This window comes from Sorex araneus, chromosome 11 (assembly GCF_027595985.1).
Source record: "Sorex araneus isolate mSorAra2 chromosome 11, mSorAra2.pri, whole genome shotgun sequence".
NCBI classification, from domain to species: Eukaryota; Metazoa; Chordata; class Mammalia; order Eulipotyphla; family Soricidae; genus Sorex; species Sorex araneus.
In genome coordinates, this window is record NC_073312.1 from 35551163 (window position 1) to 35612110 (window position 60948).

A 60948-nucleotide genomic window follows, 5' to 3' on the forward strand; every position below is an offset into this window, starting at 1 on the left:
TGTGTACTCTTCCTTATCATGCCTGAGAATGTGGATTGGTTTTTGAGATATTTTGATGTTTTGTTTTTGACCATATAATAATTATTCATAGAACTTCTTGTTATGTCGCCTTCTTCATAGGTTTTAGTCCATTTGGTCCTTTTTGCTTTGAATTATTTTTCTTGCTAGGTACTATGACTGCCCCTTTTACACATTTTGTTAGCATTTGCAGGGTGTTATTTTGTCTACTTTCTCATTTTCAACCTATCTGTGTCATTCCTAACACAGACTTAAGTGTGTCTCTTACAAAGAGCATAGAGCTGGGTTTGTATTTTTTTACCCCATATACGAGTATTTGTGTCTAAAAAAGGCATTTAACTCACTTGTATTTACTTGTACTGTATTCTTGCCATTTTGTTTCTATTTTAGATCCATTCATTTATTGATATAGTCAGTAAATATTTTTCACAGTTTAGTTATTGTTTTTCAGATATAAAATCTCTGTAACTTGCATATAAGTGTGATGTAACCATGGTGATGATGAATAACAGAAAAATACCTTTTGATTCCATGGTTTGAAGAAAGAATAGTTATCTTGAAGTTAATGAACTTGGTCTCATCTTTCTTGACAGAATTGCCCTTGGAACATGCTTAGTGGTGACGAGATTTCACTATAGCAAAGGAACGCTGGACATTGCATCCCCCTTTTCTCTCCTTCACAAACACTGTACTTGTTATGTGACCATGGGTACTTAATTAACCTCTGCATCAGGATTTAACTTGTAAAAATTCTGATGTGGATGAAGGGACTAACTGGAGCAATGTGGGGGGAGTATTTTCCACACTTTTAGGCTGATTGCAGAATCTTAACTATATGTATACAAAAATCAAACTCTGGCTCTTTTGATTTGTGGCTCATTTCCTTTTCAGGGTTGGGGTCTGGTTGGTATGCAAGAAAAAAGAGAAGGCATGTGAGTTATGTTATCTGCTTGTCATCACAAGAAGAGCCAAGTGGCAGGCCATGGATTGAAGCACATCCGGAGCCCTGGGATGAGCCCTGGAATTCCACAGTTGAGACCGAGATAAGGAAGTGCCAAGGGTGGGGGCTGCTGCATGACCTGGGCTTCTGCTGACCAGGGCACTGCTCTTCTGGAAAGAGACACGAGGAGGAATGTGACTTTCAGAGCCACCAAATAAGGAAGGACATGATCTTTCTCTCCTTGATCCAAGTACTGATGTCAGCTATCAGAGCAACTCACCCCACAGAGTTTCAGGAGTCCCGAAACGTGGATTTTAAAGGGCCTAGGACAAACTCTGAGTTACTTGCAGTCAGGAAATGCTTACACTAACAAATCAAGCACACCTTTTGTTTTTCTAGAGGATTCTTAAACTCTCATTTCACCCTTAACCCCCTTCTTTGGCCATATATAATTGACCTGGGAAAGAGGACATTGATCCTTGGAAAGCTGGAGTTGCCGCGGTGTCACAAAGCTGCTGTGACCCCAGCCCCTTCTCCTGCTCAGTATCCAGGTTGTGGTTCTGAGCCTTCATTAACCCAAACCAATTGTCCAGGGAGCAACGGGGTTGTGCCTCCACAGGTCACTTCCTTGCCAAACATTCCTGTTCTGTGAGAGGACATTTTCATCCCCTGGTAAACAATCCCCAGCCTGCACAAAAGAGAGGGTGTCTGTCCCTCTTCAAGCTCTCCACTTAGTCCTGAGCTGCTTCCAACCCCAGAGGCGTCAGTCTGCTCTATAAATTCCTTTTGTGAAACCTGAGAGCTTCGGCTCCAAAGGAGAGCAAAGACCTTGGAGGGCTTACAGTTCCCTCCTCCCCAAAGATCTGCTTGTGTTGGCAGCAGGAGAGTCTGTTTTTCCAAACAGATTCTTCCCTTTCTTAGGAGAATTCAGTTCAGAAAGCACTGCCAGGCTCCTAAGTGTGAGAGGTAAGTCAGGGAACCACCCTTGCAGGTCTACACAGGAAAGAGATGACACACCCTAGGGGGGATTTTTCTAGTTAAAAGGGTCTCAGTGTCTTTTTTTATCAAATAGTCATTATTAGCAGCAACAGGCTCCTCCGCTTACCAGGAACCCGGGGAGGGGAGAATCAACAACCCTCAACCATGAGGTGGGACTAGGGTCAGGCATGTGGAGGGGGTTGGGGGCGGGGGTGGAAAGAGAGAAACAGAGACAGAGACAAACACAGAGACAAACACAGGGACAGAGATAGAGACAGAAACACAGAGACAGAAACATAGAGATAGAAACACACCACGGAGAGAAGAGAGAAATAGAGGAAGAGGAAGGAAAAAAGGAAGGAAGGAAGGAAGGAAGGAAGGAAGGAAGGAAGGAAGGAAGGAAGGAAGGAAGGAAGGAAGGAAGGAAGGAAGGAAGGAAGGAAGGAAGGAGAGGAGAGGAGAGGAGAGGAGAGGAGAGGAGAGGAGAGGAGAGGGGAGGGGAGGGGAGGGGAGGGGAGGGGAGGGGAGGGGAGGGGAGGGGAGGGGAGGGGAGGGGAGGAGAGAGGGAGGGGAGGAGGGAGGGAGGAAGGAAGGAAGGAAGGAAGGAAGGAAGGAAGGAAGGAAGGAAGGAAGGAAGGAAGGAAGGAAGGAAGGAAGGAAGGAAGGAAGGAAAAAAGGAAGGAAGGAAAAAAGGAAGGAAGGAAGGAGAGGAGGGAGGGAAGGAAGGAAAGAAGAAAGGAGGAAGGAAGGGAGGGAGGGAAGAAAGAATGAAGAGTAGAATAGAGAAGAAAGAGACAATGATCAATAGAAGGAGAAAGATATCTAGACGGCTGGCCTGGGGCTGAGTTGCTGTGTGGCACATTCCTGAATCCCTCACCACCTCCCCAGGACATTGTTTTATTCATATTTTAGTCATTTCCTCCACCACGGAATCTGGAAGCAAAGTAATATATCATTAACTGGTAGAATTTTGGAAAATCTATCTTTTTAAAACAGTAGGGTGTTTTGGTGGCGTTCAAGGCAAAAAAACAAAACAAAACAAAGAGAAATCAGCTTATTGCCTCACTGTAAGACTTTTCATTTCACCATTTTTGTCACAGTGAAAAGTGGGGTCTCTTGAGTCTCATGACTCCGGAGGCTAAACAAACTCTTGTGCTTCCCGAATCTGTGAAGGGAGAGCTGACTAGGGTGTTGGATGGATGCCGATATTTTTATACTGTCACCAGTTAGGTCTCCTGCCCTTGCCAGGATGGGAAAGCAGGTGATGGGTTAGCTGTTCTGGCAAGTGACAGTTCTTTCCCCAACCTTCTGCCCATTTGGCAATGCCCAAAGCGGATGCAGCTTAGAGAGCACTGCCCACAGGAGCCTTCTTCTGTGACATTCCTGGGGCTCTAAGGGACTTAGAAACGCTGACTGGCAGGGAACTGTGCCACGAGGCTGACACACCAGTCCCTGGTCTCTGTTTCCTCCCTCTGACCCCAAGCTAGGGCTGCTTTCTTATTTGTTTGTTTCCATAAACACAAGCTAATTGACTGCTTACTGCATGTCAGGGATTGCTCTAACTGCTTGGCACATAACAGCAAGAGAAACAGACAGAAATATCACTTGATTTGTGGGGTTTATAGTCTAGAATTCCTATTTACTAAAATAGTTTCTTTAAGTTAGCGCAGAGAGGAGTTTGGTCCATATCCGGTGGTGTCAGGGGGTCAACCCTAGCTTGGTGCTCAGGAGACCGTTGTAGATGACTTGAGGGAAGTGGAAAATAAGGGAGCCTCAAAAGACAGTGCTACCCCCTTCTTACCCAACTCACTTAGGTCTCCCTTGAAGAGCCTGGGCAAAGGTAAAGCCTGCCATGAGGCCCTGCTCGGCTTGGACACTAGTGTCCTACTACCTCTTTCGCATCTATTAAGCTACATCTGATTTCTAGTTGGCAAAAAAAATTTTTTCCCACCACCCAATTTTGGAGAGCAGTTCTCAGGTTGGAGCAAAGATTGCTTATTGCAGGAGAAGCAAAGTCAGTCCTAACCTCTACTCAGGTTCCAGCTCTGTTGTTTATCCTTGCAGAAAAGAATTTTGGGAAGGAGATGAATAGTGAAGTATAATATTTTTATTCAGGAAGCCTAAGGGGCGAGAAAGGGAGAGAAACACATTCAAGACAGAAGGCCAGGCACTCTAGAAGGTAGAGAGCGTTCGGAAGGGCTTTCCGGTTGGGGTTTTCTATGGATAGTCCCCAGACTGCTTGTCCTGGAACACTCTGCATAAGGAAGAGTTAGGGGATTTTGTTGACAAATTTTAAACTTTTGAGGGTCTTATTTTGTTTTTTTTTTTCATAGTTTTTTTTATGTTCATTGTATTTGATTTGTGTAAAAATCACATTAATAATAAATGAGAAAATGAGAACATTTAATAAATTCAGTAAGTTTTCCACCTAATATTACCCTGTTTTCTTTCTGTTTTAGTGAATTCCTGTCTTTTTTTTTAAAATTTATTTATTTTTAATTAGAGAATCACCGTGAGGGTACAGTTACAGATTTATACACTTTTGTGCTTATACTTCCCTCATACAAAGTTCAGGAACCCGTCCCTTCACCAGTGCCCATTTTTTTATTAGAGAATCACTGTGATGTACAGGTACAAACTTATGAACTTTTGTGTTTGCATTTTACACATACAGTGATCGTTTACCCATCCCTCCACCAGTGCCCATTCACCTCCATCAATGATCCCAGTATCCCTCTTGCTACCCCCACCCCATCCCCCACCACCCCACTCTGCCTCTGTGGGTCTTATTTCATATTCTCATCACAACCTTTGGTTTACTGAAGTTTCTCTCAAGGATGAGTTAGAGGTGGGGTCTTTTTTTTCTTTTTGGGTCACATCCAGTGATACTCAGGGGTTACTTGTGGCTCTGCACTCAGGAATTACTCGTAGCGATGCTGGGGGCACCATATGGGTTTCTGGGAATCAAATGGTGGGGGCCAGGGCGGGAGGGCCGGGGAATGGGGGGACCACATGCAAGGCAAACATCCAACTTGCCCGTTACTATCACTCCAGCCCCACCAAGTAGAGGTTTATCTGGCCTTTGATTCTGCATCTCAATGGGTTTTTCATGCCTTTGGCCTAAGTTGGGCTGATGACAGAAGGACTTCTTGACTCCACCTTTGGTTTTGTTGCTTCTGAGAGAGAAACTCATCAGGGTGGGGAGGGAGTGCCTCATTAGTGCCTATGTGCCTTCATGCTTCAGGATCATGTGGTACCAGGGATCAAGCCTGGGTTTCCTGCATGCAAAGCATGCTCTCCTGCCCACTGAGATCTCTCTGGCCCTGATTTTTTTTTAATTTAAAAATGTAGAAAAGAAGGAAAAGCTCCTCTATTCACTGATCTAGATCTATGTTTAATATTTGTGTACTCTCTTTCAGTTTCTCATCTTTCTTTGTTTCTACACACACACACAGACACACACACTCACACACATACACACGCCTTATTTCTGAACCTTTTGAAAGTACTGATCGTGACTCTTGGCTTTAAATAATTTAAAATATATTTTCTAAGAATAAGAACACTTTCAAACATGACCTCAAAACCATCATTAGAAAAATTATTATTAAGGGGTCAGAAAGATAGCACAGGCACTTGTACACATAGGATACCCCGGTTTGATTCCTGGCACCATTTATGGTCCCCTGAGCACCACCAGGAGTGATCCCTGAGCACAGATTCAGAAATTGCCCCTGAGCTATTCTACCAAAAAACTAAACAAATTGCATCTATATTATTCATGTATACAGGAACTCTGGAATAGCATTCTCTATTTGTGTGTGTGTGGGGGGGAGGGGGGGAGAGGGAGGCTTATGCCCTATGGTGCTCAGGGCTTACTTCTGGTTCTGTGCTCAGGAGTCACTCCTGATAGGACTTGTGAGACCACACGAAGTGCTATGATTAAGCCCAGGTTTGTTACATGCAAGGCAAGAACCCTGCTTGCTGTACTATCTCTCTAGCATATGATAACTAAGTCCTAGCACCTCTATGCATTTTCTGAAAGTAACTGAGCTAGAAACAGCTGTATAAGAAGAAGGCCAACAAAATAAAATACATGTGTGGGTATTTACTTTGAAAGGACAGAGTGTTAGATTACAATATCTAGCAAAACTTTCTGAAGAAAAGTAATCAAGAGATGTTTAATCTGAGGTGAAGTGCTGGGGGTCTGGATTTGGATTTTGACTCTTTTGGATTTGGGATGAAACAACAAACTTCTTCAGGTATCACATGCTCCAATAGGACTTATTAGGGAACCAGACTAAACAATATTGAAACCCTTTCTACATTCCAAAATTTGGTGTTCTTAATAATTTAACAGTATCTATGTACAAGAAGGGATTTGATCTAGTGGTGGGGGTTGTACCTGTAAGATTTCAAAGGAACTTTATTTGGGGGCTTATATTCCCCTTTGATGTAGTAAAACTCATTGTAAATAGTGCTCAATGATATTGGGGGAGGACTGGGACTGAAGCGATAGCACAGTGGGTAGGGCGTTTGCCTTGCACGCAGCCAACCCGGGTTCAATTCCTCCGTCCCTCTTGGAGATCCCGGCAAGCTACCAAAGTATCCCGTCCGCACGGCAGAACCTGGCAAGTTACCTGTGGCATATTCAATATGCCAAAAAGAGTGACAAGTCTCATAATGAAGACATTACTGGTGCTCACTCGAGCAAATAAATGAACATCGGAGGGCAGTACACACAGTGCATATATTGGGGGAGGCGGGGAGGGGGTGATGATCTTTTCTATAGCTAGAGTAAGGTAAACAAGCAAAATGCCTAAGATTCAGGTAAACTGCAAAATACTATGCTGCAGTGATATTTTAAGCATAGGGATGTTACTAAAAGAAGCTTTTGGACTTAAAAAAAGAGAGAGTCTTGCTAGCCTAAATCTGGCCCTTCCTGATAGCCAGGAAAGAGGCTCAGTGACAACTTGGTGTACTTATTGTCTCTAAATTCTCTATTTCCCAAAGAATTCAAGCCTAAGAGGACTTGCAGCATTTTGTCTTTTATTAGGCAGCCCAAAACTAGACCAAGAAAAAAAAAATTCTCCAGACCTCCTTCCTTGAAGTTAGAAATTGCATTTTAAAAATAATTTTCTCCTGCTTTAATATTGGCTAAAAAGGTTAAATGGATTTTTCTCTCTGTGTTTGCAGTCACAGAAGCACTTATCTCTCACCCCAAGTGGATGTCCTATGTAATTGGATGTGAAGCAATTCCAAAGTTGCATCAAAAATCTTTTCAGAGCGTTACTATGACAATCAGACTTCTTTCTGAAAAACCACTTCAGTGCAAACTCTCCATCATCCCGCTGTCCATTCAGTGAAACTTAATCTTATGAAGTAAGTTTGGCTTTTTAGAAAGTTTAAGGGCAGGAGGGGAAATCATTTTGCATTCACATTACCTGATTCTCCCACAGGCTTCTCCAAGCTGCAGCAGACAGTTCCCTCATCTTTATCACCCTCTCAGAATGTTGATTGTTTAAAAAAAAAAAATCCAACCCTGCCTTACTAAGACTATGCAAATTAATGCAGGGACCTGGAAAAAAAAGCCAGCTATTATTTGGAGAAATAAGAATTTTAATATATAGTCACTAAAAGCCCTCTCTGTTTATCACCACCTTTTCTAAATGGACTCCAGCAAAGGCAAGACTTTGAGCAGAGATTTTTAAGGAACACTGGAGGATTGAATAATCCTTATCAGAATCCCTAATGTTTGGGTAAGTTTGAAAAGCCTATTTTAAATTACCATTTGATTTGGTTTTGGTCTCAAATGGATCTCTGGTGCCGACATTGGAGTTGGAATTTGTGGCCTCAATGCTGTTAGGGTTCGGAGTCGACCACCCCTCAAGGACAGAGAACAGAGCCGTTAATGCAAATCACATAGTGAAATTTATTGCACCAGCTAGCTGGGGTCCAAGTATCCGCCTGGCGCAGCGGGCTTCAACAAGGACCCTGAACACTAGGTTCAGCAAGTTCTTAGACTTTCATTTTGGCAAGTAAGCATTACTCAGCAAATTTCTATTACCTATAGAGTACATATATTTTGTTGGTGTTGTTTTGGCCCGCAATATCCAGCCCACTTCCTGACACTTACATTCCGAGACCTAATCTCATTCCAGGGATGTAATCTTTGACAAAGGCATCTGCTTTTTCTGCTTTTCTTGTTCCCGGAAGAGGCCTAAGTTACTCAGAGGTCCCAAAGCCTGTCATGGCAGTTCTCTGGCTAAGTGGGTCCTAACATTGCTTGTCACTAAGGCTCTTTTAAGCTCAAAGCTAAAGTTTTAAGTTCAGAAGCAAATTTTTCAGCCTGAGGGCCTGAAGCTAAAGATTTAGCTGATACCCAGGACAGGATTATTGTATTCTTTTCCAGCCAAACAGCTGTGGGATAAAATTTGGGCAGAGGTGAAATTTGCAGCTCCCTCTACCCCCAATCCTTCAGTCAACAATGAAAAAAAATGCAAACCTGCAAACTACGAGTCACTGCCATCCACATCTTCCAGTGCCTCACTGAGACCAGGGTAGAGGACCAGGCAACGCTGACCCCTGGAGCAGTCAGACTTCTAACATCACACCCCTTGATGAATCCTCGAGTCTGCTCAAGGCTTGTTCCTGGCTCTGCACTCAGGAATTAATTCTGGCCGTGTTCAGAAGACCACCTGGGGATTGAACCTGGTGAGCCACATGCAAGGCAAACACCCTACCCACCGTACTCTCGATCCAGCCCCGAATCCTTGAATCTTCATGTGCATTTTCTCCCATCTAAAATGTTTCCTGCTTTCGTTGATTTACGTCACTTACCTTGTACATGGTCCACCCCTATTCAATGCCCAGCACTGCATATGATGTTCTGAGCACCTCCAGGACTGACCCCTGAGCACAGAGCTACTAGCTAGCCCTGCGTACCTCCGGGTGTGACCGCCCCCGTCCAACCCCAGCCCAAGAAAACCCACCAAGACAAAACAAAACATAAAAAACAGTTGTTTGAATGCACAAATGCAGCCCAACATCCCCAAAGTCTGTGAACCCCAGCAAGGGAGAAAAATTAAAATAAAAAGAGAAATATTTAGCCTCACTGTGTATCATGCCTATGGAATGTGCTGGGCCTTGGTCAGACTTTGTATCGAGCCATAGTGCTTTGAAGGTCCTTTACCTGTGAAGACTAAGAAATTAAGCTGAGCATTCCTGTTGGAAGGTGATTTTATTTGTCTCGAGGGAACTTTTTATGCCAGACAGTCTGAGGGCTCTATGATGGAGTTTGTGGAACAGTGTGTGTCTCTGTGTGCCTGTTGGTAAACATGTATATATGGCAGAAATATCACCCACTGTAACGAGGCACCTGCTGTAAGGTATGGGGGCAAGATCTCCAAGAATTCCCCTTCCTGCAAGGTGGGAGGCCATGGCAATGGGCAGAAAGTTTGATCATTTGCTCTCCAGATCATTTGCTGTCCTCATTAACTCGAGACTAATGAGGAAATAAAGGCAATTGCCACACTCCTCATCATACGCCCCCAGTACAGTCCCTTTTCAAATACAGATGATTCCATTCCTAGCTGGTAAGTAGGGAAAACAACCTTGAGCTTTGTTTATGCCACTTTTCTGATCTCCCTTTGGCATTTTTGAGTATGTAACTGAGCCATGGCCTGGCCGTAAGGATACTTGGATTCCTACTCAGGCAAAGTCAGCCTCTTCTCTGAGCCAAGGAAGGTGAGTAGCAGCTGGGAGTGGAAAGGCTATTAAGAGGGAGGGCAAAATGAGCAATTATAAGTGCAAGAGTGGAGCTAGGTGGCTTCCAAGTCAGAATCTGACTGATCCAGTGCTTGGATTCCTTCCTTTTAGTATTAAGGTGGGTGTTCTAAGGACAAGAAGCATCAATAACAATAATGTTTGATGTGTTATAAATTGTCTTGGATTGTAGCAAAACTATTTGGGGAGGGGGTGCGTGCTGGAGATTGAACCCAGGGTCTCACACACATTAGCTATATATTCTGTCACTGAATCACATCATCAGCCATAAAAATTACCATTTTGAAAAATAATCTAAATATCTATAAATAGAGTAGCTAGATAAATAGTAGTATGTCTATAACACATGGAAGTCCACGTGATTGTTTCAAATAATGAGCTAGATTTCTTGGTACTGGTGAAAGATAACTGCTAAAAATCTATTTTAAAAACCCAAGTATTAAATCCACACTTAGTAATATTTCAATTCAATAATAATCTCTTAGTACTTATTTAACTTTTAGTTTATTATTAATGATTTTCTATTAATCATGTTGTTATAAAAATGGAATAAGATCATTCAAAGGCTTAAGCCAAGTCTAATGTCCTAAAATTTGGAAAGACAAAATTGTCCTTGGAGCCGAGCATTGACACATGAACCTGCTTGTAGCTGGGCCTGTTTTTCAAACCTTGGTGACAGCAATAAGTGCTTCAGTCTTCCCCACCCCCGTCTCTTGTCTCTTGCTTTCTCCAGCTCTAAACAGGGCTGTAACCCTGGACCCTTGTGAAATGCATAAATCCTGAGGGGAGGGGAGGGGACAAAGGCTCCTGAGGTAACATGGGCCATGCTCAGGAACCATTCCCTCCTCTTTCCTGTCAGAAATGGTTGATTCTGGCTTGCTGTCTGATTGAAGAACCAACTTGGAGCTTTGTTGTTTTAATTCATCTTGATAAGAAAAGGTTTTGGCAAGTTTGAAACTATGACAGGCCTAAATAAACAAATTTCAGGACTTAGTCCACTAGGTAAACTTTTATGGGAAGGGAGTTCCTTAAATAAAACCAAGAACTAGTTAAAATGTTCTGCTCTCAGCCTAAATAAATAAGAATGATTGAAAAGTACAATTTTCTGGTGTACTGATAGGGTACTAAATTTAAGTATATCCCCCCTCCCCTTATTTTTAATTTTTTTTTTTGCCAAACCCAGCAGTGTTTAGGGCTTACTCCTGGCTTTATGCTCAAGGATATCTCCTGGCAGTGTGGTGCTGTGGATTGAACCTGGGTCAGCTGCAAGCAAGGCAAATGCCTTACCCTCTGTTCAATCTCTTTGGGTGAAAACCTCCCTTTAGTAATCAAATCCTTTTCTGTTTTATAATGATAAACTGAACCTCATGGGAAAAGGTGGAGTAGAGAGGCCAGGTAGTGATTTTTCTGGCCAGATACATCTTTGAAGATCAGCTCAGCTCTCTCTTTCCTTTTAGTTCAGCCCATTCTACCAACCCTTCTTCAACTGTCATCCTTTGCAAATTTTTCTTCAAGACTTCCTGGCAACTCCCACACAGAATCAGTAATATGTGCAGGAATAATTAAAGGACTAGAGGAAGGAAAGGACTTAGTGAGCCATCCCACCCACCTTTTCTTGTACTCTGAGATAATTTGAACATCGAAGGGGACCTTTCATCATTTGAGTTTGGGCCCTGGCTGGGTCTAGTTACGAACTGTCCTAAAAACCCTTCTTGAGGCTCAGTTAATTTGATTGCTTCTGTTAGAAGGAATCAAAATTCTTCAACCTAGCATCTCAGACAGATGTGGGAGTCACTTCGGAAAGGGGGAGGGGCTAGTGGTTTCTCTCTTTGTAAGTGTTTATACTTTGGTGATCAAAATTTTATATTGATTTTCAGAAAGTTATGCAGGTCCCATTTAAAAAGCACCATGGGCAGATGAGTTCAAGGAGACGAGTATGTGTGTGTGGGGGAGAGGCAGAAGAAATAACAGCCGTGTTTGTAGAGTGGGTGACATTGAGGAAGTAATATACATAGGAAGGTCCACAGAACAGCCTAATCAACACTCCCATCTATTAATAAACACTCCCTCACTTTCTCTTTTCCCTCACTGCTTTCACTGGAAGTAAAATAGCTTTGAAGATAATAATCCCAGTCTCCCCTTGAACTAGAAAAAGATCTAAATATGTTTACATAATACCCCAAACAGAGATCTTTTCTACTCCACCACAAAGCAGTCCTTGATTCTTCCAGCCCTGTTTCAGATTCATCCTTGACGCATCAGAATCATCAGGGTGCTTTGGAAAGATTGATATTTAAAATCTACCATAAACTGACTCACAATTTTCTGGGCCTTACAGATCTGCATTTTTGAGAAGCTCCTCTAGGTGTCTTACTCACAGCATTTGAGAACTTTGTCTTTATGGCCTAGTCAAAGCCATACCAGTGCTAGTAATGAGTCCCCTATAATCCTTCTCGGTGCTATTTAGATTCTTTTTGAATAAGAAATGCTTCAGTAAGTGTGCTGTTTTAGAAAATGGATGGTATGCATGTCATGTGCTAATTATGACCAATGACACCATAAAATAAAAGTGCATTACTGAATGCTTTCAATGTCTTATAATGATGGGAAGGTGGCTTGTCATTGAGCCTTTTTAGCCTCAGACATCACTCCAGAGAATTTCAAACAGATATAGACAAGGACCATTCAGACCCGGATGCTTTTCTCTCAGTCTATTTACTCACGGGAATAGGATGTCCCAAAGCAACACTTCCCCTAAGTGAAGTGTTGATAAGTCCGCTTATCAGAAAGATATTACTGGGAGTGTGATTTGCAGGACGTTTACATTTTCTTGATAGGGTTAGTCATATGAAAGCTGACAAAGAAGGAAAAAGAGCAGTGTTGTGGTGCAATATCAACAGACAGCTGTCCCCTGGCTTCTCGATAACTAGGATGACTTGCATTGCTGAGCGATGTGGTCACTGCCAAAGGAATGGCCTCTCACATTTCTCCCTGATTCACATATTCAGTGGGGTTACTTGGCATCCCCTCCCTTTTCTGCTTCCCAGACACTGAGTCTGGGATGAAAATTCACCTGCCTCTGAGTTGGCCAGTGGTGGGGGCAGGGTGTTACTTGGGTTCCCAGGTTGGAAGATTATCTCACCGGTCCCTCGCTATATAAGCTGACCGGTGGGGAGGGGTGCAGAGGGCCGACTCAAGGGACTCAGTCCACAGGAAAAAAGACATACAGACAAACTTCAGGCTGACATGATGGTTCTCAAAGTAGAAGAGCTGGTATGTGAGACACATTATTTTTACATGATGAAAACTGGTTTCGTCTTAATTTTTATTTGAAAAATGGAAATACCTCTTTCTTTCAGGCATAATGCACAGGTGCTTTGAAAATCTCATATATGAAAAATGGCTGTTTTATGTGATGAAATCAATAACAATGAAAACAATGGAGCTTGTGTTAGTGAATTCTCTACATATTTTCTGTTTATTATCTTCTCTTTTGGTTTATTACTAAACTGTGAATTCACATGTAATTTAAAAAGTGCCTGAGGAAGATGTTCTATTGCAAAAATAATGTTCGGAAACTTATAACTCAAGGCTAAGGATCATTAAAAGTACTAAAATGGAGTGGCTATTTGTTTGTTTTGGGGAGGATATATCAAGTTGTGCTCAGAGCTGACTCCAGGCTCTGTGTTCAGGGATTGCTTCTGGTGAGGGGACCATATGTAGTAGACAATATGTAGCCAGGGACTATACCTGGGTTGGTTGCATGCTGGACAAGGGCTATACCCACTGAACTATCTCTCCAGTTCAAGATTTGTAAATAATATGTGGAATATTATTTCCCTAGTAGAAATGTGATTAAGTAAATTAAAAGTAGATTTAAAATATGAATCTTGCCTAAGTCTTGATTTGAACAGGAGGGTAGGTGTCCAGAGGTAATCCTTGGTAATGGTAGCAATGTGTTCAGCCTGAGACTGTGCTTCCTGGAGCTTTGTGACTAGAGAGGGAGAACCAGGTACCACCTGCAGCATAACCTACAGAGAATGACCCACAACAGGTCCTATTCCTTCTGACCTCACCATCTTTCCTCATAGGTTGCAGGGAAGAAGAATGGCAGTGGAGACTTGGGGGAATTTCTTCCTGGGGATTTCAGAGATGGAGAGTATGAAGCTGCAGTAACTTTAGAAAAGCAAGAGGATCTGAAAACACTTCCAGTCCACTCTATGAGCCTAGGGGAGAAACAGTGGAAAACTGAGAAACAACGAGAGGCAGAGGTAAGAAGGCACTGTGGGAGGTTGGACTTGGGCAGAGGACAGAGGTGCCAGGTGAGAAGGAGAAAAGAGGAACCAAATAAATACCAGAACTGAAAAGCTGTCTCTTGATCAAGTTTTAAGCCATAGAGAGGTCCCTTCGATGGGACAGTTTGTGGGCATTAGATCTGTGAAAAGACAGTGCCTTTGGGATCATGAAACAGTGATCAGATATCCTATGACTTAGAAATGAACAGCACTAGTTAGCTATAGTCTCGAGATTGTTCTACATATCCTGCTTGGTGGGTCACCTGACAGTGATATCTCAGAGCTTAACTTTTTTTATTGAATTATTGCGCATGATGAAAAAATAATTCTATAGATACTTGGACTTTACTTATGGCAGTAATTACAAATTCATTGGAATCTAGATTCTATCACTAATTTGTCAAAAGCCAAAGGCAAGTGAAGTGAAAATGAAGGTAATGAGCTGAAAAATTACACCCCCCACAAAATGCTTGAGTACAAAATCGCTATATTAAAGTCAAAGATTTTTTTTTACATTTTCCTCAAATGGTTCACATACGAATTTCAAAACTTGCAGATTTCAGCAAGACATGACCAGAATGTTTGTCAGTAGAACTCATCATATTTTGAAATATGATTTCCTTTTTAGCTCAAGAAGAAAAAACTAGAACAGCGATCAAAGCTTGAAAATTTAGAAGACCTTGAAGTAATCATTCAATTGAAGAAAAGGAAAAAATATAAGAAAACAAAAGTTCCAATTGTAAAGGAACCTGAACCAGAAGTCATTGTAAGGGCTCTTTGTTTTTGCAGTATTACCCACCCAGTGTTATGCTTCAGAGGAATAAATATTTGTGGAATAATGACTCAGTGTTGGGAATCTCATGTTAACTCTCACACTATTTGTTGGCTTTAGACAGAACCGGTGGATGTGCCTAGGTTTCTGAAGGCTGCCCTGGAGAATAACCTGCCAGTAGTAGAAAAATTCCTGTCAGACAAGAACAATCCAGATGTCTGTGATGAGGTAAAGCTCATACAAAGCACTGCAAAACCCAACTCATTAATTTTGTGTTTCTTATGCTTTACTGTAGCCATGCTAATATGGTGCCAAAAATCAATCCACCTGAAACAGTTCTCCCAGCTGTTGCCACATATGCCAGCAGCATAATAGCAGAGTGCAGTGGTCCAAAAAAAAATGCTGTATTCATACTGTGGATTGCATCACTCTTGCATTCATAAACTTCTGTCTGATTTTTCAGTTTGTCTTTAACCATTTATATCCTTGTCATAGACTTTTAAGATGGCTGGACCAACAAGTTCCCCTTGTTTGATCAATGGCATCATTTTTTATTGGACCCAAACACATTAAGTCTAGACAGGGAATCTAGAGACAAGAGTTTAGTTTTGTCATGACTTGACTGTTTTCTTTTCAGTATTAATTTTTGAATTTTGGACCTCAGTGTCTTTCTTTGTATATAGAAGGCATTGATTTTTAATTATGCCTAAAGTTCTAACTTGCATGGTCTTTAATGCTTTCATAGAAAGCCAATTTACCAGGGGTGAAAATGGAGAATCACTTCTGAAGCAAAATAAAAAAATGCATCTCCCTTGATTTTAAAAATGAATAGAATACTTTTTGATACTCAACTTAGCAATAATCACAGAGGGGAGAAGCTGTTCAATTTGTATGGTGAATGCCACACAATGAATGTGCAAAATTCAAGAAAGGGAAATGACAGAGTTTAGTTAGTTTCACAGGTCTGAAGTCATCCAACTTTACATAGACCTTTAAGCACTTAGAGATGTGTATAACAGAAATCTCAAATCTTAGGAGCAGGGTACCTGTTCCAGTTCTGCAATTTTCGAAAATTTGATAGTTCTAACTTATAAGCAGCACTACTAGTTAGAATCATCAAGGTCCCCAGAATATACCTCTTGGAAAGGATTTGTCCACATTTTTATGTGCATTGCTCTAATCTTTTAAAAACATCTTTATTCTGGCAGTATAAACGGACAGCTCTTCATAGAGCATGCTTGGAAGGCCATTTGACAATTGTGGAGAAGTTAATGGAAGCTGGAGCCCAGATTGAATTCCGTGATATGGTAAATATGTTTCTTTGCTTGGAAATGGGCCAAGATAAACAGGCTATATGAAACTTGAGAAAAATTCCTACAATGAAAAACTGGGATGACTGGGTTGAAAATTGATCTGAGTGAACTAGGCAAAAAGCTCATTACTCTATAAAAAGAAAAGTTGGAAGATGGCACTGGGTCGTGTGAAAGTATTTTCCATACATGTGGAAATGGAGAGGAGTGTTCCAGGAGAATGAAGGAAGTGAAAATTGTTAAAAGGAATTCATGCCTTATTGAAGAGTTGGGTCATTATCAAAAAAGTAGCATTACTACTGATAAGTAACACAGTTGACACTTGCCTTTCAACATCCCTGCCCTTCTGTTCTATATAACAGTCAGCGTGTGGTCCCTTGGCAGCCAGCAGTGTATTGGAATTCTCTAGCTACACACTTTAGATGATAGATGTCGATTGCCATCGGGGAGATTTGGGGCTTGACTGCATACTAAACGAATTGCATCTATGGAAAGTACTTGCTCTTCAGACCTTAATAATTCAGCCACTGTAATTTCTACAAAGGCCGGTATGCAGCATATTTTATAAACTGAAAGTTGAGCTCAGAAAATGCTTTATTTATTCAAATGTAATTCAATTCAACTTTACAGAAAAGTGGAAAAAGAGTTATCAAAAAGTCCAAAGGCGTTGGCCAAAATTGAATTCAAAGGATAAAAACTTCATGAAGGACTTAAGAAAGTTTGCATGGAAAGATATTTAAACTCATGTGTGGGATTTGGAGGGCCAGGGATGTATTGAATAGAATAATGAAGAGAGACTCTCCTGGGTGGAGATACAACATGTAGTGAGCACAAGTGATGGAGGGACGGAGGCATGCAGGCAAAAATGACAATGGAGAAACAGCAGGAGATGGGAGAGGAGAGTAGGGGCCCAGAAAAAGGTGTTAGATGCAGGTGAAACTCTTCTGGAAGGATCTACATTTTTATTTGTTTCATTGAGCCACACCAGGCAGTGCTCAGGGCTCACTGCTGAGGTTAAGGATCACTCCTGGGGAGCTCAGGAGACAAGTCTGCCAAATTCAAGGCAAACACCCTAACCATTGTATTATCTCTCCGGCCTCACAGGAAGGGACTACTTTCACCCTGCCAGATTTTAAAATCTATTTTTTCTAGACCTTTATCAAATATTTTGCAAAATCCAGGCAGAGGCTCAGTGGTAGCAGATATATCTTGCTTATGTGAGGTTTGAATCCATCACCAAGCACAAGAAGTAAAAATTCCAGGCAGATATAGAGTTGAATATTTATTCTGTCACTTACTGTGTTTGCTTGGATAAGAAATTAGAATACTTTGGAACCTTGTTTTTCTCATCTGCAAAATGAACACAATCTAACACCTGCCTCCGATATTTCCAGGCAGCTCATTTCTTCTACAGCATGAAACACCTTGTGGGCATAAAGAGATTCTTTTTAAAATTGTGATTGCTATTCTATGAAAAAAAATATTTGAGTATCAAGAACTTTCTAACTTTTTAACACAGGCACATATATGCACAAATATACATACATGTAAGTGCAGATATACACTCACATTTACACACATAAGGTTTAGCTAAACCATTGGGCCAGAATCTTCAACAACAGTTAGGATTGGCAATACTGATAAGGCCAAGCCCGTGTCATCACGGCTGCCTAGCAAAGTCAGGCCTTAGAATCCAAATATTCATGGATGTGAATTAAGTGCTCCTTTATGTTAGGTCATGACCTCTTTTCTTTCTGGTGTAGCTTGAATCCACGGCCCTCCACTGGGCAAGTCGCGGAGGAAACCTGGAGGTTTTAAAATTATTGCTGAACAAAGGAGCAAAAATCAGTGCCCGGGATAAGGTGATTTTTCTCTTCTCTTCCCCTCCACTTTCCTCCTCCTTGTTCTGGACCTCCTGCCCTCTCCTTTTTTAACCCTCCACCCCCCAAGTGTTCTCTTTCTGCTCTGTTCCTCCTTCTCTTTCTGGGCGGATAAGCAGCCTTAGACTCTGGGGCATCCTCTGGCCAGAGATTCATTATCACTGTTCAATTTCAGTTGCTCAGCACAGCACTGCATGTGGCGGTGAGGACTGGCCACTATGAATGCGCAGAGCATCTCATCGCCTGCGAGGCAGACCTCAACCCCAAAGATCGAGTGAGTACTGTGGCTTAGTCCCTCTCTTACTTGGAAATCATGTGGGTGCTCTTGCAAGACCCCTTGGCCACTGGCCCACCTTTACCTATTTATTCCGCCCCTCTAGGAAGGAGATACCCCCCTGCATGATGCAGTGAGACTGAATCGTTACAAAATGATCAGACTCCTGATCATGTATGGCGCAGACCTCAAGGCCAAGAATTGTGTAAGTACATGCTCCATACAAGGGGTCTCCCAGTGGGCTTTTTAATTCACAAAAGCATGGCTTGCACACTTGAAAATATTTCTATCAGTATAACTTTTTGCTGTTTTAATGTGTCTGCATTTCCATTTGAGTCTCTGTAAGGACTAGGCAAGGACTCTGGAAGCCAGGTCAAGGATGACTGGTCACTAGGAGGGTTGTTAGTACTTAATAGAACACAGTCATTCTTTTAAAAATTTGACCTGGAAACTAAAGAATAGACACATTACTCACCTAGACAAACATAAGCATAATCTGTCTCAGCTGTGCCTGGTCTAAATGTCAACAGTGATTGATGAAGCCCTGGATGAATGAACTCAAATTAATTAATCTCCTACTTGAGTAATTCCGAATATACCTCCCCTCCTTCCATAGCGCCATTTTTGTCCAGAGGTGGCCATGCTTTTGTCTATATTTTAAAGATAATTTCCATCCATCTCTACTTTGGTTTATCTGCATATCTCTCAAAATAATTTTCTATATTTAGGCTCTGAAAATTCTTGTATAAGTCTCTTCTACAAGTATATTTTAATTTAGCTTCATCTGTAAGCAGGGAACGTAACCAACTTTTCCTCATGGCCCCAATTCCCCAGCAAATATCTAATATGAGCTTTAAAAAATAACACCCAGAGGAATGAGTGTACATTACAGAAGAATAATTTGAAAGAAGTTTTTTGAGAATTACTTTACAAAAAAGAAATAGAGAACCCTAGTCATCTTATAGTATGAATGATTTCTTATCTTATTGTGTTACTATCAGAATGAGAAAAAGTATTTTATTATTAAAAACATTTAGCAGCAGTCAAGGAGTTAACAATTGGAGTTCCCCCATCCTTCTATCCTTGATATGAGGGTTGGTCTCATCTCATCATTGAAACAGATCATCAGAAAAGGAGTAGGGTCAATAAAATTTCTCCAACTACAAAAAATATGATGTCTTTTCTCAGGCAGTAAGACATTACCAACAGAGATAAATAGCTTGCAGATTTGGAGAGATTGTGGAAGTAGTCAGAAAGTCAGAAGATAAATTTCAATAGAGAGGAGTGCAAAAACAGTTTAAGATTACAAATAGGCTCTATAAGTTATCAGTTTCATTCAATCTTAGAGTTCTATTAGGAACTACTAATGTAATTGATTCAGTGGACAAATGTCACCCAATAGATGCTACTTTTCATAGTTGTTTCAGAGTATTGTAAGCAATACGTGATTCTATCATTGTTCCAAAGTCTGATTTCAGATCTGCCAATGATTGTTTCTTAAGGAATAGTTTACAGAGGTAGGGAAGTTCCAAAATAAACTTTACGGAACAAACACACATAGAGGTTGTGAGTTCTATGTGGTTCACTTTTATTTTAATTATTATTATTATTATTGCTTTTTGGGTCACACCCAGCGATGCTCAGGGGTTACTCCTGGCTCTGCACTCAGGAATTACTCCTGGCAGTGCTTGGGGGACCATATGGATGCCGGGGATCGAAAACAGGTCAGCCGCGTGCAAGGCAAAAGCCCTACCCACGGTACTATCGCTCCGGTCCTGTGGTTCACTTTTAAAAATGGCGGCCCTCCCCCGAAACAATCTACTATTACAATAGTTTCATGTTGCCAACTTGTCTTATTACTTTTCATTCACATCACAAACTCTGCTGGGAAATTTCTTGATTCCCAGTTGTAGCCTATTAGCCTAAGTTCTGTTAGGTACAAAACAAAACAGATCTTCAAACTGACAGACACTGAAAGCTAGTTATTTATAAGCTTTAAATTAAAGAGACTTTTGATGAATAGAAAGTTAAAAAATTTAGGACTTCTCATATCTAAAGACAAGAATGGAGAGGTGACATGGTTTTCATTTTTGGAAATATCTTAACATATGCACAAGAGAAATTAAAATGTAGACTAAAAATTTATTCACACGTCACTGATGTCACTGCCAACAAAAATAGATTTCCTAGGAGAACCCAATGTCAATTCTGAGAATTTGTGAAAAATCTACCTCCCCCAACACAATGGTACCTGGTTCTCATGCCAGGAGTTTGAAGTTGTTCATTTACCACCAGCCTCATTTACCATCATTTACCATCAATCAAGAACTCATTTTCCAAATTGGTCACAACTGAATTTGATTAAGATTTCCTTCTAGCACCAATTCTGCAGAACACAGGTGCTGAATATCTATCTATCTTACCATCTATGTATTAAAAAAAATCTGTGTGTTCTTGCCATTCTGTATGTAGGGAGTCTCAATTTTATTATTTCTATCATTTTTTTTAACCAATACCTGAAATAAGTCCACAAGGTGTGAAATGCTGATCTGAAATGTCAAATTCATGAGAAACAGTAAAGTGCTGATTTGACTATAATGTACGAATAACTCCTAGCAGAAATTGTAAAACATGTCAGTAACATAGACCACATTAAACACACATGGAGGGGATATGAATTTATAGTTGTCTCCCATCTGAAAGTTCCATTTCTTCATCTGTTTCAATTAGGCTGGGAAGACTCCCATGGATTTGGTCCTACACTGGCAGAATGGCACCAAAGCAATATTTGACAGCCTCCGAGAGGACTCCTACAAAACCTCCCGCATAGCCTCATTCTGAGGACACCACGACTCTTTGCTAGTGATCACCACTGGCATTTTGAAGGCATGACCCCGAGAAGAATAGCCGCTCCAAAAATCCAGCCTCTGTTTATTATCCTATCATAAAGCTATACTTAATGAAGTTTGAAGAAAGCACAGCAGTATAGGTATTAATATTTCCTGCAATGAAACTCACCCTATTTATTTGTATGTATTACTATTTTACTCTGGTAATGCCTGATATTCAGATCCTTCACGGTCACTCATCTGGTAAGAAAGCTGAGTTTGTATGCAACACTTCAGAGGCTTCCCGTAGACTGTCTTTAAACCACATTAATGAGTAATACAGTGACACTGGGCTCACATTAGATGATTTCAAAGTGTTTTTGAAAAGATGGCATTCCTTTTTTCTCTTGGATTTAATGCTGAAGTTTGAGGCATGTTGTGGCAGGAAAGGAAGTGGAATGTGACACTGTGAGGCGGACAGGAAAGCCAGCTGTGTAATATCTGGGTCAGGTATTTCTTTTTTAATTTGGGGGATTTGGGGCCACGTCTGGCTATGCTCAGGAGTGACCCCTGGTGGTGCTTGGAGGAACCATATGTGGTACCAGAGATTTGAATCAGGACCAGGGCATGTAAGACCAAGAACCTTAACCCCTCCTCTATCTTTTTTGTCCTGTATCTGGTTCTTCTTGCTAAGTCTAGGCCTGCACGAGGGCCAAGAGAACATCCAGTGTGTGAGTGATGGAAGGAACAGATCCATGCAATGGGATTTGCTTGAAACAGATGAAAGTAACTGCAGATTGTAAATGTGTAAATGTATATTATGTTGTATATTTTATATTCATAATAAAAGCAAACCACTTCTAACTCTTTTTCTAAGTACTTCTGTACAAGTAGGTGGGTTCATGGATATAGGTCCTTTAATGGGGTTTTTATCTTCGCTTAGCAAGTTTACTTTACGAATGCTCTGTAGGAGGTCATGTCTAAGTATTCTTTTACTTGTCAACATCACTTGAAGATCTTGTTAAAATGCAGATTCTGATTCTGCTAGTCTTGAATGGGGCCTGAAACTTCTGTTTTTCAGACAAGCTCCCAGTTGATGCAGAGGCGGCAGTATGCCTCAACCACTCCCCAAACAGCAAAGCTGTGAAAACCGTATAAGTACAGAGGCATTCTGGCCCAAATGATGTGAAGAAAGAGACCCCTGGTGGGTAGTATGGTTACTGCGGATTAAACTGGTGCTTCTTCCCCTGAGTCTGAAGCTGGGAGGGTCAGAGGCCACCCCCACACAAAAAATACCCAGTCCATTTTTGGGGGTGGGGAGGGGTGTGGGGGGTGAGGGGTGTCAGCTATCAAGAGAAAACTAGATTTTTTCGTGTCCTGATTTCCCTGGAATAGATGACTATTAAAGAAATAAACATACACACATATACACACTAATACACTAATTTCTATGTTAAGCACAATGAAAGAAAAATAAAGCGCTCTGAGAATCTAAAACTCCAGGAGGCATATTGTGTGGCAGAGAGAGGCTTTTTACAAAAAATTTTCAGGTAATGTAAAATGACAGACCAAGTACTTCCAATGGACAACAGGAATTTAATTCTCTGTTATCTCCCTTCCCCACAGTTCCCTCTTGCCACCCCTCTATTGTCTTTATTTTTAGTTTTGGGGCAGCATCTGGCAGCGCTCAGGGGACCAGATGTGGTGCGAGGGATTACACTTGGGTCAGCCGCATACAAGGCAAACACCCTACCTGCTATACTATTGCTCTGGCTTCTCTCCATTTTAAAGATCTGGCTCTAACTCATCAGCTCTTTAAACTTAATAGTTCAGCAATCAAATGACTTTCAAGTGAAACACTTATAACAGACATTTCTTTTTTACAGAACTGATGTCTCCCATGGCAAAACTTGGATGTGTTATAATATGATAAAATTCTATATCCACAAAACCCCCTCCCATAAAAGAGGAGAGGAGTTAGGGGGAGAAGAATCAGGAATATAAACACATTTGTGTCGCCACATATCAACACCTGCCCTAGTAAAGAGGTAGAGACCAGGAGAGACATGAAATAAGTTTCATTAGAACAAGACTGACTCTTAGCTCTACCAATGGAAAAGAAACACTCCAGGCAAAAATCCCAAGATTCTGTGAATGGTGTTTGTTCACCTTTTTAAGTTCTGTCTTCTGAGCTATCTCAGTTCTTCACCCAAAATTCATCTCTTATGCTCTTTCTCAGAGAGGTTTTTTTTTTTTTTTTTGTAACTATAGTGATGCCTGGAAGTAGTTCTAGACGTTTCTTTTCCCCTCACCCTTTCAACCACCATATCGTCTCCTTGTCCTTCTCTCTCTTCCTCCCTTATCTTTTTGCTGCAGTAGTTGGGGGTCACCAGGGCTGCCTTCTGTAATGCAGAAGTACTCAGGGGGCATGCAGTGCCAAGATCAAACTCAGGGCCCTGCAGAGCACACGCTAGGCATAAGCTCTGCAGGTTTAGCTATCTCTCAGGTCCCACCAATCTCCTTTTCCAAGGACACTCCCTAGTAGCTCTGTAATCTGTTATTCTTTCCATCCCAGGGACCCCTTTCCTAGCCCAGATCACCATGGCAGGTCCCTCGATCACTCACATGGCCCAGCCTGGGCACTGCTTCCACACCACAAAAACAATGAGGAAAAACAGGGGGGATTCTTTTATTTAATATAATTACCCTACTAAAAAAATTATTTCCAAAGGTGACTGCTTCCAATGCTTTGGAATTTTTACCATAGCAATTAGGAAAATCAATTTAGGTTCCCGGGGGGGGGGGGGGGGCTGAACAGAGGGAATCCTACTGAAGGACATTATGGAGGAGAGCGCAAGCCAAGAAGAAGCCAACTGTAATTTCCCCTGAACTTTCCTTTTGTTTCCACAGATTTTACAATTCCTTTTACAAACTTTGACTAGACAAATATATAATGAGAGGTGTAAATAAAAAAAAGAGATGGACTAAAATCTAAAGACCAAGAAAATCAATTATATTCTTAATATATTATTCTTAATATATATTATATATTCTTAATATATTATCTTTGAGTAGTTTTCAAGTAACTAAAGCTATGTCTATCAATCAAGAATGGCAGAAATGCACACATCTTTAAATAAGAAACTTCTTAAAATTTTTATAATTTTAACATATAAACTATTTAATACAATTAGTGGGCTGGAGCGATAGCACAGCAGTTGGGCATTCGCCTTTCATGCAGCCCAGCCATGTTCGATTCCTCTGCCCCTCTCGGAGAGCCTGGCAAGCTACCGAGAGTATCGAGCCCGAGCAGCAGAGCCTGGCAAGCTACCCGTGCATACCGGATATGCCAAAAACAGTAAAAATAAGTCTCTCAATGAGAGGCGTTACTGGTGCCCGCTCAAACAAATCAATGAGCAACGGGAAATACAATTAGTAAATATTTGTACAGTGTCTGCTATGCTACGTATCAGGAGTTGTTCCAATCATGTAGCTGTCAAGTCTCAGTTCTGGCCCTCTAGCTGGGTATTATTATGTTAAATGTTCTTCTGAGGAGTTTGCAGGAGGAGGCACAGAGTGCATATAAGCAGGAAGATGGAGCTGATTTTACGCTTGGCAGCTACTGTTCCTGGTGGTGGTGGTTTGCGCTGGAAAACCTGGCAGAGCCCTTTAATCATATAGCTCATGATTTATTATTTTTATTGATTCCTTTCTCCTACTTAATTTTTTTATGGAAGTACCTTGTCATTTTAACATTAAAGGAACATTTTAGTCTCCTGAAATACTGAAATAGATTCAGTTACAACTGCTGTTTTATTATTTATGCCACAAAAAAAGAAACTTGACTCTGTTTTTCTTTTAAAAGTATATTGACATCCAACTAGTACAGTATTGTTTTTTAAACGCTTCACTGAGTCCAGTGAAGCGTTTTTGTTATTTGTTATTTTAATGGCTCTTAATATAAAATTTGTTATTTTAATGGTTCTTAATATAAAATTTGTTATTTTAATGGTTCTTAATATAAAATTTTTTTATAGACTACTGTTTTTAAGTTCCAAGCAAAAACAGTAAATCTGACAAAGTGTAATGTCTATGGATAATGGAGTAAAAAAGGAAGAATGGAGTGAGGATGAAGGCTGGGCAGGAAGGTCTTGTCAGCCCTCACACTTGGCTTTTTTGCAGACAGGAAGAGAATCCTCATCTCCATCTGATGACCGAGGCTTCTTCACTGTGGAAATGATTCCAAAAGCAGTTTTTCTAGTTTCTGTAAAAGAGGAGAACCACAGTGCTTGAAATTACACGATTATTTAAAAAGAGGTGGTTTAACAAGTATCCCCATGTTCCTTTGACATAGTGTTTTCTTTTCTTTTTGGGTCACACCCGGCGATGCACAGGGGCTACGCCTGGCTTTGCACTCAGGAATTACTCCTGGTGGTGCTCAGGGTACCATATGAGATGCTGGGATTTGAACCCGGGTCGGCCGCATGCAAGGCAAACGCCCTACCCGCTATGCTATCACTCCAGCCCCTGACATAGTGTTAATAAAGGATAAAAACATAATGGCCCTGTGAATGCTGGTGCCATTTACTGGCATTACCTTTTTATTCCCAACATACAGTGATACCAATATTTTAGCAACATTTAATTCAACCTTAAGGACTACCTCAAAGGCAAACTGTTGGGCAGGTTACCTCCACTAGCTACCCCTGGCAACTTAACTGAAGTCACAGACCTTGGTGAAGCAGATGCTTTATGTATCGTTGAACCAAGACAGCAAGTCAATTATATTGTTCCCATGGTGATGTATGTACTCATTCATTTTCTAGCAGATACCCTTTCCACCACCCTTACTAGAGAATATCACTGTACTAGAGAATCCATCATATTGTACTGGCAATACCTAGTAATGATGCATGGTTGTGTAATGGGTATAAATATTTGTTGAATAAATGAAGAAAATCAAACAATTTAGCAATAGGTCAGGCACTGTGTTATCTACAGAGGAGATGCCTGATAGTGAATTTTCCTACTACACACTGAGATAAGGGCTCTGAGGTAAAAATAAATAGCAATAAAAGCACCCCCAAGAATAAGCTCTGCCTACAGGAGGAAAAAAAAGGAAAGGAGAGACATGGTTCTCTGTAAAGGTATGGAAAGAGGGGTAAGAATTTATTTTGTTTAGAGTTAATTTTCTAGTTAAAAAAAATTAGGAGGAAACTGGATCTTAAAAACTAGAGAGAGGGCTGGAGCAACACCACAGCGGGTGGGCTTTTGCCTTGCACGTGGCTGACCTGGGTTCAATTCCCAGTATCGATTCCATATGCTCCTCCAGCACTGTCAGGAGTAATTCCTGAGTGCAGAGCCAGGAGTAATCTCTGTGCATCATTGGGTGTGACCCCAAGGAGGAAAAAAAAAAAAACTAGAGAGGGAGGAGAGAAAAAAATTAGCTACAACGGAGGTAAAAACCAAAAGAACCCGGGGCTGGAGTGATAGCACAGTGGGGCTGGAGCGATAGCACAGTGGCATGCAGCTGACCCAGGTTTGATTCCCAGCATCCCATATGGTCCCCCAAGCACCGCCATGAGTAATTTCTGAGTGCAGGAGCCAGGAGTAAGCCCTGTGCATCTCTGGGTGTCACCCAAAAAATTAAAAACAAAAAAAAAAAGAACCTATACTTGGCTAAGAATTCAATTAATAGAAATAAATTCTAAAGATTCAAAGCTTTATCTTCACATTTATTGAAAATAATTTACCAACACCACTAAACCTTTGCCAGTTCATTTTAATTATTTATTTTGCTTTACGGCCATACCAGTTCTCCTGACTTGGTGCTGGGGAACCATGTGTTGCCAGGGAATGAACGTGGGTTCTCTGCATGCAAAGGAAGTGTAAGCCCTTTGTCATTTCCCTGGCCCCATTGCCAGTTACTCTAAAGCATACTTTAATGTACAATGGGAAAAAATTGTCTTCAAGAATATCAAAAGGCCAATATAATCAAAGAACCTCAAGTAGACAGAAATGGCTAATGATCCTCCCCCACCTCCCCGAAAACACTGTAAAAAGGTATTGGTGGCACGTGAGCAAAGATCTGTACTGATGTGTGGGGTCTAATAGTTGAGGGTCTGATAGTGAATGATTAGAACTAAATCATGCTTTGAGGGTGCCTGAAATTGAGACGCAGATCCATCAGTTCTGACCTTGAAAGATAACCTTTAAGTAAACCCTGGGAAAAAACTGGACTCCACTGATTGCAAGTGACAAGGTTTCCAAGAATCATGCTGTCTTGGCTTGTGCAGCTCAAATAAACACCACAAAAAGAATACTATATGTTGACTCAAAGGACAACTGAATTAAGAAGGATTTGTCAATGGGACAATCTAAAGATCAAGATTCCATTTTCAGGGGAAGAAACCACAAAACGAAGTGGCTTAAATAAACAGCTACTCATTTTAAAATAATCTTGCCTATGTAACACAGAATCAAATACCTTTTAGACTTAAAAAAAAAAAAAAGATAGGGAACTGGAGCGATCATTACAGCAGGTAGGGCATTTGCCTTGCATGCAGCTGACTGGGATTCAATCCCCAGCACTACACATGACCCACCCCAAGCACAGCCAGGAATGATCCCTGAGCATAGAGTCAAGAGTAACCCCTGAGTACATGTGGTTGTGGCTCAAAAACAAACACAAAAATTAAATATGGCTCGGGGCCAGAGCGATAGCACAGCGGGTAGGGCGTTTGCCTTGCACGCGGCCGACCCAGGTTCGATCCCCGGCATCCCATATGGTCCCCCAAGCACCGCCAGGAGTAATTCCTGAGTGCAAAGCCAGGAGTAACCCCTGAGCATCGCTGGGTGTGACCCCCCCAAAAAAAATTAAATATGGCTCAATTGTTGAGCTGAAGTGACTGGCTTCTCACATGACCAGGTGCTGGTTTTACTGGAAGAATGTTTGCTTACCTCCGTGCAGAATGGCAGCTCGGCAATTGGTGGACACTGCAGCCTTGGCATCACTTTCAGAAAGCCCGAACAGCAACCCTCTGAGGCAGTCATTAAAGATTTCAACCCAGAGTCATGAGGAAGACTAACACCAACATAACCGGAAACCGCCTGCTTGCCCAGTCACACAGGAAGCTGTCTAATTCCATAGCAGTTCTTAGCACAAATAAACAAGCAGTTGCAAAAATGGCTCATTTAGCTGTAAGTTTTTAATAACAGATTTCATTGTCCCCTCTTTTCTATCTCATTCATAATCCAGAAAACTGATGTAAGTTACTTTAGAAGCTACTAATGATAAACTCAAGAGTAAGTGGTTCAGGAAATGTCTTGTTAACATATATATATCAAATTCTAAATTTCATAAAAGGAAATTCTAACAGAAATTTCTCATCAAAAAAGGATACAAGTTTGCCACATCGTACGGGCCTCTTATTTCTAAAGGCTAAAATAAATGAAACAAAAAATAGATGTGAGATAAGTTACCCATAATTTAATCTGTAGTAAAATAGTAGGTCATTAAGCACTGAAACTAAGGAATCCACTGCATCAATTTAAGGCCTTAAATTTTGACTGATTTCTTAAACTTTTAATAATGTAAAATATCCTTGAAAAGTATTTTGCAATAGCATAAATTAAAAACTATATAAATACAACCAAAATGAAAAAGAAATGAGGATAAATTTTATTCTTTAGTAATTACAAGGAGAAAACGTAGTTAAAAGTAAAGTCACACAATAAACATTTATTACATTACTATTTAATTTCTCCCCTGGAAACTTTTCAAAGCTTTGTAACTTAAAAAGTAGAAACAAAGTACTTAATGCCAGACTTACTTTTTCTGCAGCACTAGATATAATTATATTCTACAAAACAGAAAATGATCAATATTAATGTTCAATAAATGTAAAAAAGGTGAAGACTTATACAAATACCAGTAATGACATTTCAATGTTTAAAACTCTATAAATAACACTTCTTTTAAAAGTAGGTTTAATTAAAAAAAAAGAAGAAGAAGAAAAAGGAAACTAGCTGAAAAGGTCATAAAGCCTTAATTCAACTCACTGATGACAAACAATTGCTATCTAGACTATTCTTTTCACAGTGGGTAAATTTCAAATTCTTTACTGAAAGATAAACGCTTTCAACATATCCTTTTCCTTCCTTGCATTATTCATCCTTTTGTTCCTCAAGAAATTCTAGCTTTAAAGGAAAAAGGAATCAATTTAACAATTCTGTTGTATTCATAATAATAAACTGCAAGATTTGAAAAGCATTCTAAAATTATGGAGCCATACCTTTCCTTTGCAGACCTGCATCAAATTGAGGGCATTGGAAATTGTGTACCTTCTCATTGTGGAGTCTTTGATGGCAGGGCTGTAGACAAGTTCAAAGCCCACACCTCGGTCAATTGCCTTCACAGAAAACAAAGAAAACAAACTGTTGAGGAGAAATACGGTCCTACTTTATTTTCACTAGCATTCCCCTCCCCTCCCTCAACCCATCGCCCACACTTCCTGCATACCAAGGTACAGCCTGCAATGAAGGCAGATTTTTTGCCAGAATGGCACCATCCACAGGAAAAGAAAATAGATATGGCTCTATTTCAAGATAATTTATCTTGGCTGTGGGGACATGGAACTTCATATAAGCAGGAATTATGAAGTGGCGAAAAGTCCAAAGGGAGCAAAGTATGGGGGTAGGAGGGGTGGCATTAGGTCACCATTCCAGGAACTAGCAAAGGTCAGGGGAAAGGGAGCTGTTCTCCTTACACATAGTTGGTCTGAGAGAGTAAACCAAGTACTCTGACCCAAGAAGGAAGAGACAATAGAAGGGCAGCGCTGAAAACTGGTCAAAGAACAGAATGTGGGAAGGCCACTGAAAGAAGTCACTCATTCCGTGTAGACAGAATGAAGGAATACTGACAGCCGAGGCTGGGGGCTTACAGTGTGCCAGGCCTTGTGCTGGGAGTCTGAGGCCCACACTTAACCCTTGATGGTGCCCTTTCCCAGCCTGTGGGCGAGACTACCTATTGCTCCCCAGTAGCAATTCTCCTCTTTTTCTTTAGTAATAAATAGAGTTCCTGATTTTTAGCTAAGCTCAAGATTGTTCTGAGAAAAAAAAAAGAACACAAAGTCAGAAGCCTCGGCCAATGAAATGTTGCCCCTCTTACCAGATAAGCTTTTAATGTGAGAAAAGGAAACTTCTCTTATCTAATGAATTGGGGGGGAGGGGTGCTTAGGGGACCCAGGGGTCACTCCCTGGGATACTCGGCCAGCTGGGCTATGGATTCGATGTTAATGCCTGATGACACGGTGCTGCTTGAGCCTGCAGTGCCAGGTTTATCCAGGCCAGGTGCCCTGGCAATGCTCAGGGGCTCTGGGGCCACTGTCAGTGCCCAGGTCCTGCCTCCTGTACTGCTTAGGGAACCTGGTAGTGCCAGGGATCGAAGCAGCATCACTGCAAGCAAGCCATGCACTTTAACCCCTCCTATATTACCTCTCCCAACCCTTCAGACATTATAAATAGGTGTTTCCAAGGTAAGAAAAATAGCCTAGAAGATTAGGAAATGGGATTGAAATCCACCACGGCATTAATCAGCATCTTCCATGATGGACTCAAAACTGTCATTTGTTCACAACAGGTATTTGTTCAGACAACGGTATGGAAATGTAAAGTTTCTCCCTGCCCTGAGTGTCCAGTTTAGTAAGAGATACTATCGAGTAATCACATAAGAGCATAAAACCTCAACTGTAATAGTAGTTTAAGCATGTTTTGAAGTGGGCAATGAAGGAATTTCTGAAATAGCAGTTTTGGAGAGGAGTATGTAGAAAGACCCTATGATCGGAGAGAACGGCAAAAGTTAGAAAAGGTAACAGGTTGTCAAGAGGGAATGGGGGAGGGGAGGTGCTGGTTAAGTCCTGACACTTATTTTGGTGGAACTGGAGGTTAAGAGAATGGAATGGGAAGGGCCAACTGTGACAGTCTTCAGGGTTGTTGAGCTGTTGACAGGACTAATCGTACCAGCAATGGGAAACACGTGAAGGATTTTAGCATGTCACAGTGACAAGGTCACGGAGCTGCAGTAGTACTCTGAGGGAACAAAGGAAGGAAAATGGGACAGACCAGCGGCGTGGTTCAGTTCTCTGTCTGGCAAATGGATCTCTATCATCGAGAGGGCACACTGGGGCAGGTCGAGCTAGGGCAGCTGGAGGAGAATCTATTCCTGAGTGCCCCCAGGGAACGGGAAGCATTTCCTCCAGAATAGGCTGCCCACCTTGCATTAATTCAGGTGTACAGGACAGGCTCCATCTTCCCATCCTGAACACAGGTCTCCTTTCTTTCACAACTCTCCACGCCCCTTTTCTTAACTTTTCTCCTGCCTTGAGGTTCCCAGATTCTTAGATCCGCTTACACATCTGATACTAGTTTAGTTGAATTCACAAGCTATTTTCCATGCTGCAACCTTCCCCCTCTCCTTTTCTGTCATCTTTTTCCCATTTCTAATTCCTTAGCATGCTATTTATCTTGGTTCTCTTTCTCTCCTGTGCAATGCTGGGGGCTCAAACCCAGGGCCTCACACATGTGAGGCAAGTGTTCTACCACTGAGCTGTATTCTGAAACCCTGATGGTTTTTGAAGAATGGTGTCTATTTTAACACTTTTTCTGCCATTGTTCAATGTAAGTTATCTCCCTGTCTAGATAATACACTTAAAAGCTGGTATCATGACACTTCTTTGTAATCCATGATAGTCTTTTAAACAAAATTGTTTAATAGATCATCAGTGGATAAATAGTAGCAGATGAAAAGAGGTCTTAATGGTGTTCACTGGGAATTATCCACCAGAATGACAGAAACAGGATAAGCACAGAGAACTGAAAATCAGATAAACCAAAACACCTCCTTTAGCCACAATCTTAACTACCTCCCTAGCTATTTCTAGTACCCAGACTACTAATTAGTCAAAGAGGGTGACATTTCTTTTCTACAGCCTAGTAGTTGAACTAAAACATAAGGAAGCAGGATGAAGAGGAAATAAAAGACACGGAAATGCACAAGACTGGGTGACCAAGTCCCACACTATTACTTAATACAATTTTAGCAGCCCACACACACTCCATGCCAGATTAAAATTTAAAAATCCCTTCTGTCAGAGTGGGGAGAGAAGGGAGGAAATAATTGACATAATTATCAGCTTAATTATTTTTTTAAGGTAAAACATAATTTTGATTGGTACATTAATCAAGTTCACTTTAAAACTGTTAGAAAACTTTGAGACAGAAAATTAAAGATAATGTGCCATTGAAAGTTGGAATACTTCTTTTATAAAACCCTATTTTTAATTTTTGAAAAGATAGAATACACTTATTCATTACCAGAGCTCCTGTTTCTAAGACCATTTTAATGAAAATTACCTTAAGCTCATCAAATGATTGTTCATGAGAAGCTTTTTCATAAAGAATGACAGTGCCTGCCTGATTGGTTTTTGTTTGCATGCCTGACCAAAGGTTCTGGATTAGGTTGGATGATCGCATTTCTTTACTGCTGAGAAAGAAGCCATAATGATTCTAAATCAAGGGCAGGTGTGTGATACTTGAATCAAGAGGTATTGGTGGTAAAAATCCAAGAAGTAAGCACAGCTGAAGAGAAAAAAGGAGACAGAAAATAAGGGTTGATTACTGGGACAATAGCTGGATTCCCTGTTAATATCATACAAAAATAAAATGAGTTCTTTATTGAATTCAAAGGGATGATGAAACCATTTGGGCATCGGATTCCTGAAGATAGGTAATTTTTTCACATAAATGAAAGCACACAAAGATGCAATAAAAAGTCTTACATGAATTGCTGCTTCCTTCAGCCCCTCTTCTATTCCCATTATTTCATTCACAGTTCCTTATAACTTCTTAGAGAATTCCTTCATATAAATGTAAGTAAATATGAATATATATATATATATATACTACATTTCCCAAGTAGCCTGGAAAATTTTATTGACAAGATTTTTCCACTCAGCTCACAACATCCTCATATTGTTTTGTAGCTCAGTCTTCCATTGCAGAGGTACGGCAAGATTCTACTGATAGACTTAAGAGCTGTTTTAATGTATCTAGAGTATAAATACTAAATGGAATTACTAAGTATTGTGGCCTGAAAAGTGTTTCCCTCAAAATGACATCTGCATTTGTATGTTCATTGTAGCACTGTTTACAATAGCCAAAAACTGGAAAAAACCCGAGTGTCCAAAAACAGATGACTGGTTAAAGAAACTTTGGTACATATACACAATGGAATACTATGCAGCTGTTAGAAAAGATGAAGTCATGAAATTTGCATATAAGTGGATCAACATGGAAAGTATCACGTTAAGTGAAATGAGTCAGAAAGAGAGATAGACATAGAAAGATCACACTCATCTGTGGAATATAAAGTAACAGAATAGGAAACTAACACCTTCTTGGGTAGAGATAAGGACCAGGAGGTCTGCCCCACAGCTTGGAAACTGGCCTCACATGCTGCAGGAAGAGGCAGCTGTAATAGAGAAGGGAACATCAAGTAGAGGATGTTGGGAGGACCCATTCAGGTTGAAAGATGCGTGCCGAAAATAGACTATAGACCGAACATGATGGCCACTCAATACCTCTATTGCAAACTACAACACCCCAAAGGAGAGAGAACAAAAGGGAATGCTCTGCCACAGAGGCAGGGTGGGGTGGTGGGGGATGGGGTGGGATGGTGGGAGGGATACTGGGAGCACTGGTGGAGGAGAACGGGCACTGGTGGAGGGTTGGTAAACAATTACTGTATGACTGAAACTCAAACACGAAAGTTCGTAACTTTGTAACTGTACCTCACGGTGATTCACTAATACAAAAATTTTTTAAAAAGTGCATTTAAGTCTTAGCCCTCAAGACCTCACAATGTGACCTCGTGTGAAGAGGGTCATCACAGATTTAATTAAGATGAGGTGCTATTGGAATAGACCAAGCCAGTATGAGTCTTTGTAAGATCAGGTCGTGTAAGATCAGGTCTTTATAAGATCAGGTCGTATGAAGAGAATACACCATCAAGACAAAGGGAGAGACTGGGCATAAGCAGATGCGAGCCCAAGACTGCTAAAGACAGTGGGCAGAGGCAGAAAGTAATTCTCCTACAGGACTTCAGGTTTCCAAAACTGTGAGACAATTTCTGTTTTTTTTAAGAGTCCAATTTGTGGTAATCTGTTATAGTAGTTTCAGGAGGTTAGCACACCAGGTCAGTGCATTTGTATTTTGAAAACTGCAGCCAAATTTCTCCCTCTTCCATTGGGATCATTCCAGTTTACAGTGTTATGAGAAATCTATGAGAATGCCTGCTTTCCCACAGTCTCACGGCAGAGGACATCAGCAAACTCCTGGGTTCAGGCCAATCAGATAGGTGATTTTAATATGAACCTCTTTTTATTAATAAATCTAATCATCATAATATGTTTCATATGTTAAAGGGCCATGTGTACTTCTACTCCTAAGTCCTCTTCACATTCTTAATCTATGTTTGAGGGCTGTGCTTTGTAGAAAAGAAAAAACAAAGCAATGTCTCAACTGTAGGAGCTTTTTATATGTTAAGAATATTAGCCTATGTCTAAAGCATGAGTGAAAATATTTCCACCAGACTGTTAGTTCTTTGCCCTGTTACAGAAATTCTGATATCACAAGTTTGGAGGAGAAACACAATGAGTGGTTAAGCAACAGATTGACAAGTACGTAACACATTAGATTCACAATACATATGATGAAATATAAACCATTTAGAGCAATAGCACTCAAGTGTTCAATAAAATGTTGAAGTGAAAAGATCAGAAGGAGCACAAGACATAATAACACCATAAATCTGAAGTAAAGTTGAATGGCAGCAACACTAAGAAAACAAAACAAAAACGAGACGAATATATGTTGCTTTCAAAAGATTTTTCTCAAAACCTAATTCATAAAGATCATGGCTTAATATGTGAAGTTATTCTGTGCTCAAGAATGATTTGTTATAAAGTAACTTTAAGTAGTACTTTCCTATGGGGAAATGAAAGCAGATCTGGAGTTAAAGCTTGAGTATAAATCCCAAATCACCTTTCTGTGCTTGTCACTCGTGACCTTTACTTACAAACAGAGGTGAAAGCAGCTGGGCAAGAGCAGGTGAGCAAGCACTTAAGTTATAAGATAATAAATAATGAGAAGTGACTTGCCCATGCAAGAGGAGCTGACTTCATCGTTTTAGAAATCCAACTTTCACATGATAAAATTGCGAATCCCCTACAAGTTACTTAAAACTCCAGAAGGGGTTTACAGGAGATTTTAGAGGAAACAGCAGGGTTGAAATGATCCTGCCCTGAGTGGTGAGGATGACAAAGGGACCAGATCTGTGAGCTATACAGAAAGTACTCTGGTGTGCTTCTGGCTCCCAGGGCATCCCTCACATTCCCCATCTTCTGAGCTAATGATTTTCACATGGCTTCTAGCTTCTAGGTAAAAATAGTGAATTTCCTATTTGAACGCTCTTGCTTTTCAGCACGCCAAAGAACACGAACTAATTCAAATTAAAGATCTGTGCTGTTTTCAATGTGCCCGATAATGTGACCTTTCATGGTTGCAGACAAATCTATCCTAAGAGGTAGAGAAAAATGCAAGGATTATGACTTAAGTCTGAATTGTTTAATTAGAGAGATAGCTCAACCCGCTGGAGGCGTCTGTATACTTTTAAGGTTTGATTCCCTGCTCTGTGGACATGGACAAGGATCAAAAAACCAAAACAAAAAAAAACACAAAAAGACTGAATTGTTACCACATCCCTACTATGCTTTTAACGGTGAATGTATTTCCATACTTCAATAGACACATGTTCCTCTATATCTAGGTTAGATATTATTAGATACCCGTAATACATACACCCAACACAATCAATATCTACCCTGAATAACACACTGGACATCTTTAAGCCTAAATTTCTAGTGTTATCTCTTAAATGGAAATGAATAAATAAATGAACAGGACTTTTCTGCTTCCTGACCAATTTGTACTGCAGCCTACTTCTCCACGTGAAGACTAAAAATAATCTGTGCAGCCTTTTCCTCCACTCCATCATCTAGCTTTATTAAACAACATATGTAAAATGTTCACACCAGATTTTAAAAAAGCAGACACTGTGTTAAATACTGCATATTCCCCTTGCTTGTCAAATTTTTACTCTTCACAATTCTTAAAATTGGAAAATGTGGGAATCAAGCCAAAAATATCCCTCCAACAGTAGCTTTCCTGAACTTACAGATGGGATGGGAGGGTGGGATATCCTAGCGCCATCCTCCTCCTGCCACCCCCAAACCACCCCCCTCACTGCATCTATTGGCTGTGGCACACTGACAGCGAGTTACTGAGTGAAGACTGAACTGCAGGCCTACGAGGAGCGACCTAGAGTCACTTGACTGAACACATTGTAGGAAGAAGCCATTCGTAGCCAAGACACTGGAATAACTGAGAAGGACCACAGCATAGCTGGTGCCCTTTAGCTCACAGGCTGGGTTAAAGAGCAGGCTATGTTCCTCAGAAACCAACCTGGACAGACCCCGGGAAGCAACTTCCTCACAGCTTCAGGGAAGCCCTGAGGCATGCTGCGCACCACTGACCATTCCATGGACCTGGCCTCAGCTGCACATGCTTCGCTCTCCCCCCAACTAAGGACATGGGCTTGTATGTGTGTTCACAGACAGGGCCACCCAGAAAATGGCCTTTCAAGTTATTCAGGTGTGTGTGGGGGGGAGGGGATGTTGCAATTTAACAGCAATTTACAGGGCCTTTGCATTGTCATCCACATGAAAACTGTATTGGGCATGGAGGTGAGTATAAAGCCTTGGCAGAACCAGGGACACGGCTCAAAACAACTAAAGCATGTGCTTTGTGTGGGGGTCCTGGGTCAATCCCTGGCACCACTGGTATACCCAGAGCACTGCTGAGAGCAACCCCAGCGCTCCAAGCTAAAGTAATTCCTGAGTATACTGGTAGTAGGCAGCCCTCAATTTAGAACAATTCCCTTGCTCCCATCCCTGCCAAAAACCAAAAACAAAAACAAAACAAAAACCAGGCCATGGCCAATTTCTAGACACATACATTTCTATCTCTTGTAAGAAACTATACGTGAGACCAGTAAGACAGCCAGAGCTTGGGCCAGGTTAGTCTGCGCCTTTCTCAGAGGTAGCTGGGCGCAACGGAGCTGTCCTAAGAACTGTGGCTGAGGACCTTATAGGCTTCTCCTTGCTAACTTCTTTTTTTTTTTTTTTTTGCTTTTTGGGTCACACCCAGCGATGCTCAGGGGTTACTCCTGGCTTTGCACTGAGGAATTAATCCTGGCAGTGCTTGGGGGACCATATGGGATGCCGGGGATCGAACCCGGGTCGGCCGCGCGCAAGGCAAACGCCCTACCCACTGTGCTATCGCTCCGGCCCTCCTTGCTAACTTCTATTCAACCATGTTTGATAAATGAACCACTAAGCAAATTAAAACTCCAAATCAAAAATGGGATGATTCAAGGATTATTTTAGTGTTTTGTTATTTATTTAAAACACTGGCAAGAAGGAAGAAACAAAATTATTTGTGTCTGTTTGTTCCAGAGCACTCTCAGTACTTATCAGGAAAGAGCTATTTTCCCCTTTAAAGATTATAAATAAATTTAGTTTTTAAATTTTGGGTATTTTTTAAGTGCAGTTTTAGTAACATGTTTTTAAGGGTAGGAAAGAGCCAACTTAAGAGTTTTCTACATTGGACAGTTTTCCCATACCATGTAGATTTTAATTTTTATTTTTTTCCCCTTATTCCCAGCATCATGTCGGCATCTTAGTCTCAGAAAAAGAGAAACAGAAATTGAAGAAATTTCAATTCTTTGATTCTACAAAGATTTAAAAAATAAAAATAGTGCCAGGGGAGTTATTTTGAAAAAATGCACAAGTGTTTAATTTTTTAATTCTGATGTCTATAAGTTAAACTCTTCTTCTCCTTCCATAGCATTTGGGAGAATCGAGCTTCAGAAGTCTACACGTCTAAAATAACATTCTAATCCCTCCTAGGATCTGGCTGTTAATAGCTGGCAAATGTGCTGATCTTATAGTTACCAATGGGAAGTAATATCACCTAGTAAGGGAATCAGATTTAGAAGGCAAGATAGATGGAAGATGAAGAGGAGAGGAAATGACACTCTGCAAAAGGTAACAGGAACAATTTTTTAGCAGAGGAAAAAGCGAATAGTCCCCCTAACACGTGGCCACTCTTTTAGGGTATTATGAAAAGAACCCTGGGTTTTTGTGTCAATCAGCATGTTTTAATGCGGACTTGATTTATTTATTCACAGAATTCTTTTTTTGTTTGTGTTCTTGGTGTCCAAGTTACTGTATTAGTGCTCAACAACTGAAGTGCCAAAAATCCTGCACCTGTCTCCAGGTCTCTTCTGGACCACCCTGCCGCCTCCTCCTTTCCCCCACCTTGGTAATCTCAGCTCTACGTTCATATGCCAAGGGTTTGTCTTCTGGGCTCCAATTTTCACCGTGCATGGATTATGCTTCCTGTGTACTCCATGTCCTGCTCTGTCCAACTTGCTCGCTGATGCCTTAAAACCACTCACATTTTCCCTTTCCTTTCTTTACTGTTTTGACCCTTAATATTCATTGTTTAGGATTCTAGGGTCCATCATTATTTGCCATCCTTTTAAAGTCCTCATAAATCCTGGTTTCTCAGGCCTTTCAAAAACTCTTGATAATTTACTGATTTTTTTTTTCTTTTTGGGTCACACCTGGAGATGCACAGGGGTTACTCCTGGCTCTGCACTTAGGAATTATCCCTGGCGGTGCTTGGGGGACCATATGGGATATTGGGATTCGAACCAGGTCAGCTTCGTGCAAGGCAAATGCCCTACCCACTGTGCTATCGCTCCAGCCCCGATTTTTTTTTTTTTAATCTTAAACTTGTATTTTGCTTTAGTTTGCTCTCTTTCCTAAATAGCCTCCTCTTTGTTACCTGGCTTCAAGTTTTCCACAAGAGATCATTCAGTGCTCTGTCCTCCTTTCCGTTTGTTTACATAAGTTTCTGTCGATTAAATATAAAACAGAAAGAATAACACTTACCACATTAACAGGGGGTCTTTTGAAGTAAAATGGTAGTTTCTCTGTTACAGTTATGCAGACTAAATCCACATCTAAGTGTGTACAAGCAACCTGTCAAGAGAAAAAAATCCAATGATAAAGTCAAAAGGACAACTGACACAAATTAAGAATGGGAGCTACAGTGAAATCTGACATAACAAAATAGATAGGGCTCACTCCACAGCGGTTCTATGCAGAAATACATTGAAGGCTTATAAAGTCAATGGTTAGCCATTCCTTCACTGTGGTGAGAAGAGGCGACAGACCACATGGGGCTTAATAACTCTCAAACTCATGGCCAACTACAGAAGCTGAATTGCAAAGGGGTTTGTTCTGGGGAAGATTACTGCACATTATTCCAGACAGGTGAAATGCTTTAAAACCCAAGAGAGAAACAATAAGCCAAAGGGAATGTATGCACTGTCACTTATTCCATAAATTGCTTTTTATGCCAGGAATTCTCTTTGGCCTATGGCTCTTACTGGTCTACTGAAAGGCTGAAGAAACCAGATAACAGAGCACTACTAATGGTATTTTGTTCAGCTACTAGTGAAAAGATCAGAGTTGTAAAAGTGATAAGGAAGTTATTTTTAAAATTTTAATTTCTTCCCTTTTGTTCTGATTTTTGCTATTATTGATCATTAGTTTGTATTTACTTCCAAAAGAAATCTGAAGTAGTTACTCAAAAATAGGGCCAAGATAAAAATCAATAGATGAGGAAATCAGAAATAGAAAATCATGATAGAAAAGTAAAATTCAGGTGGGGCAAGGTTACTAGCCTAAGAGTTACAAGTCCAAAGGATTCAGACACTGTCAGAAGATGTGTATCTCATCTGATTTTGTCACTATTTGATTTACAGTGATTAAAAAAAAGAATTGGCTCTTAAGTACTGCATTAAAAACAAGTCTCACTGGCAAGGCGGTGAATACCAGCTTGATGAACAAATCCAAGTTGCTACGGTGGCTATGCAGGGGAACCATTACCAGAGGGACAGACTCATGGAAAGGTCACTCAGACATAAGGGAGAGGTTATAGAGCGGGAGATGGTGCCTGGTGGGCTCTGCTTGATGTTTAGCAGTGACAGGAATGGCCCATCTTGCCCTTTCCCTTCAGGATCCCCATTCAAACTCTCTTATCCCACCCCAGAGATTTATGAAGCATGCAGCGATCAGAGACTGCCTGGCTTCACGACATTCAAAGTGACCGAGCAAGCCTGAGAAGTAATGCTGTCTTGGCAGAAACACCAGGCTCATGAGGAATCTGCCCCAGTCCAAATGTACAGCTGTCAAACTCATTAAAGAGCCATCGAAATTTTGATAAGAATAGATTAAGAGAAACTTGGAATGGTAGACAAAACAAGCTCAGCTACTGTTTGCCTTTTTGCAACTATTAAAATGGCAAAGATCAAATGTTCAGGCACACACCACTGACGCAAGAATAAATAAGCCTAGGGTCTTTATATCAGGAACTCCTTAAAAAAAACACTTGTGCACTAAGTGTCAAAATTCCAAATGCACACACCAGCAATTTCATCTATAGAAGTGTATCCTATAGACAAACTACTAATACAGTCTAAGGCTTTCTTCCTTAAAAGTACTTAAGGGTATTAGTACAGTCACTGCAATATCAAACTCAAAAGACTGAACACAATTCAACTTCTCTTGATTTTACTACAATGAACCATGGTCCTATTGTACACAAGAATATGCTGACCCCTTAAAGAGAATGAAGTACATATTGTTCTAACAGATTTTAGGAACCATCATCAAGACACACAGATAGGTGCGAGAAGCATATTACGTAGGAAGGAAGGAAGAAGGGGGACATGAAGGAAGAATTAGGAGCTTATATAAAGACACAGCTCATGAGATGACGCACAAGAAATGCTAACAGTGGTAACCTCTGGAAAAATGAGGAGGGAGACTTAAGTGGGAGGAAAATGTGCTTTCCCCTGGTACTGTTCGAGTTTATTATCATGAAAATAAATTATTTTCATTAACAAAAGCTGATTTATTTTTAAAAACCAGTTAAACATGCTTCCCCAAATAAAACTGGGTTACTTTTCTTGCATGACTCCTTCATCCCCAAATAACAGTGACTAATTAAAAAATATTCCTATATTGGTTTAAGTATATACACTATAACCAACTTTCAGTTACAAAGGAGAGCTCTACCTGGCTTCCTCTGACAGTTATTTATCTTTCAACTAATCTAAGTGGGGAAGTGAAATATTTTGATAGCTATAAAATAGTTAATGTTTGGATTATATCAAAATATTTCTTTAAATCATAATAAAAATTATTACATTGAAATATTACTTGAGGTTAAGAATCTTACAATGGTTTTGGCAGGTTGTCTACGAAAACATATCTAGTGCTTTTAACTTTCTATTTTTGACAAGGATTGCTGTGAAGGTTTAAGGGAAGCTTATTCCCACTAAAAAGCATATATATAGTCATACGCTCATTTCTCTTAGATTTTAGAGAGCAAGGAGAATGGGAGAGCAGTGGTTCAGTCTCCCCCAAATCTCCTTCATGACTATCAGGTTTCTACATTTGGTATTTCATGATAAATAAATCCAAAGGAGAGTCAGGTTTACCCAGGGAAAAAAGAAATGCCAATAAATAGTGATTCTTAATGACAGATATATTAAAATTTAAAAAATACTCCCCTGTAGAATTTACTAGAAATAAAAATCGCAAGGTCCCTTGTCCAGTGATAAACTGATTAAAAGGATTAAATTATCCACATTTTAATATTCCCAGCAGCTCTGAAGTCAGTAGCCCCAGACTCTATTTCCAGAGCCTTGAAAGATCCCCCTTTCTTCCAGAGCCTTCAGGCCTGGCAGCATCCCCAATAACAGTGCTCTTCAAAGCGGAAGGCACAGAATTTGAAAGCAGAAAGAAAATATAAGTTCTATGTCCATTCACATTTTAATTCACCCTCTCCAATTTGTGCACACTTGATAATGCAACATGCCAATAATTTATAATAAACCTACACATACTGGGATGCAGAGGGCTGTGTATTTTTTTTTAATTGATAAGGCTTATAATCAAATTACTTTGAAGACCACCGGACTAAATAACCTGAAATTACCTCATCCTGATACAACCATTTTTAATATCAAAATGGGAATAACCAACTCAGGCGCTCCTGTCAGTCTCTCTTTGCCCGCATCTCTCATCCCAGTGAGTGTGGGCCAGAGGATCCTCTCACAACCTTCCATCTGTACCTTAGCCCTGGGAGTAGCTCTGGAGAGGGTTTATCTGAGACATCTTCCAGACACTGAGTGGAAAACAGTATGCTATTTCCCATGGAAACAATGCTATTTAAAGTGGTTAGATCTTATACCACTAATTGTTAACATATGTGTGTGTGTGTATGTTTTTATGACTCATCTTAGAGACCAAGTAGTTTTAGAATACGGTATCTACAGGGATATCTGTTAAAGTGGTAAAATCAAATGACCAACCAAACAAGTAAAATCACTTACTGAACATTAACCTGTTTAGCAAAAAACTGCTTGCATTTGACCTGATTCCAAAATATGATACATTTACAAAAGCTTCATTTAAGCTGTTTTTCGATAGAAAACAGAAAAAGCAAACTTCAATCAAGTTTCTTTTTTGGGCCACACTAAGGATGCTTTGGGGTCTCCTGGCTTGGTGCTTCGGGATCACAGGGTGCTGGGGAGCAAATCCAGGCTTCCTGCCTGCAAAGCTTGTGCTCTGGACTGCTGATGTACCTCTGCTGGCCAAGTCTCAAAGTAAAAGAAGATTTGAATAGATGAAAAAAGATATTGTAATTTTTTTTCATGTATCATGTGAATTTATTTGTACCATCAATCCTAAATACTTTATGTAGTGTCACTGCTTTCTTTCATCTTGCAGAAACTGTTGTAACTATCATAGTCACATACTTTAGAATCATTTTGAATAGCCTAAGAAAAACAAATTAGCTAAGAGATTAAATAAGAAAAAAAATCATATGAAACCATAATTTACTTTAAAAAAAAAACCAAATAGACAGCTCTATTATTTCAAATTGAATGCAAACTATTGTCCTGAGTTTCAATTTTCTCTTCTACAAAACAGGGAGTGATGAAAACCTATCCTATCCCATAAGATTGCTATAAACAAGTAACGAACATGAAAAAGTCTGAAAGGTTATGAATTGATATTTTAAGCCACAATATTTCTTTTTAAAATATAATTTCCTCTAATCATCGACTCAAAATCAATTTGAAAAAATAAATGTACAGTAAAAAAATTGGCTACGTTTTCGGCTTTTGAAGTCTATACATAAATGAGCTGCTTGTTACTGCTTAACAAAAGTAGAAGTAAAACTAGTCTTCCGTCTACGGAAAGTCAAAGTCTTAGCTCTAAATCAGAATCTCATGTGTACCTGAAACAGAATGGTCAGTTGTGAGAATTAATACGTCTGATTTTTGATAATTACTTTAAGGGAGCATTATATGATGGGAATCCCTGCTACCACAACCCCCCATCCCAGCATTCAAGGAAATTTTATATTGCTTCTCTGCATTCATAAAAACAATTAAGAATGGATGATAAGCCATGGAAACTAAACTTATCTCACATGAGGCACCTTACGTAACAGCTCCATCTGCTGGACAAATTCAGTGACGTTTTTCCTCTAAGTTTGCTTACATTTCTTATTCATTTGCTTATAAATGAACTATCTCACAAAATATAAACAACAAACACCAAGATTTTCCTCCTCTAGTAGATGCAGTTTTAGCAAATAGACATTATTTTTTTTCCTAGAAAAAGTTAGTATCTAGTACATTTTAAAAGAAGGTTTTTTTTCACTTTACAAAAATATTCCTAAAAACTGCATTATAGTTGATTTTTTTCTGCCTTTCTGCAATCACATAAAAATGTCCAGTATGTTCAGTTAGAAGGTGACAAAGTGAGCGATGTCGAGCAACCTTTCTACCTGAAAATTCAGCAAAATGACAGATTAAAAGTACAAAATTAGATCAGGTCTACAATTATAAAAATTCTCGGAGCTGGAGCGATAGCACAGCGAGTGGGGCGTTTGCCTTGCACGCAGCTAACCCAGGTTCGATTCCCAGCATCCCATATGGTCCCCTGAGCACCACCAGGAGTAATTCCTGAGTGCATGAGCCAGGAGTAACCCCTATGCATTGCCGGGTGTGACCCAAAAAGTTAAAAAATAAAATAAAATAATAAAAATTCTCAGAACACAAAGTATTAGTAGGTGGCCGATTTTGGAAAGTTTGGGAACTACTAAAGGCTTCTATGATCTTGCTGGCATGTGGACAGCATACACCTCAGCAGAGGCAGAAGAGAAAATGACAACGGAGACAGGAACTTGTATGTCACAGCAGAGCCCTGAAACTAGGCAAGTACTCTTATCTACAAGCACTCTTGCTACTAGACAACACAACAATTCTTGTCTAGTAGTAATTCTGCTACTAAACATCAGTGGTAGCAAAAGGGGAGAGTGATCTTGGCACTGGAAAAGGAAGGACCAAGATTTGCCGAAGAGAAGTTACAAAAGGAAAAATAAGAAAGGACAGAAAGAAGGAAGAAGAGCTAAAGTAAAAAGCAAACTTGCTGGGCTATTTCAACCTGAGTCTGTCAAATGTCACTGAGCCACAAACACTTACCACCTCAATTCATCCTTGCTAAACTCTAGAATTTCAAATATAATTTCACTGTCACTGTCATCCCGTTGCTCATCAATTTGTTCAAGCGGGCACCAGTAACATCTCTCATTGTGAGACTTATTGTTACTGGTTTTTGGCATATCAAATACACCCACAGGTAGCTTGCCAGGCTCTGCCGTGCAGGCACAATACTCTCTATAGCTTGCGGGGCTCTCCGAGAGGGGCGGAGGAATCGAACTTGGGTCGGCCTCGTGAAAGGCAAATGCCCTACCGCTGTGCTATCGCTTCAGCCCAAATATAATTTATAAATATTAAATTTCCAGATGAAGTATAATACACCGCCTGCAAAGACAAAGCATGAGATTTCCTATATAACATGAATGGTCCTTTCATTATCTGTTACTTACATGAAAAAGTTTCTCTGTCTTTGGAAAGACTGCAACAATATCATACAGCCGGACTCTTGAAGAAGTTGCTCTCTAGTAATAGGAAAAGAATATTTACCACAGAGTAATTACAAAATGCACTCATGGACAAACAGCCTGGCAGCAATTACATTTCAATCATCTGTACCTCCCAGCCACTGACATTTCTGCTTCCATATTGGCAGAAAAGCCTAAGTATGTCAAGACTTTAGATAACAACATCTATCTTATGAATCATCTCCCTTTCCCCTTTTCTAGACAGGCAAAATCAAATTTGAATTTGACAGAACAAGTTGGTTGAAGAGCTTGCCAGGTATTTACTGAGCTCTTGCTGTGGGAAGTAGGAAAGAGGGCTCCTGGGCATATAAAATCATTAACTGCATAAGTTTGTTCTTAGTGGAACTCATCAGAAATTTTTTTGGGGGAAGGGGCCTGAGCACACATTGCTAGGGCAATGTTCAGGGCTTATTCCTAGTTCTGCACTCAGGGATCACTCCTGGCAGGGTTCAGGGGACCAAATATGGAGCAAGGGATCAAATCCAGCAAAGCAAATGTCCATTCCACTATACTATCTCTCCAGCTACTCCCCTCTCCCCACCTATTAAAAAAAAAACAGTGGTGATTTAGTTAGGTTCACATAATACTTTAAACAACAAATTAAGGGGCCGGATAATACAGCGATTACAATGCTTACATTGCATGCGATCAACTCCAGTTCAAGCCTTGAGCACAGAAACAGGAGCATCTCTAAGCATGGTCCAAACTTCCTTCTCCCCCCCACCAAAAATTAAAAGGCTAAATGTATGTGAAAATATCCAGAGTCCAAGACAGAAGAAGTCTATAGCCATTAAATATAAAGCTATTGTTTAAAAAAAAAAAACTTAGCACCCATTGATATGGCAGAGTGGTAGATTATCTGCCTTACAGGCATGAGATCATGAGTTAATCCCCAGCACCCTGTGCCATATGCTGAACGTGATCCCTGGGAGCATGGCTGTTATGAGGGTCACAAAAAGTGTGCGAATTTCAGTGCAGCACAAGCATGTGTGCAACCCCTAGTGAGCACCACAATCCATGTATAAGCACCACAACTAAATATGTACAAACTCAGAGAACCATTGCACCCAAGCATGCAAACACGAACTTGAGTGGGTGTCCCCTAGACGATGCAATAAAAAAAGGGAGCAGAAATGCTTACATACTGTCTATATGCGTGGGCATTTAAAGACTAAAAATTAAATAAATTCAAATGCACAATCTCTGAGTGCTGGGATGATTGAAACCATGAAAAATGTTTTGAAAGGAGGTTGCAAATAATGAATGCTCTGGGAGTAGGTTAACTTGGAGCCACCAGATGAAGTGCTTTTATGTTGGGGTCTTCAAGAATCAGTAATTGTTAAGTAGGTACAGAACTGAGGAGAGAATATTCTCAGAGGCAGGAAATACGGTATGTTCTAGCAAGTGAAACTATCATCAGAGCTGATTTCATGAGGTGGTTAACTTGGGATGAGACTCAGGAGTTAGGCCTAGGCAAACAGTTGGACACCCTTGAAAGTTTTAACTAAGGGAGCAAAATTATAACTTACTTTATAGGGAATGAAGGTTCTCTGTTGTGGTTAAGAAGGGATTTGAGAGGCACCCGTGGGGAAGGATTGAAGGATTTGGGTATACAATGAAGGACTGGGTATAAGATGATGACTTGTCTGGGCCACCTGAACAACCAGGTAGGTAGGTGACAGAACTATTTCCTGTGATAGGATATAAGAGAAAATTTTTTTATCATGTTTGGGACATGATATGTTTCTGTGAAAGTTCTACTAGAGTGTGTTAAATGAGCACTGGGAATAAGCATGATCCTTAGGAGTAATCAGAATTAAAGAGACTATTTGGAAATGGTCACTCTATAGAGAATATTGAGCTCATGGGAGTGGATGAGGCTTCCTGATATAGATCTGATGGGGGAGGCGGGCAGAGTATAGGCAAAACCCTGGAGAACTCCAACCTTTAACAGTGGAATAGAACAGAACTTCTTCAGCTGTTCCATTCACAGCCTCTTCCTCCCCCAGCCCCCAAGAGCACCTTAGATTCATTATACGTTTAATATTGAATTAGTTTTTGGTGGCTGTGCATTCATAAGCCTTTTCAGTATTGCTGGGTTTTTTGTGACCTCCCCACCTTCCACAATCCCACAGGATGTTAAGCTGGGGTCATGACCCACAATTTAAAAAGCTGCTTTTTAAATTGTGGAGGATGTGGAGGAGGATGAGCCCAGAAACTGAGAGGGACTCTATCTGAGTGGAAGGGCAAACAGGAAAGACAAAAGGGAAGTGTGAGGACAACTGAACCACATCACAAGAAATGGTTCCGTCACCTACCTACATGATTATTCAGGTGATCCAGACAAGTCATCATCTTATACCCAGTTAAATCACCAAATACTTCAATCCTTCCCCAGGGATGCCTCTCAAATCCCTTCTTAACCACAGCAGAGAATCTTCATTCCCTGTAATGTACTATAATTTTACTCCCTTAGTTAAACTTTCAAGGATGTCCAACTGCTTGCCTAGGCCTAATTCCTGAGTCTCATCCCAGGTTAGCCACCTCATGAAATCAGTCCTGATGATACTGTTTCACTTCCCAGAACATACCAGATTTCCTGCCTTTGAGAATATGCTCTCCCTTATTCTGTACCTACTCAACAATTACTGATTCTTGGAGACCCCAACATAAAAGCACTTCATCTGGTGGCTCCAAGTTACCTACTCCCAGAGCATTCATTATTTACAATCTCCTTTCAAAACATTTTTCATGTTTTCAATCATCTGTTTAGTATTTATCCTGCCAATCAGTTCAAGGATGGTATCTATATTATTCATAGCAATATCCACGTCTCATGTTTGCTTCATGTGAGTTCAATAAATAACAATTGTCAAAGAATTCATAAGTTGTGGTATACACATGCCCTGAGCAGATAGGAAATCTGTTCTAGTAGGTGAATTCTGAGGACAGGTGTCATGCTGCATGTGGGGAGAGGATGTTAAGAATAGCATGTTCTGGAAGACAGCACTGTTTAACATTAATCAGAAGGCCACCCTAGAAGGCCAAAAAGAGAATAAAGATAATTAACTTACCAAAACATTACAGTGAGATGGATCCGAAACAATAATTGTCAATCTGGTTAAAATTTTAATTGGTCTTGATTTTCCCTATGATCAAAAACATACTATTAAAAAAGCATAAAGTAAAATGGATTGAATTTTCCTCTTCACCAGTGGAAAAAAAAATCATTAAATATACTAGTTGGGGTCTATGATACATCTCAGGGATAGGACACATGTTTTATATATGTGAGGTCCTGGGTTCAACTCCTAATAACCCAAACACAATTAAAAAAAGCCAATATCTCAATCAAGGTATAGTAATAAGCGACAATAAGTAGCAGTAAAACCTACTCTCTTTGCCCTTAATGTATTTATAATAGTTAGGTGGAGAAAAAAAGCTTGTATGTCTATTAAAATATAGGCTGTGATAATTCAAAGGGCAAAAGACTTCAAGAAAGATCATCAAAAATACACTCAATTGGGGCTGGAGCAATAGCACAGCGGGTAGGGCGTTTGCCTTGCACGCAGCCGACCCGGGTTCTAATCCCAGCATCCCATATGGTCCCCTGAGCACCGCCAGGGGTAATTCCTGAGTGAAGAGCCAGGAGTAACCCCTGTGCATCGCCGGGTGTGACCCAAAAACCAAAAAAAAAAAAAAAAAAAAAAACACTCAATTGACAGTAACAAAATTTTCATGGAGGAACTGAGTCTTGACAGAAGGGTTAGACTGGAGGCTGAGGACGGGGCAGAGCGGGCTAGAACCAAATATATAATTGGGCATGTCTGATGGAATGAACAGGTATTATGCATCTCAAAACACAAACACCTACCTGTACAACTGGCAACGTTGTGAAGAGTTCAGAAACAGCTACTGGTTTCTCAATTTCCTATAACAATCAATAGTTACCCAAATTTAACATATTAATGAGAGGAAACATAATAGAAAAACTACAAGGTTCCCACCCACTCATGCAATTTTTTTTCTCAAGAAAGCAAGCTAACTTCTGGTATCCAAAAATACTAAATAAAGTGCAGAGGAGCACGGGGCTGGAGCGACAGCACAGCGGGTAGGGCGTTTGCCTTGTACGCGGCCAACTTGGTTCAGATTCCCAGCAACCCATATGGTCCCCCAAGCACCGCCAGGAGAATTCCTGAGTACAGAGCCAGGAGTCACCCCTGTGCATTGCCGGGTGTGGCCCAAAAAGCAAAAAAATAAATAAAAATAAAAAGAGTGCAGAGGAGCAGGTGAGAATATCAATGAACAGAGAGACAGACTCTTTAGAGAGAAATAATCTGTAAGGTACAGTTGTTGGCTGAAATAGAAATTTGTATCTTTACTAGTATTTTTTTTTTGCTTTTTTTTTTTTTTTGTCACACCCAGCAATGCACAGGGGTCACTCCTGGCTCATGCACTCAGGAATCACCCCTGGTGGTACTCAGGGGACCATATGGGATGCTAGGATTTGAACCCAGGTCGGCCGCGTGCAAGGCAAATGCCCTACCAGCTGTGCTATCGCTCCAGCCCCTTTACTAGTATTTTTATAAGGGAAATCAATTTGATAATGAGTCCAAGGAAATAAAATTAAAAGTGCTAAATGTTAGTAATTATAGTTTTGTTCAAATAAATGCACTTCTTAAGTTATTGAAAGTGATTAAACAGTAAATCAAATTTAAGAATGCTTACATCTTGCTTTATTACATTACCCAAACCTTTTTCTCATATAATATGTATTGTCTGAACTGCTAAAATATAAGACAAATATACAAAGAAAATAAATTTCAAAAATATACTCAAGCCAGGGAGCTTTGCATGCAGGTGCCAGGAGTGAGCCGCAACAGTGGGACAGGAGAATCCCCTGAGCACTATTGGATGGCCCCCAAACAAAACAAAACAAAACAAAACATAGTAGGCTCATATGTAGTTTCTTTACTATTAATATAAATACAAATCATCACAAATACTGGTTATTATTAACTTCAAAAATTGTATCTTACCTGTTTCTTTTCCTTAAATTCAACAACATGATTGATGGCAACAACCGAATAGCCAACTGAAAAAAGAATTGAACATACTAATTAAACAACAACAACAAAAACTTCCATTATAGGCTCATCCTAATTCCTGAAGCTGAGACTAGAAGGCAGCCGAGTGATTAGGGCCTGCTCTCCAACGCAAGCATTGTCACTTACATGTGACTTAACCCTAAATTTCAGGCATTCTGCTGTCATATGGTTACAACAGACCTCACCTCAGGGGCTGACATGAGAACTAAATGAGTTGACGCAGGGCACACTGACCTCTGTGATGGATTAGTAATTTGACAGTAAAGACTCTCAACTTACGCTTTGCCTTTCCAATTACCATTCTCTTTCATGCCCTGTATTTCATTTTCAAGTTTAAATTTTTATCAAGTTTGGGCCGGAGTGATAGCACAGCGGGTAGGGCGTTTGCCTTACACGCGGCCGACCCGGGTTTGATCCCCGGCATCCCATATGGTCCCCCAAGCACCGCCAGGAGTAATTCCTGAGTGCAAAGCCAGGAGTAACCCCTGAGTATCGCTGGGTGTGACCCAAAAAGCAAAAAAAAAAAAAAAAAAAATTTTTATCAAGTTTATACTTTTTTTCTTTGGAGGACAAACAAGTGGTGCTCAGGGCCCTGGGAGCTACTCTGGTGATTCTTGGCCAATAAGGCTGTTCAGCTGCTGCCAGGTCCCGGGATGCAGTGGTACCTACTAAGCCCTGCTGGTGCTGGGGATCACCAGGGCCACATCTGTCACTGCTTGGGATCCCACAGAGCTCTGGGGCCTGAGTGGTGCCGGAACCTACAATGAGTGCAACTAAGGCAGGCACCTTAACCCTCATACTATCTTCCAGTCCCAAGTTACAACTTTTTGACTGCTACCTTTAGCCTCACTCATTTCACTAACTTTTTGGCTTTTGCTACTCCCTTCAAAGATGCATATCCAGAAGAGAAAAGGAGCAATGACCTCATCATGCCATTGCCCACCCAATGATAGACTGGGAACTCTGCCACCAGGGCCTTGCTTGATCAGCCTCAAAAACAGCCATAGCACAGTCCCAGATATTTGGAAAGCTCCAAACATATTTTACTTAAACATCAATGAGAACAACAAAATATTAATATTTAGAAATACATGGGCTGGAGTGATAGCACAGCGGTTGGGCGTTCACCTTTCACGCGGCCGACCCAAGTTTGATTCCTCTGCCCCTCTCGGAGAGCCCAGCAAGCTACCGAGAGTATTGAGCCCTCGAGGCAGACCCTGGCAAGCTACCCGTGCGTATTGGATATGCCAAAAACAGTAACAATAAGTCTCTCGATGAGAGACGTTACTGGTGCCCACTCGAACAAATCGATGAGCAATGGGATGACAGTGACAGTGACAGAAATACATATTAGGGCTAAAATAGCGGTTCTCTCTTTAATTTGTTCAACTTCCTTCTTTTCTTTCTCCCTCAAATATTTATTGAACATCCTTCACTCGACAGGTTCCGTGCTAGCTGTTGAGAATAGTCTGAGAATACAGAATGCAAAAGGTGACAATGCAATCAATTATTCTTAAGGAGCTTATAGTCTATTGAGAAATTAGGTGATTAAAGAAGTAACTGCATGTCTGTGTATATATTCTGTCACTGTCATCCCATTGCTCATCAATTTGCTTGAGCGGGCACCAGCAATGTCTCCATTTTGAGACTTGTTACTGTTTTTGGCGTATTGAATATGCCACAGTAGCTTGCTAGGCTCTGCCGTGCAGGCGAGATACTCTCAGTAGCTTGCCGGGCTCTCCGAGAGGGGTGGAGGAATTGAACCCAGGTCGGCTGCATGCAAGGCAAACGTCCTACCGCTGTGCCATCACTCCAGCCCGACATTCTAGTCCTGCCTTTATTCTCTCTCTATATATATGTATATATATAGACATGTATATTTTAGAAGTAAATATTTTATGCATACAGTAAAATAATGACTCTGGACCTTGGGTTCAGAAAAGGCCACCTGCACAGTGATCCTTAAAAGCAAACACCAGAAGATAAAAAAAAGATATCTGCCCAGTTCTTAGAGGAATCACCTGTCACTCAACATTTACCAACCACCTTGGCCATCCCCACTGTCTTTCAGAAATGTCAACTAGATTGAGTTTTTCCACAAAACTTTCCCTAGCTCACCCTCCCCTGGCAACTTTGGAGCAATCCCCTTCTCAGTCTTGGGTGTAAGCTGGTTTCTTAAATCATATCATAAGCCAAAAATTGGCACTATCATCATTAGTCTCTAAACACATCCATGAACTAAGTAGTAGTCCTTTACCTTTTGACTTAGGAGGAGTCATATGTATGACTCCCACTCACTACTTAAAGAAATGATGATCAGCTAACAATGCGCATTGGCTTTATCATATCTCCTTCAAACACGTTTTAAAATTGGGGCAATTTTTGAAACAAGCAATTATATATTTACTGCGTTCTAAAAGTTGATCAGTTCACTAGTACTTTATCTCGTAAGCCCTAAATGAATGACTCCTATGTGTGGGTTGCTGAGAATACCAGGTACCCAAAGAAGAGGAAGACTTATCCCACGGGGAAAGCTGCTTATGACGCTTTCGGTGAGTGAGTGGCATTAGGAAAGTTTCTTTGAGGAAGCAAAACAAAAATTCCACCCAGGAAAATATTTTTCTTTTAAAGGCGCTACCCATTGTGATGCTCTGGGCTGGTGGTGCTGCCTACGAGGGAGCCACTGAAGCAACATCCAGCGGTGCTGGCTGGGCCATGTGGGGTCTGACATGAACTAACAGCCTAGTACATGATTGATATGTCTTCCACTTTGGCTAATTCCCCAACTCCAGAGAAACACTGTTTAAAAGTATCAAAAATAGGCTGCAGTGATAGTACAGCGAGTAGGGCGCTTTCCTCCAAGGCAGCCAACCAGGGTTCAATCCTCAGCTTCCCATATGGTTTCTGGAGCACCACCAGGAGTGAGCCTGAGTGCAGAGCCAGGAGTGATCCCTGAGCATCGATGCTGTGACCCCAAAACAAAAATAAAGAAATAAATAAATAAACAAAAAAAGTTTTAGCAGCCCTCAAAGAGCCAGATCCCATCTACCCTTTCTGCTAATACAGAAAATCCCAGAGATAATACTAATTAGTAACTGCAATGGAAAGAGAAAGCCATTTCTCTACGATTTATCCAGCATCTTCCGTATTAGTCTGTTCATTTATAAACCTCTGTGTCTCCAAACTTAACCGTCTAAGGAAGCAAACAGTAATTATGAGTAAATCAGATCATTACAACAAGAGACATTCGCTTAGCTTGGAGTCAAGTATCAGACATTCTAGCATCAAGGCTACGCCGTTCCCATCCTATCCCTTTTCTCTCTCCGTCTTAGATCACTGGATTCCAACATTCGCATCCCCATTTGCCCTTTTTTCCCCGGGACTTCCTGAGGACCCCCCCCCCCCCCCCACTGTGCACTCGCTGCGTCTGTTGAAAGAGCAAGAAAGGAGTTATATTCAAATGCACGGGACTAGTCACTACTTTTGCAAGCCTTGGTTTCTGTCACTGCTCATCTCTGTGGCCCTATGCAAACCCCGACACGCTAAGGATCTCTAGTATCCCCCAGCCCCAGGAGCGCAGGAGGAGGACACCGTTCACAAGTCCCCTCTGCCTCGAGTTTCCCATCTCCGGGATTACAGGGAACAAGTCCCAGGAGACTTGGAAGGGGGCCCCGGCCCCGCCGGTCCCGCCCGACCCTGAACTCATCTTTCGGGAGACAGAGAGGCTGGACGGGCCCAGCGACTCGCGTATTCGGGGAGACTCACGGTGAGCCGCGTTCTCCACCAGCCCGCGAAGCGCTTTCAGGTCGGAGCTCACTCGCAGGTCCAAGTCTGCAAACACCGCCATGCTGAAGTCACATGACTGCCCGCGCCCCTCTCCACGCGGCTGCCGGGCCGCCCGGGGCATGCTGGGAACTGTAGTTTTCCTGGGACGTCCGCTTTTTCCCTCCCATTGATTGCTTGATCGACTTTTTACTCTAAGATTCCCGGATTTTTTCCCAGCCTACAGGTTTCAGCAAAAACTAGTGTGTTGAAATCAACAGATTCACTTCAAGATTTCTTTGTCTTCTGAGTGATGACGCATAGCTTCCCCGGGAAGGTTCATCTCTTCCTCCAGTAAGTGTTCTTTTGAAATGCATTTGAGAATTTAGTACAATACCAGAAATTCTTGCTAGAAACACGATTTATAGAATCATAAGAAAACATTTTTCCCATTTCCTAAAGTCCATCTCTTTGTTCAAAAATGAACTTTTTAGCAAGAGGGAGAACTGATTTGAAGATCCGAAAAAAACTTTTCACCTGTTCTCCAGTGCAGTCAACTGCGTTAGCCACAAGATGGCAGGGCTGTCTCGTACACGAGCGGTTTGCACCTCCTCTCGTTCACTCAGGACTGATTTTGAAGAGGTGCAAACTAAGAATTTTTTTTTTTTTCATTTTCCATCCGAGACAAGTACAGGATGGTATCTATCCCCCATAGCAGATATTCTCACATTTTTGCCCTCATATAATGTACTCCTGAATATTGCTACATCTATTATTCTACAACAAAAATTCGTGGAGCTATAGTGTTTCTCAAACTACCTGTGTCAAAAAAAAACAGTTTTTGTTTCACCCTTTAAGTACTCAAACACCAATATTTGATCACTTCTAGACCTTGTGAGACACTATTTTATAACATTCAAACTCAGCTGAAAAAGGATTCACTAGGTTTTCACACAATACCAGTGTGCTGCAAACATTTCTAAACAGTTTGCATTTCTGTGCTCACTCATCACCAACAATCCTTTGCTCCATGACCGCAGCTAAATTAGTATGCTTTTACATGATTTCTTTACTGGTCTCAGGAGGCAGTTTTATTTTATTTTTCAGAAGGAATTTTAAAAGAGCTCTGTTCTGTGTACTATTGTGCACCATTCTCTTGCTTGAATTTTTAGAGAAATCTTTTGCTTTCTCCAATACTTAGCTTCTATGTAAGAAAAAAATTCTTCTATACATTTTCTGTTGCTTTACATAAGAAAAGCTAGTGTTAATTTTGTAGGATCATAGTCATCTTCACCCACAACAACCAGATCTCGATTAATCATATAGCATGTAAGATTTTATTGTGGTGAAAGTAAATAAGATGAAAATTTAATTATTTGATGCCAACATTAGGTGAAAACTATCTTTTCTTTAAAAATCATGCTATTATCAACTGAATCTTTTAGAGTTTTTCTTTTCCTCATCTTCACTCTGGATCTATGGGAAAAGAAAGAAAAAGGGCAAGGAAGAAAATGAAAAGATTATCATTGATCACTTAACAGAAGGATGGCCAGTTTGGGGAAGCACATATGTATATGTTTTAATATTAATTTTTAAATCAAAAGGAGTTAGAAGCATTATTTTAAAAAGTAATATTTTAATTTACATCTAAGAAATCTAAAACTTGGTTAATGTTGGTAGAACTACATGTGGGTCTATAAGAGTTTCTTTTTTTTTTTTTATTAATAGTTTATTTTTAATTAGTGAGTCAACGTGAGGGTATAGTTACAGATTTATACATTTTTGTGCTCATGTTTCTCCCTTACAAAGTTTGATAACCCATCCCTTCACCAGTGCCCATTCTCCACCACCAGTAAACCCAACATCCCACCCCCCCTTCCCAGTCCCGTCTCCCCCCACCCCACCCTTCCACTATGGCAGGGAATTCCCTTTTGTTCTCTCTCTCTGGTTAGGTGTTGTGGTTTGCAATAAAGGTGTTGAGTGGCCATTGCGTTCAGTCTCTAGTCTATATTTGGCCCGCATCATCTTTCCCCCACATGACCAACAACCACATTTTACTTGCTGTTCCCTTCTCTGAGTTGCCCAGAATGAGAGAACAGCCTCCAAGCCATGGTGACAACCTCCTGGTACTTATTTCTACTATTCTTGGGTGTTCGTCTTATAGTCTATTATTCTATATTCCACAGATGAGTGCAATCTTTCTATGTCTGTCTCTCTCTTTCTGACTCATTTCACTTAGCATGATACTTTCCATGTAGATCCACTTATATGCAAACGTCATGACCTCATTTTTTCTGACAGCTGCATAGTATTCCATTGTATATATGTACCAGAGTTTCTTCAACCAGTCATCTGTTCTAGGGCACTCGGGTTTTTTCCAGATTCTGCCTATTGTAAACAGTGCTGCGGTGAACATATAAGTGCATATGTCACTTCGACTATACTTTTTGGCTTTTCTGGGATATATTCCCAGCAGTGGTATTGCTGGGTCAAATGGGAGCTCAACCTCAAGTTTTTTGAGAGTCGTCCATACTGTTTTCCAAAAGGGCTGAACTAGCCGGCATTCCCACCAGCAGTGTAGAAGGGTCCCTTTCTCCCCACATCCTCTCCAACAGCGGTTGCTTTTGTTCTTTTGGATGTGTGCTAGCCTTATAAGAGTTTCTTTTTATTTTTCATTTAGTGTACTGTCTCCTCACAAACCAGGTAGAGGGAAGAGCTAGAGGATGGGAAGGAGGAAGGAAAGAAAGAAATCTAAAAAGAAGAAGGAGGAAGGAGTTTGGGAAGGATAAAGAAAGAGGTGGGAAAGGGAAGGGAGAAGGCGGCAAAGTGAAAAGATAAGATGGAATAGGGAAGAAGAATCAGTATTTTATCACAACAGATAGCTGAAGCAGCAGGGATCTGGAGCTTGAAAAAAGAAACCAGGAAATTCTGAGTGGAAGATAATAATTCACTCTAAGAACTTTCCATCCACATTTTGCTTGAATATTCACAACCAGCCAATGTGAGAGGAATTGTTCTTGTTCTGTGTTCTGTGAAAGATGAGTCCTGTGCTTAAAGAGGACACTTCTCAGACATAGCCTCTTCCTTGTGGGGGTTTAGAAAAAGAAAATGGCATTCATACAAATCTTGGGGCCCTTCTTAATCTGCTGAAAGAGCTTGCTTTTGTGGGTTTCCCCTAACTGTTTGTGTGTGACTACTAAATCATTGACTTTGTTCTGCCTACAATTTGGTTCACCCTGCCAGGATGAGGCAAGAAACACTAGCACATTTTCTGTCAGCTTAGTCTGAAGGGGAGCAAGGAAGGAAAGTAATACTATTACCTGATACATATAGGTGTATCAGGAGCACCTGGAAGGGTTTTTTTCCCCAACTGACTGGGAAGTTTAGGAGATTTAAACAACAAGTTGCAGGTCTGTAGATATTCATGTGTGGCCCCAAAACAAAACAACAACAACAATAAAAACCCAAAGTAGGTGGTACTCAGTTAAAACTTGCATATTTTATGTGATGCCAGTATCTCTTGTTATCCTTGTATCCATGTAAACCCAAGTATATACACTGTTAAATGTCCTCATGCATCTACATGGCCTGAAATCCACTGAATTGGGTGAATGGTTCATTGCTTCAAGGCACCAAAATCCCAGAGAGAGACTCATAAATAAATCTCGCAAGAGATCAACAAGTTGCAGAGATGCCTCCAGACCCCATGCCAGTCTGAGTCTCATTCAGTGCACCCTGGAGGCAGGGCGGGTAAGTCTACTACCCTCCCCAACAGAGCCATGGCAGCCAAAAACATCCATAAGCCCATAAACCCATTGCCACCATTCTTGAGGCTGGCTCCGTAGTCTCGAATGAGCCTCAGTTGGGAACAGGTCTGTTGAAAAACTCAATATGCAGGTTTTTGTGACCGAAATCTCCAGGCTCTCACAGAGTTGGAGATGGTCAACCTCCCCCCGTCCCTCTTTTCTTCTGGGAGCCCGGCAGTCACACACATGAACTGCCTTTGGCACCATATAAGCTAACTAGCTGGCCATGATTCAGAGGTTCATAAATAAATTTTGAAAGAGAACAACAAGCTGCAGAGATGCTTTGGGACACCAAAGTCATCACCCAGTAAAAAATTTAACTCCAGCTGTATCACCCCATTCAAAATTAGAATTCCTGGAGTGGTCATGCTCGCTCGAAGCTTCTCATACTCTAAACCACTGATATACCAGGAGTGCACACACATTGGAAGGGATATAAAGTAAAAGGCAACCAATCCCAATTAAGAAAATATTAACACACAAGGCTTAACTTGTAAAACATATTAGTAATCTCTTACACAAGGGCTTAATTGCTCCAGGGGGAGGTACAAGAATCTTCACACACTTTTTTCTAAGGAAATATTTTTTTTTCATTTTTAGCAAATTATTCATAACAAGCAATACAAAATAAATTATTTAGGGTATGCTGTTGGGGCAGGCGTGGGTGGCAGTTGGGAAAACTGGAAATAGTGGTGGCGGGAAGGTGCAATGGTGGTGTTGGAATATTGAATGTAATAAGACACTGTGAACAACTTTATAAAAATAAAATAAAATTTTTAAAAAAGGGTGAAAGGACAGGAAAAAAGAAATCAAAGGGGGAGGAATAGAACAGGAAGTAATGGGTGAGCAGGCACCAGGACTTCAATTATACTGGTGATATAGGTTAGTGGTATAAGCATATAAACAAAACACAGACTCAACAGAACTGAAAACATGAGATCTTAGCTGCAACCTCTGAACTTTTGTAATGTGCCTGTTAAGTTGACAGGAAGGGATAGGGTGGGGATTGGAGTGGGGAAAGAATAGGGGAATACTGGTGGAGGGAAATTGATACTGGTGATAGGATTGGTGTTAAAGCATTCTATGCCTAAAATTCAACTATCAATAACTTTGTAAATCACAGTTATTTAATAATAAAAAAATTTAAAGAAAGAAAGAAAGAAGCAATGATAGTGATAAAACAGAAAAAAAAAAGCCAAACAGCCAGTCAGAACTCCTCTTGTTCCAAATGATAGGTATTATTCTGTGCAAATGGAGAAAAAAGAAACTCTTTACTCACCACATAATTGGCTAGTTTGTAAGGTGAAACCCCTGCCCAATCTCTCAAAGCATAGTAGAGAATTTAGTAATCAAATCTATAACTTAGAAGTCCATAGGGCATAAGTAGTCCAAGGTTCCTCTTTAAATAATTCTCCCTCACCATTTTTTCCTTGCCTCAGAATTAAGATACTAATATCATGAAAATGTGTTTATGTTCGGAGCTGCCTACAATCTTAGAATTTTTAAAGTGCAATTAAAATGAAAGTGAAACATTTTTATTTGTAGGCTTCTACCAAAAGTTAGAAAATGAAAGACAGATGGAGAAGACTTGTATGTTATAAAAATTATCATGAGAGCTCGGTTCATTGTAAAAATAAAGAGTAGCCCTACCTCCTTAAGATGCAAAGTGTGACTATGATCAAAAAAGCCCCCACAACTTAAGAAGCAATTATGAAAAAAAGCAAAAGCAGAACTTGATTGGTAAATGGAAAAGATGCTTGATGTTAAACTTGATGAATGGAATGAAGAGGACTGAAAATCTTAAAGGTTTGATCCTGTGAAATAAGCACAAGTAGTTTGCAAGTACTATTGTTTGCTAGGGTCCATAGGTATTCCTAAATATATCAATATATCATATACAAAATCTTTTTTTTAAGGGAATTGATTTATATGGTTGTAGGGACTGACAAGCTTCAAGATCAGCAGTTGGCAAACTAGATAACCAGGAAGGTTGACGGTGGAGTTTTAGTTCAAAATCAGATAGGTTCAAGATCCATGGTGATGGGAGATTTCAGTTTTGTCCAATGACAGGAAGAAGCTCAAAAGCAGTCAGGCAATAGGAATCCTGCCTTATTTGAAGGAGGGTCAGCACTCTTGTACTATTTATGCCTTCAATTGATTGGATGAGGCCCACCCACACTACTGAGGTTAATCTGCTTTACTTAATCTACTGATTCAAATGCTAATCTCATTCAGAGAAAACCTCATACACATACCCAGCATAATGCTTGACCAAATATCTGGGTGCCCCATGGCATGGTCTGATTGACAGATAAAATTCACCATCCCCATCACAGTGCTCCTACCTTGAAATTGTGGCAATTAAATGGGGGAAAATTGCTTAGAACAACAAAAACATCCAAAAACATTTACAATGAATGTTTATTGACAGCCAAATGAAAACAGGACCTAAAAAGAAATTAGCATTCGCAAATATAATGACTATAAACTCTATTGCTCAGTATGAAGGAAAAATAGCTTAGACCTTGCAGAATAAGTTTTGTGTGTGTGGGGGGGGGGAACCCAGTCTTGGTTATTTCTTATATTTTCTATTGTAATTGATAAGCAAATATATGTATATCTGTGTATATATACATACATAGGTTATTTATAATGTTCAAAATTTTGACATTCCTGACTTTTGGTAATGGTGCTCATTACAAATCCACTTATTTTTGTGTATGGAGAAGAGTTTTAAAGTAGATTTGTCAGAATTGTAACCATGACTACAGTTGGGACTCTGGAAGGGTCAGCGTTAACATAAGACTTACAAAACATACACACAATGTGACAAGTTTTTGTCAAAGCACAGAATTTTAGTCAATTTATTGTACTACTGACCAGAAAATATTTTGAGTG

At 40.5% G+C, this 60948-nt stretch overlaps 2 protein-coding genes across 3 annotated transcripts; one reads left to right on the forward strand and one right to left on the reverse strand.

Moving 5' to 3' along the window:
* The first annotated feature begins 7170 nt into the window (after positions 1–7170).
* Positions 7171–21944, forward strand: ANKRD1 (ankyrin repeat domain 1). Of its 2 annotated transcripts, none has more exons than XM_055119296.1 (9): positions 7171–7318; positions 13813–13992; positions 14645–14782; positions 14909–15016; positions 15997–16095; positions 17862–17960; positions 18154–18252; positions 18359–18457; positions 20983–21944. In XM_055119296.1, exons 2-9 carry the CDS (start codon positions 13942–13944, stop codon positions 21091–21093), a joined length of 804 nt encoding a protein of 267 aa, XP_054975271.1. In that variant the 5' UTR covers positions 7171–7318; positions 13813–13941; the 3' UTR covers positions 21094–21944. The 2 variants fall into 2 exon arrangements, with proteins under 2 accessions (XP_054975271.1, XP_004607427.2); XM_004607370.2 differs by lacking the exon at positions 7171–7318 and adding an exon at positions 12915–12994.
* A 563-nt stretch (positions 21945–22507) lies between these two features.
* RPP30 (ribonuclease P/MRP subunit p30) lies at positions 22508–54345 on the reverse strand. The gene is made up of 11 exons (XM_004607371.2): positions 54248–54345; positions 50414–50469; positions 49249–49305; positions 48449–48523; positions 45300–45371; positions 39215–39304; positions 29375–29491; positions 28913–28942; positions 28484–28521; positions 28041–28120; positions 22508–25344 (listed from the first exon to the last, which is right to left on the reverse strand). Exons 1-11 carry the CDS (start codon positions 54327–54329, stop codon positions 25235–25237), a joined length of 807 nt encoding a protein of 268 aa, XP_004607428.1. The 5' UTR covers positions 54330–54345; the 3' UTR covers positions 22508–25234.
* Between the last annotated feature and the right edge of the window lie 6603 nt (positions 54346–60948).

Coding starts and splice junctions, on each gene's coding strand:
- ANKRD1 (XM_004607370.2), top strand. CDS start 12,968: ATGATGGTTCTCAAAGTAGAAGAGCTG. Junction 17,961..18,153: donor AAATCAGTGCCCGGGATAAG/GTGATTTTTCTC, acceptor GTTCAATTTCAG/TTGCTCAGCACAGCACTGCA. Junction 18,253..18,358: donor ACCTCAACCCCAAAGATCGA/GTGAGTACTGTG, acceptor CCGCCCCTCTAG/GAAGGAGATACCCCCCTGCA.
- RPP30 (XM_004607371.2), bottom strand. CDS start 54,329: ATGGCGGTGTTTGCAGACTTGGACCTGCGAGTGAGCTCCGACCTGAAA. Junction 28,121..28,483: donor CCGTACGATGTGGCAAACTT/GTATCCTTTTTT, acceptor TGACTGCCTCAG/AGGGTTGCTGTTCGGGCTTT. Junction 25,345..28,040: donor AGCTGCCATTCTGCACGGAG/GTAAGCAAACAT, acceptor CCTCTTTTACAG/AAACTAGAAAAACTGCTTTT.